Genomic DNA, 72089 nt, shown 5'->3' with positions numbered 1-72089 from the left:
TCTTAACGGAAAGACTGCTGGGAGCTTCTCAGAAAACTTTGGTTTTCCTGATAAAAGAAACAGCTAAGATTGGGGACATTCCTTTTCTCTTCTTCCTTCATTGGAAGATGATGCAATGTTTAGAGCTGTGGTGACCATCTTGTGACCATGAGGTGATTTGCATGAGCAGCAGTTTTCAAACTTGAATGTGCACCAGAATAATCACCCAGAGGGCTTCTTTATTTTTTTGAGACAGAGTTTTGCTCTTGTTGCCCAGGCTGGAGTGCAACGGCACGATCTCGGCTCACAGCAACCTCTGCCTCCCAAGTTCAAGCGATTCTCCTGCCTCAGCCTCCTGAGTAGCTGGGACTACAGGCATTTGCCACCATGCCCGGCTAATTTTTTGTATTTTTAGTAGAGATGGGTTTTCACCATGTTGGCCAGGCTGGTCTCGAGTCCCTAATCTCAAGTGACCCACCCTCTTTGGCCTCCCAAAGTGCTGGGATTACAGGTCACCGCACATGGCCCAGAAATCTTCTTAAAAGAGACAGCTGAACCCTATCCTCAGAGGTTCTGATTTATACATCTAGATTGGGCTGATAATTTGCATTTCTCTCTTTCTTTCTTTTTTTTTTTTAACAGACAAGTATCTTGCTATGTTGGCCAGGGTGGTCTTGAACATCTGACCTCAAGCATTCCTCCTGCCTCAGCCTCCCAGAGTGCTGGGGTTACAGGTGTGAACCACCGTGCCTGGCCAGAATGTGCATTTCTAACAAGTTGCCAGGTGACACTGATGCTGCTTGTCTGGGGACCACACTTTGAGAACCATTAAACATCAGGATAAAAGTACAGTAGGTTGAGGATGGCAAAGCAGAATGATAAAGCCTGGGTGTTGATAGCCTTGTCCAGTAGCTGAATCAATGTAAACCACTCCCTTGCCTCTGGATTTCTTGTTCAGTGGTAAAATAAACCACTCTTTAAGCTACTGTTAGTTGGGTTTCTCCTGATTCTCATTCAGAGGTCTTCTGAACTTACAGAGAGCTGGGCTCTGTAGGAAGGGCACAAGCAGAGAAAAATCCAGAGGGATGCTCATCCAAGGGTGACTTCAAATGGAATAAAGACTGCCTCAACAGGAAATACCTCAAATTATCTCCTAGAGTCCATGGGTGTTGATAATAGCAAGATTGTGAGTTTTTGTTTATTTGTTTGTTTTGTTTTTCTTTTGAGATGGAGTCTCACTCTGTCACCCAGGCTGGAGTGCAGTGGTGTGATCTCAGCTCAATGATCTCCGCCTCCTGGGTTCAAGCGATTCTCCTGCCTCAGTCTCCCAAGTAGCTGGGACTACAGGCACCCACCACCACACCCAGCTAATTTTTGTATTTTTAGTAGAGACAGGGTTTCACCATATTGGCCAGACTGGTCTCAAATTCCTGACCTTGGGATCTGCCTGCCTTGATCTCCCAAAGTGCTGGGATTACAGGCGTGAGCCACCGCGCCCAGCCAAGTTTTTTTATATAAGGTTAGTTAATTTTTTTTTAATGAGAATTGTTTTGGATTTTATTAGCTTTAGTAGTATAACTTGTGACCAACTAGTTTGGCATATCAGAGCAGTGAAATGAACCAAAACATTGAATTTTTTTTTCTTTTTTTTTTTTGAGACAGAGTCTCACTCTGTCACCCAGGCTGGAGTACAGTGGCGTGATCTCGGCCCTTAGCTCACTCCAACCTCCACCTCCCGGGTTCAAGTGATTCTCCTGCCTCAGTCTCCCGAGTAGCTGGGATTATAGGCACCCACCACCAAACCCAGCTAATTTTTGTATTTTTAGTAGAGAGGGGGTTTCACCATGTTTGTCAGGCTGGTCTCAAACTCCTGGCCTCAAGTCATCTGCCCGCCTCACCCTCCCAATGTTCTGTCCGCCTCACCCTCCCAAAGTGAGGCCTGAGGTGTACCTGGCCTCCTTGAAGGTTTTACAGATCACCCTTATGCTGATACTGATAAAGAGATTTGTCTCATGCAGTTATGTTTTCCATACTGAAGTACAATATAAAAATAGTTGGGGAAAATGTTGCTCAGTTAAACATAGTAATATTAGGTTAATGCAAAAGTAATTGCTGTTTTTGCCATTAAAATTAATGGCCATTAATAGAAACTGACCAGAGTTCTATTCTCGCTTTGCCACCTTCAGCACTCTTCTGGACTCTACTCAGGGTATGATAGTGGTGCTTTTGCCTCTGACTAGTTTTCAAGGATAATGATGAGTATCAGTGCCTGTTTACTAAGAATTTTTGTTTTGGTCTCTTTTTTGCTTATTCCTCGTTATCACGATACCATTATACTTTCAATATGTATTTATAATTGCTTATTTTTAATTTTTGTGTGTACATAGTAGGTGTATGTACTTATGGGGTACATGAGATATTTTGATACAGACATACGATGCATAATAATCACATCGGGGTAAATAGGGTGTCTCAAGCATTTATTCTTCATGTTACAAACAATTCAATTATACTCTTTAAGCTATTTTAAATTATACAATAAATTATTTTTGACTGTAGTCACCCTGTTGTGCTATCTAATACTAGATGTTTTTTTGAGACGGAGTCTCACTTTGTTGCCCAGGCTGGAGTGCAGTGGCACCATCAGGGCTCACTGCAGCCTTGACCTCCCAGGCTCAAGCATGCACTAATTTTTAAATTTTTTGTAGAGACGAGGTCTCACTATGTTGCCAAGGTTGCTCTGGAACTCCTGGGGTCAAACGACCCACCTGCCTCAGCCTCCCAAAATGCTGGGATTATAGGCGTGAGCCACCGCACCCAGCAAATTCTAGATCTTTTTCATTCTATCTAACTATATTTTTGTACCCATTAACCATTCCCACTTTCCCCCACCCCCACTACCCTTCCCTGTCTCTGGTAACCGTCATTCTACTCTCTGTCTCCATGAGTTCAATTGTTTTAATTTTTAGCTCCCACAAATGAGTGAAAACATGTGAAGTTTGTCTTTCTGTGCCTGGCTCATTTCACTAACATAATGACCTCCAGTTCCATTCTTGTTGCAAACTAGAGGATCTCATTCTTTCTTATGGCTGAATAGTACTCCATTGTATGTACGTACCACATTTTCTTTATCCATTTGTTTGTTGACAGACACTTAGGTTGCTTCTAAGTCCTGGCTATAGTGAACAGTGCTGCAATAAACAGGACAGTGCAGATATCCCCTCGATATACTGATTTCCTTTCTTTTGGATGTACACTTCGCAATGGGATTGCTGGATCATATGGATGTTCTATTTTTAGTTTTTTGTGTTTTTTGTTTTTTTTTTTTTGAGACGGAGTCTTGCTCTGTCACCTAGGCTGGAGTGCAGTGATGTGATCTCGGCTTACTGCAAGCTCTGCCTCCCGGGTCCACACCATTCTCCTGCCTCAGCCTCTTGAGTAGCTGGGACTACAGGCACCTGCCACCATGCCCGGCTAATTTTTTGTATTTTTGGTAGAGACAGGGTTTCACCGTGTTAGCCAGGATGGTTTCAATCTCCTGACTTTGTGAGCCGCCCGCCTTGGCCTCCCAAAGTGCTGGGATTACAGGCATGAGCCACCGTGCTGGGCCCCTATTTTTAGTTTTTTGAGGAACCTCCAAACTGTTCTCCGTAGTGGTTGTCTTAATTTACATTCCCAACAACAGTGTACAAGGGTTCCCTTTTCTTCACATCCTCTCTAGTGTTTGTTATTGCCTGTCTTTTGGATAAAAGCCATTTTAACTGGGGTGAGATAATATCTCATTTTAGTTTTGATTTGAATTTCTCTTATGATCAGTGATGTTGAGCAACTTTTCATATACCTATTTGACCTTTGCGTGTCTTCTTTGGAGAAATGTCTGTTCAGATTTTTTGCCCATTTTTAAATCAGATTATTAGATTTTTTTCCTATTGAGTTATTTGAGCTCCTTATATATTCTGTTTATTAAGCCCTTGTCAGATGAATGGTTTGCACATTTTTCTCCCATTCTGTGGGTTGTCTCTTCATTTTGTTGATTATTTCCTTTGGATTGTTGAGTATTTCCAATGGACCCCATTGTCCATTTTTGCTTTGGTTTCCTGTTGCTTGTGAGCTGTTTCTTGAGAAATTTTGGATCACCTGAGGTCAGGAGTTCGAGACCAGCCTGGACAACATGGTGAGACCCCATCTCTACTTAAAATACAAATGTTAGCCATGCATGGTGATGTGTGCCTGTAGTCCTGGCTACTCAGGAGGCTGAGGCAGGAGAATTCCTTGAACCTGGGAGGCAGAAGTTGTAGTGAGCCGAGATCACACCACTGCACTCCAGCCTGGGCCACAGAGCGAGATTCTGTCTCAAAAACAAACAACCACCACAAAAAAAAAAGAGAAGGAAATCTTTGCCCCATCCAATGTCCCAGAGAGTTTCCTCAGTGTTTTCTTTTAGTAGTTTCATAGTTTGAAGTCTTAGATTTAAGTCTTAGATCAAATTTTGGTTTGATTTTCGTATATGGTGAGAAGAGTCTAGTCTCATTCTTCTACATATAGGTATGCAGTTTTCCTAGCACCATTTATTGAAGAGACTGTTTTTTCCCCAGTCAATATTCTTGGCATCTTTGCTCAAAAAGAGTTCACTGTAGGTGTATGGATTTGTTTCAGGGTTCTTCATTTTGCTCCATTTGTCTATATGTCTATTTTTGTACCAATGCCATGCATTTTGGTTACTATAGCTCTGTAGTATAATTTAAAGTCAGGTAATGTGATTACTCCAGCTTTGTTTTTTTTGCTCAGGATAGCTTTAGCTATTCTGGGTCTTTTGTGGTTTCATATACATTTTAGGGTTGTTTTTCCTATTTCTGTGAGGAATGCTATTGGTTTTTTTTTATAGGGATTGCATTAAATCTGTACATTGCTTTAGGCAATATGAATATTTTAACAATATTTATTCTTCCAATCCATGAACATGGAATACGTTTCCATTTTTTGTGTCATCTTGATTTATTTCATCAATGTTTTATAGTTTTTATTGTTAAGATCTTTCACTTCTTGGGTTAATTCTTATGTATTTTACTTAATTTGTAGCTATTGTAAATGGGATTACTTTCTTGATTTCTTTTTCAGATTGTTTGCTGTTGACATACAGAAATGCTACTGATTTTTGGCCGGGTGAAGTGGCTCACACCTGTAATCCCAGCACTTTGGGAAGCCAAAGTAGGCGGATTACTTGAGGTCAGGAGATCGAGACCAGCCTGGCCAATGTGGTGAAACGCTGTCTCTGCTAAAAATACAAAAAATTAGCTGGGTGTGGTGGTGGACACCTGTAATCCCAGCTACTTGGGAGGCTAAGGCAGGAGAATTGCTTGAACCCAGGGGGCGGAGGTTGCAGTAAGCCAAGATCGCACCACTGCTCTCCAGCCTGGGTGACAGAGCAAGACTCCATCTCAAAACAAAACAAAACAAAAAACACACACAAAGTGCTGGGATTACAGGCATGAGCCACTGCACCTGGTCTTGAATTTTTAAAGACTTATTTTATGGCCTAACACATAACGTATATATGTTGAGATCATGGATTTCAAGATCATAGCCTTGAGAATGATCCATGTGCTGAGAAGAATATGTATTCCGCAGCTGATGTATGAAATGTTTTGTATCTATTAGGTTCATTCGATCTTTAGTGCAGATTAAGTCTGATGTTTCTTTGTGATTTTCTGTCTGGATGATCTGCCCAATGCTGAAAGTAGGGTGTTGAAGTTTCTAGCTATTAATGTGTTGAGGTCTATTTCTCTCTCTAGCTCTAATAATATTTCCTTTATATATTTGGGTGCTCCAGTGTTGGATGCAGATATATACATCCTCTTGCTGAATTGATTCATTTATCATTATATAATGACCTTATTTTTCTCTTTTTATAGTTTGTATCTTGAAATCTATTTTGTCTCTTATAAATGTAGTTTATAGTTCTGTTCTTTTTTGTTTTCATTGACATGGAATATCTTTTTCCATTCCTTTATTTTCAGTCTATGTGTATCTTTTTTTGTTTGTTTGTTTGTTTGAGACAAAACCTTGCTTTGTGGCCCAGGGTGGAGTGCAGTGGCACGATCTCAGCTCACTGCAACCTCTGTCTCCCAGGTTTCCCCATGTTGTCCAGGCTGGTCTCAAACTCCTGACCTCAGGTGATCCGCCTGCCTCGGCCTCCCAAAGTGCTGGGATTACAGGCATGAGCCACTGCACCCAGCCCAAAGGACAGTCTTGAATTGCTGATGGCACTGCTCCCCCATTCCGCAGCAACAGCTGTGTGGCTCAGAGAGAGAATCAGTGTGCTTGGGAGAAGGAGAGCACAGTGATTGTGGGACTTTGCATTAGAACTCAGTGCTGCCTTGTCACAGTGGAAAGCAACCCTGGACAGAACTCAGCCAGTGCTCCAGAGGGAGCATTTAGATCAATCCTCACCAGAGGGGAATTGTCCATACCAGTGGTTGGAAACAGTTCACATTAGTCTCACCACCCCAGGCCAAAGTGCTCTGGAGTTCTAAGTAAACTTGAAAGGCAGCCAAGGCCACGAGGACTGCAATTCTGGGGAAAGTCCTGATGCTATGCTGGGCTTGAAGCCAGTGGACATGGGGGGCACATGACCTAATGAGACACCAGCTGGGGCTGCCAAGGTAGTGCTTGTGCCATCCCTTCCCCAGTTGCAGGCAGCATAGCTTGCAGTTCCAGGAGAAAGTCATTTCTTCCACAAGAGAGGAGAGAGAAAAGAGGGCTTTGCCTTGCAACTTGGATACCAGTTCAGCCACAGTAAGACAGGGCAGCAGGCAGAGTCCTGAGGCCCTTATTCCAGGTCCTAGGTTTTGGATGGCATTTCTAGACACACCCTGGGTCAGAAGGGAACCCACTGCCTTGAAGGGAAGAACCCAGTCCTGGCAGGATTCTTCACTTGTTCACTCAAGAGCACTTGGGCCCCGAATAATCAGCAGCAGTACGCAGGCACAACTCACCATGGGCCTTGGGTGAGACTCAGAGATGTGCTGGCTTAATGTGTGACCCAGCACATTCCCAGCTGTGGTGGCTGCAGGAATGGACTCCTTCTGCTTGAAAAAGGAGAGGGAAGAATAAAGGGAACTTTGTCCTGCAGCTTAAGTACCAGATTGACCAAGTGGGCCCTTGAGGTCCCCAATTCCAGACCTTGGCTCTTAGATGGCATTTCTGGACCTTCCCTGGGCCAGAGGGGAGCCCACTGCCCTGAAGGGAGAGTCCCACACCTCGCAGCATTCACCACAAGCTGACTGAAGAGCCCTTAGGACTTGAATGAACATCAACAGAAGCCAGGGAGTACTTGCTGTGGGCCTGGGGCACTGGTGGCCACAGGGAGAGACTTCTCTGCTTGAGCAAAGGGAAAGGAAGACGGGGAAGGACTTTGTCTTGTGGCTTGGGTGCCAGCTCAGCTGCTATAGGGTAGAGCACCAGGTAGATTCCTAAGGCTTCTGACTACCGGCTTAATTATGCTGTCATTTTTGACAAAGTTTGCATGGGAGATAAACTGGTTAGGATTCCAATAGGAAGCCTGTGGCCAATGCAAAAGAGGCCAGTGAGGAGCGTTTAAAGAAGGGACCATTTTGTAAAGTGTGGGAAGGGTGAAAGAAAATAAACCAAGGGCATGATGTACCTTGGGGCGAGCAAGTGCAGATGGCTGTTGCCCTCAAAGCCTGAAGAGGCCAGGGGAGACAGGATGACCAGAATGTGATATGAGCCCTCGCTGTAGGAGAGGGCCACCATCACAGTCACGAGGGCCACTGTCGCAGACACTTTGACTGTCACTGGAGGGGGGCAGTAGCTCTGCCAGTAGGGAGAAAGCAGAGAAAATAAATAACTCGACTTCTCACTCCTCTTGCCCTCTGATTTCCCACTGTTCTTCCCATTGGTTGAACACAACCAAAAGCTGGTGTGCAGAGGAGCCAGGTTGATATCTATCAAAGTTGTCTCTTGGACCTCAGAGCCAGGTGAAGGGCTGAGAGAGGATGTGGAAGCCAATGGAACACAGCCAGTGCAGGAGGCAAGATTTTGAAATCTACGGTATGTTAAACTGTCTTTATTCAACACTGCCTCTAGAATAGTGGTTTGGCTGGTACAGAATTCTGGGTTGGCAACTCTTTTTTTTCTCAGAATTTTGGAGGCAAAGTTTCATTGTCCCCTGGCTTCCAGTGCTACTGTTGAGAACCCCATGCTATTCTCATTCCCGATTCTTTTTCATGTGATTTGTTTTTCCTCTCTGGAAACTTCAGATCTTGCCTTTTCCCCCAGTGTTCTGCCATTTCACATTGATATGCTCTGGTGTGGGACAATTTCCTATCATTATACTACAGAGTTCTTGGAGTAGGCCTTGGTCAGTTATACTTGCTCTGTCCCTCGTAAGCACCGAATCCAGAAAATAGAGCATTCAACACAGGAAAAAGAGGAAGGCTATTCCCAGGATGATAGTGAAGGGGAATTCCAGGGTGATGATTACACAGCAGCAGGCCTCCTCCAGCTTGGAGCAGCAGGGCAGAAGCTTCAGGATGGACAGTGCCAAGAATAATGAAATTTATAGCTTAGCTGATGTGTTAGAACTCACTAAGAGGAAATTCTCTTCTGTCAGAGGATTAGGAGATGAATTCATCATAGATTCATAGAAAATTAAGCACTCCAAAGTGGAGCAATTATTGACTCCAGGAAAAACAAAAAGTTTAACCAGGAAAAAAATGCAATCAATGAATACAAAGCACAACTGTCAATAATATTAAGTCATAATGTTATAAATATTGAGCATTAATTTACCAACATATTGTCATTTAACTATACTAGGAAAATGTGGGAAAGGAAGTCTGGGGGAGTATATATAAAGAAATCTAAATCCTCATCTTCCATAGCAGGAAGTGAATAAACAAAGCTGGGAAGGTAAATCACGGTGGTATAAGCATGTTATTTGGGCAATACATAAATTGTAGAAGAAACAGCTATAGGAGTTGAAAATGGTTGTCTCAGAGGAGTAGGGACCAGTGTGGGCAGAGACGGGGCAGAGGATTACTGTTTGTCAATATAAGCCTTGTATAATTACTTGACTTTTAAAACTATGTGCATGTTTTACTTTGATTTAAAACTTAAAAAAAATAACCTAATATATAGGAAGACAGAGCAAGATGGCCAAAAATAGAAGACCTCACCAATTGTCCTCCCCACAGGAACACCAAATTGAACAACTGTCTGCACAAAAAATCACCTTCCTATGAACCAAAAATACAGTGAGTAATCACAGTACCTGGTTTTAACTTCATATTACAGAAAGAGACACCGAAGAGAGTACAAAAGACAGTCTTGAATTGCTGATGCCACTACTCCCCATTCCCCACCAGCAGCTGTATGGATCAGAGAGAGAACTGGTGTGCTTGGGGGAAGGAGAGTGCAATGATTGTGGGACTTTGCATTAGAACTCAGTGCTGCCTTGTCACAGTGGAAAGCAATGCTGGGCAGAACTCAGGCAATGCCCCAGAGGCAGCATTTAGACCAGCTGTAGCCAGAGGGGAATCACGAAGCTCACTAAACTTAGTCTCACTAACCTCATTTGCATGTGACAAATAACACAGAGCTCATAGTAAAACAGGGAGCATAATTATTCAGCTTTCTAAATGAACAAGTCATTCTATGAGTGTTATCCGGTATAGGTAAAGTGACTGGCCAGTGAATCAGAAACTGATTAAAATATGGCTTAAGAGATTTTGATCTCTTAGCTATAAGATACACTAATGAGAGTTTCCTGTGGCAATAGTCCAAAAATGCTCACCGTACCTCTTTCTTGGTAGTCATCTGGGCATTTTGCCACTGTGGCTTCTCTAATATAGTGGTGTTTATTTCGTCCTTATTTATGTGAGTTCGGGTTTCAAAATACTCTGATTTAAAGAAAAAAAAGAGGCCGAGCACGGTGGCTCACACCTGTAATCCCAGCATTTTGAGAGGCTGAGTGGGGAGGATTGTTTGAGGCCAGGAGTTTGAGACAGCTTGGGCAACATAGCCAGATCCTATTTCTACAAACAGAAAATAATTTATTAAAGAAAAATAAGATGGGCCAGGCACAGTGATTCGTGCCTGTAATCCCAGCACTTTGGGAGGCCAAGGCAGGAGGATCGCTTGATTCCAGGAGCTCAGGACCAACCTGGGCAACTTGGTGAAACCCTGTCTCTACAAAAAATACACAAAATTAGCTGGACGTGGTGATGTACGCCTGTAGTCCCAGCTACTCAGGAGGCTGAGGTGGGAGGACTGCTTGAGCCTGGGAAGTCGAGGTTGCAGTGAGCTATGTTCGAGCCTCTGAACTCCAGCCTGGGTGACAAAGTGAGACCCTGTCTCCAAAAAAAAAAAAAAAAAATGGTCCAAGGCTGTGGATATCCTCCACAGGGACATCAAGGTGCTGAAAAGCTCAATAAGAATACTAATTGGTCAAACAGCTGTCAGAGAAGTATGATGTCTTTTTAGCCTCAGAGTCTCTGATCAAGCAGATCCCATGAATCCTTGGGTCAGGCCTAAATAAGGTGGGTAAGTTCCCTTCCCTGCTGACACACAACAAAAACATGGCGCACAAAGTGGATGAGGTGAAGTCCACAACCAAGTTTCAGATGAAGAAGGTGCTATGTCTGGCTGTGGCTGTTGGCCATGTGAAGATGACAGACGATGAGCTTGTACATAACATTCACCTGGCTGTCAACTTCCTAGTGTCATTACTCAAGAAAAATTGCCAACACATTCGAGCTTTATATATTGAGAGCACCGTGGGCAAGCCCAGGCACCTGTATTAAGCCACATTCTAGGCTCATGCCTGTAACCTCAGCACTTTGGGAGGCCAAGGTGTGAGGATCACTTTAGGCTATGAATTCAAGACCATCTTGAGCAACAAAGCAAGGCTCCATCTCTATTTCAAATAATTTTTTAAAAGGCACATTCTAATAAATTCTACTGCCACCAAAAAACAAAAACAAAAACAAAAACAAAACAAAATAAAAACAATAAAGAAAAATTATCTGGAAGCTGAGTATGAAATGTGGTGTCAGGATTCTTCAATTCATTCCAATTTTCTGAAATCCATTAGATACAGTGCAACCAAACTATGCTTAGTAGCCACTGGGACAGACAGAAAATTCTAACTGGCCGGGCGCAGTGGCTCGTGCCAGTAATCCTAGCACTTTGGGAGGCCCAGGTGGGCAGGTCACGAGGTCAGGAGATTGAGACCATCCTGGCTAACAGGGTGAAACCCTGTCTCTATTAAAATACAAAAAAATTAACCGGTCGTGGTGGCACGTGCCTGTAGTCCTAGCTACTTGGGAGGCTGAGGCAGGAGAATTGCTTGAACCTGGGAGGCGGAGGTTGCAGTGAGCCGAGATTGCACCACTGCACTCCAGCCTGGCAACAGAGCCGAGACTCAGTCTCAAAAAAAATAAAAAATAAAAAAATAAAAAAATTCTATAACTAAAGTGGAAACAGTTTTATGATAAGATAACATGTGCATGATGGAACAGAGTGAACATTTTTGCAAGACTTGTCAAAGCAAAATTCAAGACTTCAAACAAAAATGTGTACTTGGGAAGAGCAGTTGGTTTGTTTATATCCTCAGACCCTGGGCTATGCACTCACTTTACTCTGCTATTAGTAACGATAATAAAAAGAGCTAATACTTGATATATCTGTTAGGATAGGCTAGCTTATACAGTGGTAAACAAACAAACAAAACTCAATGGCAACACAATGCTTATTTCTTGCTTATGCTAAGTTATCCTCTGTGGGCTGGCAGAGAGCTCTTGTTTATCAGCTACACAGAAATCCAGGCTAATAGAGCAACCAACATCTTCAGCGTCAATAGTTGCCATGCCAGAGGGAAAGAGAAGCAGAAGAGTCTCAAAGCAACAAATAAATGCTTCAGAGACAAAGTAATCCATCCTTTCTGCTCAAACTCATTGGTCTTTCCCAATCACTTGAAGGCCAGGAAATAAAATCCTACCATGTGCTCAGAAGGCAAAACGCCAGAAATATTTAGTGAAGAGCACTAATTGTCTATCATTCACTATCTGCCAAGGGCTGTTCTAATTATATTACAGGCATTATCTCAGCTAAGCCTCATAATAATCTTGTGAAATAGGTACTATTATTGTTATCATCATTCCCATTTTATAGATGAAATAACTGAGGCACCAAGAGGCTAAGTAACCTGCTCAAAGTCACACAGATAATAGGTGGTAAAAGCTGAGGATTTAAACTGAAGCATTCTTGCCCCAGAGTCTGTGTGCTTAACTGCAAAGCCATGAGATCTCTCACTAGGTAGAAAAATTTGAGAAACACTGCCATAGGCAATGGAGAGCCACTAAAGGATTTTTTAAGCAGGAGAGTGTGAGTCAATCAGAATTGGCATTTAAAAGCTCCCTCTAGAGAGCACGGTGAAGGATTAATTTAACCAGATTTAGACTAAGGCAGGAAGGCTATTTGCAGAGTGAGGAGATGAAGATGGGGAGGGCTTGAACTAAGGTACAGTCACCACTCACTGCAATTAACTGAGTTTTGTTGTTGTTGTTGTTGTTGTTTGAGACAGGGTAACGGGGTACATTGGGGGTTGGAGGGGTGGTTCTTACTGTGTTGCCCAGGCTGGATTCCAACTCCTGGGCTCAAGTGATGCTCTGGCTCCGGCATCCTGAGTAGCTAGAACTACAGATATGTGCCACCACACCCAGTAACTAGTTAATCTTGACTGTCTATTTCAACTGAAAAATGGTTATGGTAATACCTGTTTGGATGGGTTTTCTCAGGAAAAACACCCCAATGAACTTGTGTGTTTTTAAAAGTCAAGTCCCCTAGGCATGGCTAGAAGGGAAGAGGCTTAGCCAGAAAATTTAATTGTTGTGATTAATAAAGTAATAGAAATGTTTAGTTTTCCTCTGATGAGCTGAAAGCTTTGAGGGGATCCTGGTCTTGGGAGAAAGTAAAGAAATGGAGGAGAGGGTTTCAATAGAGTTTAGATAACTCTTAGCATCTGCTTACTATCTTCCCTGATTAATTATTTCCATGGCAGCTAGAGTGACCTTTTAAAACCACAAATCGGATCATGCTGTTTCCCTCTCCCCAGTACAGTGCCTGATACTTAGAAATTTCTCAGTAACATTGTGCTCAGTGAATGAATGAATGAGTGAATGAAAACACAAGCCAGATGGCAGGTGGATCCCTAAGGAAAAGGACAGCTAATGAGAAATTATCTGTAGCAACGGTGGCTTTGGATGATGATGTTTAATAATCATTTTTAAGGAGTTGCCTGTTCTGTGCTATGCTTTAATCACTGTCCCCCACCCTTCCCAAATAACCTTCAGTAAGTCTGCCACACAAAACTCGCTGTTTTGTGAGAATTTAAGAAATGGGAGAAGAAACAAACTGTCTGGGCACCAGGCCAAACAATATCCAAAAAGGCAGGAGTCACAGAGGAGAGCTAATGAGTATTAGTGGGAGCAGGTATTCCAAGTGAGAGGTGACCAGAGTCCTCTGAAAATTTGGGGAGGGGGTGACGTTCCTATATCCTGGGTTAGGGGCTTGGACTCTTCTATTTGGCTGTTGGAAAAAACAAGCTGGAGGACTTTGGGGTATCAACAACCCTCAGGTTACATAAGGATGATAAGTAATTCATAGGGTTATTGTGAGGATTATGTTGGGATAATTCATGCAAAGCGCTTAACACAGTGCCTAGCGCATAGTAAGAGCTCAGTAAATGTTAGTTGTTGTCTTCCTTCACTTTCTTCCATTCCCTCCAGTCCCTTTCTACCAGGCTCCATTCATTCTCTTCCAAGGACACGCAGGGGGCGTGCCCACCCCTTCCCTCCGCCCCCACCCAAGCCCCGCCCCCCGCTTCTCCACGGATTGGTTCCCGAGAGGCGGAGCTGAAGGAAGAGCCCAGTGCGGCGCGGTGGGGGCGGGGCGCATGCGCGGGCTGGGCAGGGTGGAGGTGGGGAGGAAGAGCTGCCGGAAGTAGGCGGCGGAGGTGGTAGCGGAGCTGACGGCAGCTGCCAGGGAAACCGAGGCGCGGGACGCGAGGCCAGCAGACAGGCCGGCCAGAGGGTCATTTCTGCGTCCGGCACCCAGGAGGCTCGTGGTCCGCCTTTGCCTGGGCTGAGGGTCTCTGGCCCCGCAGCCTCTCTTGGACGCGGGCCTGTCCCTAAGCCCGCCAAGGGGCGCCGCGCCGAGGGGCTGCGGAGTGGGGGACGGACGCCCCCGACCCGGGAAGGGGCGTCCGGCGGGGCCGGAGGAGAGGGCTCTCCCCGCTCAGGAGGTGCCCCTGGGCGGGGGACCGGGAGTCCTCACCCCCGGACTGAGGCAGGGGTCTCTGGGGGCGAGGAGGGCGCGTCGCCCTCTGCCCCCGCCGGCACCCTGGCCATGACAGGCAAGTCGGTGAAGGACGTGGATCGGTACCAGGCTGTCCTGGCCAACCTGCTGCTGGAGGAGGATAACAAGTTTTGTGCAGATTGCCAGTCTAAAGGTAGCGCATCCCACCTGGCGGGCCAGGGGTCCAGCCGCGCCGGGGTGGTGGGTGTGGGCTGCGTGAAGAGGAGGTTTCTGAAGCTTAGGCCGCCCAACTTGGCTTATAAGTGGTAACGCGTGCTGCGCTTGCAATGAGCCTGCTGGGCTTTCTGCAGCTGGGGGGTTGGTATGGGGAGAGCTTGCGAGGGCGAGTGTGTGTGTGTCGGGGAGGGTGGAGGTGATGGTGCAGGTGGAAGTTGCCTGGCGTGTTCAGGTGAGAATGTCTGTATTTGAGGGCTCTGAATGAGTTCTGGGCCCGGCTGTCCAGACCTCCCAGCATGTCACTTGCAAAGCTGGGGATGAACTGCAGTGCGTGTGTGTGTGTGTATGTGTGTGTGTGTGTGACAGAGAGAGAGAGAATGACGAGGAGGAGGAGGAGGAGGGAAGTGAGATGGCGGAGAGGAAAACCGCTTAAATGATTTTTAAAGGTGGTGATTGTTGCTTCCTGCTATTTGGTTAGCAACTCCTGTCATTTTGCAGCCTCGCTAAGATCTGACAAGAGTGCTTAGGTGACTTTATTCTTCCTGGATGTGTGCAGCGGGAAACTGCCTTATGCGGTGACACAGTGCGGATTTCTAGGCAGTGTAGCCCTGGCTTGTAGAGTGCTTGTTGGAGGCCTATGTATGAGTGGTGGCAGAAACTAGCCGATTATGCCTGTAGTGCAGGATCCGTTTAATCAGTGGAGAGAGAAAGACGAATTCGATGAATTCATTGCTTCCATGGTGATTACACTTCTAAAGGTGAAATATGATCATTGTAAATTGGCAGAACCATTTAGTCGTTGTTTTCTGTGCCCTAGAAGATTCATGATTTCATACAATTAAAAGTCAGTACAATAGGAAATCTTGGTTATTAGTGAAATGTTGGCACTTGACATTTATACAAGCTTCTATGAATCTTTTTTTCCTGTATTTTCTAATTATTTTGGCATATAATTGGAGGATTGGGAAAATTATTTTCCCTTTGGTTGGGTAGAAATGGATAGTTATATTTTGAGGGCGACTATTAATTTACTTTTGTTCATAACGCAGTGGATTTGCCATGGTTGTTTGCCGCACAGCGTAGTGGGCATATACTATAAAACAAATATTCAGTTATATTCGTATTTATCTATTTTGAGAAAGGAAGGACATATTTAATTGATGCTTTCACTTAATTACCTTTTATTTTTGAAGAATAAGGTTATAAAAGGAGAACAGGGGAGGGATACATAGACACCTAGTAATGTATTTTAGTGACCTCTACCAATAGATAAATGGAATGTGCCATTAGGAAAACAAATTCCTAGACTTCTTTCCTGAATTTTTGCATTAGCAATAATTCATTTTAAAAAGTATTTTAGAATCAATTTATGTTGAGTAGGTTAGTTTCTTGATTCTTGTTACATCTTCTGTTAGGTCTATTGGAAGATTTGGTTTATTTTAGGAGTGTATCTTGGCTTTATTCAAATTCCCTTATGTCCTCATTTGACAGATCTTGAGTCACAGTGAAGCAACCCACTGGAGTGAGCATTGCTGCATTTGGAGAGTCAGATGCCATTTTGGTGACTAGAACCCCCCCCCCCATTTCTCATGTTACCTTTATACTTACTCATATTCTAATAAAATACAGCATATGGAAGAGAGAGGCTGATTCACTACTTCTTCCTCCAAATTTCCATTGCTTTTTATTTATTTTATTTTTTATTTTTATTTTTTTGAGACAGAGTTTCGCTTTGTTGCCCAGGCTGGAGTGCAATGGTGCAATCTCGGCTCACTGCAACCTCCGCCTCCCGGGTTCAAGTGATTCTCCTGCCTCAGCCTCCCGAGTACCTGGGATTACAGGCGCCCGCCACCATGCCCAGCTGATTTTTGTATTTTTAGTAGAGACAGGGTTTCACCGTGTTGGCCAGGCTGGTCTTGAACTCCTGACCTCAGGGATCCACCCGCCTCAGCCTTCCAAAGTGCTGGGATTACAGGCGTGAGCCACCATGCCCAGCCCGAAATTTCCATTGCTTTTATTAATAAGCTTACTGGGGATCAGGTTATGAAATATCAGTTAATTCTTAATGAGAACTAGTAACTGCTGGCTTGTAAACTTTATTAACTACTGTTGATGGTAGAATCCTGGATCCTCAATTTCTTTTCAGAAATTCGTTTTACATTTTACGGGGTGGCTTCAGGGACTTGGTCATTGTATTAAAAATGAGATGACAATGGGTCAGTCATCTTTCAATTATGACAAATAGGCATTTGTTGAGGCCTCTGTTTATCCAATTTATGAATTACCTATCCCATTCCACCCCTCCAAGCCCTCTCACTCTTTTTCCCCTACTGTTTTCTAATTCTGGTTGTCATAATGATCATTTGGACAACTATCAGATTGTTGAAGGAAAAGATGTTTGGATCAATAAATTGTTACCTGTTAGCACTGATAAAAAATACATTTCATTGGAGGAGGAATTTAAAAAGTGTGGGCTAAAATGAGAATTGGGTTTCAGTTTATTTACCTGTATTCCTGTGTCCTTTCCTAAAAAATTGGAAGTTAACTGTACAGGATATGGTGAGTGATTGCTCATCTATTAATATCCAGTTAGATGATGTGGCATAGACTATCGACCTATGAGCAGGTATTTTTGCAGTGTTCCAAAATATAACTCTTTGGCAATGACTTTTATTTTTAAATTCTTATACTTATTTAGGAACATTTATTAGTTGACTTTTAAGGTAAGTGATTTAAACTTCAGAATAGAGGCTGGGTGTGGTGGCTTAAACCTGTAATCCCAGCACTTTGAGAGGCCAAGGAGGGAGGATCACTTGAGTCCAGGAGTTCAAGACCAGCCTGGGCAACATAGTGTGACCTTGTCTCTACAAATAATTAAAAAATTAGCTGGGTGTGGTGGTGTGCATCTGTGGTCGCAGCTACTCAGGAGGCTGAGGCAGGAGGATCACCTGGGCACCTGAGCCCAGGAGGTCGAAGCTGCAGTGAGCCATGATTGAGTGCCACTGTGCTGCAGCCTGAGTCAGAGAGCAAGACCTTGTCTCAAAAACAAAACACAACAAATAAACATCAGAATAGAGAACAGGCATGTGTTCTTTTTACTTCGTACAAGTTTTGTTGATCCTGGGGTTTTTAACTGTCCTGGGCACGAGTCTTAACCAGTTTCTGGGACCACTAAACCATTCCAGTAATTTCAGTGTGGGAAAGGAAACTGCTTTGGGGCTGCCTATTTAAGAAATGGTATGATTTGCTCTAGGCTCAAGATGTGATTTCTTCACTACCCAAAGCCCTGGGGTTAATGTGACTTTTAGGGTGAACTTTTGGACTGACTTAGGTAGTGATAGAACAGAAGACAAAACTACTGCAAATTCCACATATGTCAATGATAACTCTGGCTGATTGCGACTGGGTTCCATTTTTGGGTATGGGTCATACTTCCTTTGTACTTGGGGTCATACTGGTCCAAGTTTTAACTTCTAGCTCAGCAGTTCCAGATTTTATCAGTGTGTCAGGAATAACTGCTAAGCCACCCCTTCAGAGACTGTGTTTTAAACTGGACACTATCTTACTTACCATGAAAGGATCTACAGTTGTCCTTTGGTATCCATGGGGGATTGGTTCCAGGAACCTTCTGGGGTACTAAAATCCACAGATGCTCAAGTCCCTGATATAAATGGTGTAGTGCTTGCATATAACTTATACACATCCTCCCTTATACTTTAAATCATCTCTAGATTACTTATGATATCTAATACAATGTTAATGCTATGCCAGTAGTTGTTACTCGGTATCATTTAGGGAATAATGAGAAGGAAAAAAGTCTGCACATGTTCTGTACAGATGCAACCATCCATTTTTTACTGAATATTTTCTTTCCTTTTTATTTTTTTTAGAGACAGGGTCTTGCTCTGCCGCCCAGGCTGGAGTGCAGTGGTGCGATTATAGCTCACTGTAGCCTCAGACTCCTGGGCTCAAGCTGTCCTCCCACTTAGCCTCCCAAAGTGCTGGGACTACAGGCGTGTGCCATGGGGCCCAGCCATTTTTTCGAATATTTTCAATCTGCAGTTGGTTGAATCCACAGATGCAGAACCCATTTCTAACGGAGGGCTGACTATACCTTTCTGATGACCTAAATATTTGTGTCCACTATTGGGACACTCCTTTCTTAGTGTCAAGGTTTGTGAGAAATTGAGAGCTGTTTGATGGGCAAAGATTTATTTACTGGCTTATCTACAATTGAGACAGGGTCTCACTATGTTTCTCAGGCTAGTTCTAACTCCTGAGCTGAAGAAGTCCTCCCATCTCAGCCTCCCAGAGTGCTGGGATTACAGGTGTGACACATCATACCCGGCAGAGCAAAGAGTTAAGAGTACAAGACATTTGATCATCTTGAGGAGTATTTACTTCAGACTGAAACACCACATGAAATTCTAGAGTCCGACAGAAAGTGTAATAATTTTTTGCTTTTCCCTTCTTCTGCTACATCCTATCTCTGAAATGTTTCACCCCACCCAACCACTGCCTCTGTTCCAACTCCTATTATATATTTTTAAATTTACATTTAAATGTACTTTTTGAAAAAGGTAGCACTTTCATGTAGTTCAAAATCCAAAAGGGCCAAAGGGGAATATGTGCGGTATAAAATCATTCTGCTGTCCCTGATCTCTGAGCCACCATTTTCACTCCGTGGAAGTAACAATTGTTGGCAATTTCTTTTCTTTTTTTTCTTTTTTTTTTTTTTTTGAGACAGAGTTTCGCTCTTGTCGCCCAGGCTGGAGTGCAATGGCAAGATCTTGGTTCACTGCAACCTCTCCCTCCTGGGTTCAAGTGATTCTCCTGCCTCAGCCTCCCGAGTAGCTGGGCGCCCACCACCACGCCCAGCTAATTTTTGTATTTTTAGTAGAGATGGAGTTTCACCATGTTGGTCAGGCTGGCCTCAAACTCCTGGCCTCGGGTGATCCACCAGCCTCAGCCTTCCAAAGTGCTTGGATTACAGGTGTGAGCCACCACACCTAGCCCATTGTTGGCAATTTCTTACGTGACTTTTAAGAGATAATGTATGCATAGACAAACAAGTACATTTAAATATATTCCTTTGCAGTGCTTTTATGCAAATGGTAGCATATTACCCACAGCTCTTGACATCTGCATTTTTCAATCAACAGAACATGGAGAGCATTCACTTTCCATGCACATTGAGGAGTGCTTTGTTCTTTGAAGGTATTTTCTAAGGCTATGACCAAGTTATCTTGACTAAGTTGAAAGATATTCTTAAATGATTTGGAAGACACTGCTCTCTCTCTTTTTTTTTTTTTTTTTTTTTGAGGCGGAGTCTTGCTGTGTGCAGTGGCGCAATCTTGGTTCACTGCAAACTCCACCTCCCGGGTTCCAGTTCTCCTGCCTCAGCCTCCTGAGTAGCGGGGATTACAGGCACCTGACTAATTTTTATATTTTTAGCAGAGACAAGGTTTCACCATGTTGTCCAGGCTGGTCTGGAACTCCTGACCTCAAGTGATCTGCCCACCTTGGCCTCCCAAAATGCTGGGATTACAGGCATGAGCCACCATGCCCAGCGGACACTGCTGTCTTTGAAGGCATCTTAGAAAGTGTCCTAGGCCCATAGACACATATAAGCCTACTGTTAAGATGGCAGAGAGGCAGAGTAATGGAAGAGTCTGTAGACTTGGTATTGGAACAGCCAGTTAAATTCCTTTACTTTGCTTATTGCAGCTTGGTGACCTGATTCCACATACCACCTAACTTTCTTAGCTTAATTTTCCTAGTTTGAAAAATGAAAGTGCCTTGTAAACTAATGTGTTACTCAAATGTCTGCATTATTTATTTTTACCATTGCTGATCATAAATTTTTTAATCTTGATTTTATTAGTTTTACTTTTGACTCTATTCCCTTTTAAGATAATCTGGTTACTGGAAGCCACAGTTAGAATGACTCACCCAGTAATTCCCTAGTCTTTAAGCCAAAACCATTTCCTATATATGGAGTTCTGGCATTTTTGCAAATGTGCTTTATGGTACCCTTGAGGATGGTCTCTGAATGTTTCCCGATTTCAAACTTGTAGGAAAGATTAGACCAGGGAATTTCTTTGTGTAGAAATTTTCTCATAGTTGTCTTAAATTTTAACTCATGTACATTAATCTTTAGCTTTGCTTTACGTTTGTTTTCTGTTGATAGCCAAGTCATTGCTTGTTAAATATTCCTTAGGAATGAACTTTCCTATCAATCTTAAATTATTTTAGCTGTATCTGTGCCACTTTTTTTTTTTTCTCTTTTGAGATGGAGTCTCGCTCTGTTGCCCAGGCTGGAGTGCAGTGGCATGGTCTTGGCTCACTGCAACCTCCGCTTCCCGGGTTCAAGCTACTCTCCTGCCTCAGCCTCCTGAGTAGCTGGGATTAGAGACGGCTAATATTTTGTATTTTTAGTAGAGAGGGGTTTCATCATGTTGGCCAGGCTGGTCTCGAACTCTTGACCTCAGGTGATCGCCCACCTTAGCCTCCCAAAGTACTGGGATTATAGGTGTGAGCTGCCATGCCCAGCCTGTGGCTCCTTTTAAAAAGTAAAAATTTCAATGGCGCTAAACAACAGAAGGAGTTCTGCTTCCATTTCTAGTTGTTAAATGCCTTTCTCTAGCCAAGATCACATATATTTCTGGGTTTTTACAGCTAGTGCACTATAACTCTGACAGTCATGGTTAGATTGATAGTTTTACTGAAAGTGATTTATCAAAATCCCCATTAGATTGTCTTTTAATGTCAACATATTAAACCTGTTCCCTGAGAGATACTTTCCTATTTGTTCTCCTTGCCCTTTAAATACCATTTGGTGCCAGTGAGATGAAGAATAGAAAATGTAATATCTTTTAGGGGAACTTCGCAAGCCTGAGATCCCCCACTACATATAGTCATTCAGAAAATGTTTCTTAAGCACTTACTACCTACTTTTTCTCAGACATTGTACCGAGACATATAGATTAAAAGAAAGGGTCTTTGGTCTCAAGGATTTTACAGTCTAATGGGGAAGCAGATGCATACAAATATAAATGATGCAATATAGAAATTATTGTGGCATGGTATACAGGGAGAAATGAAAGCACTGAAGAAGGCAAAGAAGTCTTCCTCAGGAAGTCATGGCTTCAAAGAGAAAAGTAGGCTGTGTCTTAAAGGATAAGCATGACTTTGCCAAGCGAATTTAGGGACCTTTGCATTCTAGGAAGAGGGAACAGAATGTGCAAAGCCTTGAAGGTGCACTGTTTTGTGTGTGTGCGTGTGGGGATTCTTTAGTATATTTTGACTGCATGTTGAGGAGTGATGAGGGGTAGAGTTTGACAGGTAGTCAGGATCCTGTAAGGTTAAAACCTGAGCTCTGTGGTTGACTTGCTTCGTGGCATTGAGATGTTGAATATGCACTATGCTTTAGACTTCCTGTTGTGTAAGAAGCCCATAGTATTGTAGGTCCACCTGCCATTCACATGGGGTTATAAATATTGCAGGCATGAAACGCTTCCTGATCACTGAATAGTAAGAAAGGTCTGAGCATGGTGCCCATTAAATTCTCCATTGAAATGTACCTTTGTGGGTACATTAAATTATTTTAGCATAAGTCTAGTGAAGTGCCAGCAGTAGATATTATGTTATTTCTGGAGCTCTTGATGTTGATTTTTGAGGCTAAACATGCCCTTAGCCTCAAGCAGGTCATATTTGGAATACCTGATGTGTGCTCCTGGTTGCTCAGTTCTTAGGATGCATAAACAGGTAGCTGCAGTCTCATCTCTCAGTATATATACTTTTCAGCAAATCTTTTTTTTCTAGATAAATCAGAAAACTACCTTTTTTCTGCATTTTTCATCTGATGTCATTATGAAAATGTATGTAGGTGGCAGCTTTCTTGGGCACAGTTGTCTATATAACTGTTCATCACATGAGTCATTGTCTGTTTCTGTTCTTCTGCCTGAAAATTCCATCTTGGAAATCGTGTCATGCAATCGGTGACTGCGACATTCTACTTGTTATGTACACTGCCACTGGCTTTGTATGTTACGTTGATGGACTCTACCTGTGCTATGAGAAGGGATAAAGTGACTTATTGAGTCAGACTCAGTTCCTCCAAATGGTATTTCCTGTAAAAATGATGCCAAGCAAGAATCTGCATAAAACATGCATATGCTTTACACTGTAAGCATACAGTGCCTATCTTTTGTTATTGTGTCTGCTTAAATCCTTATCACAGTTGTACTACTGTTTGATCAAGTGGTCAGTTTAACTAGATACTAGCTTTGAAGAAGTTCTGTATTGGCCCCTGGAATGTGACAGTTCATACCACATTGAAAAGGTAAGAACCAAGTCTTTGTAGAGTAGAACATCTTAAAGTTAATCTACTTTTACCAAATTCCTCTATTGTTAAAGCAACAGTCCTGTATTGGTTAATTTTTAAAATCATAATGTGCCACACTTTACACATCCCTAGAATGTAAGCTAGGGGGAAGGGGCCTATGCCTGTTTTGTTCACTGTAGTGTTCCCAGCACCTAGAACAGTGCTTGGCACAGACCAGGCTCTCAGTAAATATTTGTTTGAATGCATGAATTGATTTTGTCATCTGTAAATGTTTTGTTTCATATTAGAAGAGATCTTTTCTAGGTTATCTGAATAATTGTTTTAATTCTTAGGAAAGCTATTAATTTTCTGAAAAATAAGTTTTAAAATATGTTTGGAAGGCCCTATGTCAGTCAAGGACCAGTCAGAGGAACAGAAGCCACTGTTGGTCTTATAAGCAGAGGGAATTTAAAATAGGGAGTAGGTTACAAGGCTGCTAGAAGAGCCAAGAAGCTGAACAGGGGCTGGTGAGGCACCCAATCGATTAGCAATGCCTGGGAACTACTATGCCCTCAAGGAAAATAGATGGTGCAGTGGTGTCATGAAGGGCTGGAAGTCCGAGTGGTCTGGTGTGAGCGGAAGCATGGAAAGAGGAGCTGTCTGGTGGCAGCTGGAAGTAGGCCGAGTGAGAGAGCGTATTACCCTGGCTGCTCCCTGGTCCTGCCTCTTATCCTCATCAGTGCCTCCCATTGATGGAACTTATCCCGAAATCAGTTGGCAAAGGGAGCCTGGGAGATGTAGTTCCCTGTGATCAAGCGGAGCAAGGGAGGGATCCCAGTGCAAACAGGCAAAGACACAAAGGCACTGAATTCTCCAAGATGTAATTTCTTTCCCCTTATAGTATTTGAATTATTCTGGACAAGAGAACAGAAGGGTTTTACAGCAGATACAACATTGCGTGCTTCTAAAGGATCTTGACTGTTGCTGAAACAATTATTAGTCCCAGGAAGTAATGTAACAACTCAGTCATAGTTTGTATACTTAGGGGGTATGACTAGGCAGATTGGCTCCTGTATTGAATATATATTTGACTGTTGGCTGCTGCCAGGAGCAACTTATCGTTTGGTTACTCAGAAAATAAGTTCCCACCCTGTCAATTCTGGGAAGTCTTAGGTATGGTGTATCCACATTGAGTATATCTACAACTGGACAGCTTGAGTTAGTAACACAGAAGCCATACACAGAGAATGTTGAGGATTGCAGCCTTAAAACATGGTACAGCTCACTCTTTTTTTTTTCTTTCGTTTTTTTGGAGACAGAGTCTTGCTCTGTTGCCCAGGCTGGAGTGCTTTGATGCGATCTCAGCTCACTGCCACCTCTGGCTCCCGGGTTCAAGTGATTCTCATGCCTCAGCCTTCCAAGTAGCTGGGATTATAGGTGTATACCTCCATGCCCAGCTAATTATTTGTATTTTTGGTAGAGACAGGGTCTCACCACATTGGCCAGGCTGGTCTCAACTCCTGGCCTCAAGTGATCTACCCTCCTTGGCCTCCCAAAGTGCTGGGATTGCAGGTGTGAGCCACCAAGCCCGGGCCTCAGCTCAGCGTTTTCTTTGTAGTTAAGGTAACTGCAGTGTGGCTGTTTTATCTTGTGCTGCATGTCAGTTTAACTAGTCTTATTGATTTGTTTGTTTTACCCCACAACTTCAGATAAGTTTGCACTGGGTGAGGGAGGCAAGATCACTGGGTCTGTTTTCTTCTACCCTGACCTGAAAAAATATTTTGTCTTGTAAGGAATGTTGCTGCTGCTCCATTTAAGGGCAGAGCTTTCCAAGTTGTGGCTACTTGTTTTCTACTTGATTATAAAAGTGTCTAATGAGTTATATGAGACAAGTTCAGCCCTTTCTAGAAGTGCTTTTTTTGTCAATCAGGTCACCTGCATTTGGGCCCTTGCTATATTAATGGAATTGGTGGAACTAGGCCAGCAGAGTTTTCAGTGCAGTGTGAGTATGTTGGCTTTTAGGCTGTTACTTCCCACAGAGGCCACAGATAAAGGACTCTCCTTGTTTGAGTGAAGTTACCAACTGTAACAATTGCATAGGTTTCCTTGTTTCTTTCTTTTCTCCAAAAAACTCATTTCCTCTTGGCAGGTGTTACTATAATTCACAGGTGTAATGAAAATGTAATTTGGGATTTGAAAAAGCTTATCAGACTGCTTCCCAGAGTACCGGTTCTTTTCAACTAACTGGTCCATTTCAACTTAAGAGGTCCATCTATGCATTTTTGAAGCTTCATATTTAATAAATATAATATTTCACTGCTGTGTTTGACTATTCCGTTTCCCACACTTTCTCCTTCCCTACCCCACTCTTCTGGATCCTGTGTTTCCCCCACAGGCTTTGTGAATGCCGGTCAACTGATGGCTGAACTGCAGGTCTCTCCCCAGTGGAAAGCCCCAGAGATGAGCCAGATCTGCCTCAGCTGTGGCCATCTGTCAGCGTAAGGTTGCTCTGGTGGTCGTCTTCAGTTTGTCCAGCTCTTCCCCTTATCCCCCATCCTCCCTCATGTGTGGCTGAAGCTTGCCCTGGAATCCCACCTTTTTAGCATGTCACTGGGTAGCAGTAGAATTTTATTATTGTTGCTTTTTTCATTTTCAATTAATGTAAGTGGTTCTCTGACAAATTTTATTGACCATAGCCTTCTTTTCCCCTCAGTTTATAGATTTCCTATAAGAATTCTGGTTTGCTTTTAAATACATATAGAATACAGTTTATTTAAGTTCTGGATTTCATAAGCTTACTTGGAAAATACTTTTTTAAAAAAACATTTCAGGTCAAAGCTTCCAAAAAGAAATTTCTTAATCTGAAACAATGAGAACTGGGTTCCTCTGGCCTCATGTCATTTCCCCCTCACCCACAAACCAAATGTGTAATGCTCTCATTTTATGATGTATTGAAACAGTGAAGCAAATGTGAGAAGGAGAGAGACCTACTCTCAGCCGTAGCTGATAAGTGTGTCCTAGCATGGTGATTTGAGCAAATAGAGCACCTTTTCTTTTCCTTTTCTTCAAATAGCCATGCTGTCTTTTGCAGCAGTTGCTGGTGATGGAAGACCATAAATCCCCAGGCCTCTACCACAGAGCTTACATCTTTAGATGTGGGTTTACATGTTAATCCTACAATGTTACTTCACCTCAGTGGTCTGAAGTGCACACACAGTACATTTTGTTGTTTAACTTCCTCTTTTCTTGTCTAACTGGAAGTCCCCAAATGTGTGGATTTAGAAATGAGTTCTCTAGTGTTTCTAGTTTTGAGTTAAGGAAATTTTGTCTTAATATTATTTAGGTGGTTGTTTTTGTTCTATGCCTTCAAAAATAATTTCTTACAGAATTTTCTGTGTGAACTAGTGACATCATATGCTGTAGTATAAAGCTTGCAGAGAAGGGGGCATTGGTGTCTTTTTGTTGTTGTTGACACTTTATCACTCCTTATAACTGACACAAACCCTGAGAAGAGAAACAGGAAGGAAACTCCCTGTTCTTACCATGATGCTTTTGTTCAAAATAGCTGAAAACAGCAGAGCTGACGGAAACCAATTTGAGTGTGACGGCTGATTTAAGAAAGGATGAATTAAGAGATTCAGGCTCTTCTGCTATGTTGAAATCATTTTTACTGAAAGATTAGCTGTTTGGAACAGGGATTGACTTTGTCTCTCTGAAAGTAGGCATGAAGAGTTCGGTTAGAGGAACCGTTACAGATGGAGGAGAAACTTAAGGAAAGGTCTTTCCTGTAGTGTGACTACAGTATTAACATTCCCAGATTATATGAAAGAGAAGGGAAGCTTCATTAAATGAAACATTGGAATCAGGAAGACTCCAGCTTGGCTCCTCTGAGCATTCTAACTTGTTCTGAGCCTAGTCTCAACAGAAGTAGCCTGACACAAGTGGCTCAGATCAAGGGTCCATATTACGGGCAGAGTAAAAATAGGTCCCAGTTTCATTAGACTTCTCATACATTTAAGGAAAAAAAGATTTGTTGCCATAGGAACAGACCAGTTGTTTTCTGTCTTGTGGGATTTTAGGAGCTGGGGAGATGGGAGGATCCCTGTGCTTATAACCTAAACATCAGTAAATGCTGGTTTTTTTAAAACAACAACAACAACTTTCTCTTTTATGATTCTGAAACCTATCCATGATAAAAATCACTGGAAAGTATGAAAAATATAATGATGCTGAAGGTATTTTTCATAATTCTTTTTTTTTTTTTTTTTTTGGAGACAAGGTCTCTCACTCCGTCGCCCAGGCTGGAGTACCAGTGGCACGATCTCAGCTCACTGCAGCCTCTGTCTATCAGGCTTAAGCAGTTCTTCTGTCTCAGCCTTCATAGTAGCTGGGACTACAGGTGCACACCACCACGCCCAGCTAATTTTTGTATTTTTAGTACCGACAGGGTTTTGCCATGTTGCCCAGGCTATCTCGAACTCCTGAGCTCACATCATCTGCCTGCCTTGGCCTGCCGGAGTGCCGGGGTTACAGGCATCAACCACCATGCCCAGCCTTAGTTTTCATAATTCTTATCACCCATTTACTTGAGCTTATACCATAATGATTTTATATCATTCTTTTTTGCTTAACATTTATTATAAGCTTATTTCATGACATTAAAAACATGTAAATACCTTTATTGTATCCCATCATTGGAATATGTCATTATCTCTTGCCCAATTGTTAATATTTGAGTTTTCAATTTTTTAACAATACAAATAAGGAAGTATAAATTTTTGTGTTGTTGTTAGAGTGATGGGTTATTTATGTGTTCAGATTTGAGTAGTCAAGTGGGCCCTCTAATTTAAAAAGTTACCAAGGGGATTCTCTGGGTTGAGCCCACGTAGAGATAGATGGCTTTGCTATGGTCATTATCATTCTGAACTGCTTCATTGCAGTAGATGTCTGCTGAGGCAAGGAATGAGGAATTCGGGAGAACCCTGGTTTCCCCATAAGGGACATAAGGAACAGCTTTATGGGTCATACCACAGCAAGATGGGCCGGCACTTTCACATTGAGAGGTGACAGCGTGCTGGCAGCCCTCACAGCCCTCGCTCGCTCTCGGCGCCTCCTCGGCCTCGGCACCCACTCTGGCCGCACTTGAGGAGCCCTTCAGCCCACTGCTGCACTGTGGGAGCCCCTTCCTGGGCTGGCCGAGGCCGGAGCTGGCTCCCTCAGCTTGCAGGGAGGTGTGGAGGGAGCCAGCTCCGGGAACCGGGGCTGTGCGTGGCACTTGCGGGCCAGCCGGAGTTCCGGGTGGGCGTGGGCTTGGCGGGCCCCGCACTTGGAGCGGCCGGCGGGCCCCCGGGCAATGAGGGGCTTAGCACCTGGGCCAGCGGCTGCGGAGGGTGTGCTGGGTCCCCCAGCAGTGCCGGCCCACCGGCGCTGCGCTCGATTTCTCACCAGGCCTTAGCTGCCTTCCCACAGGGCAGGACTTGGGACCTGCAGCCCCCCATGCTGAGCCTCCCCCCGCCTCCGTGGGCTCCTGTGCAGCCCGAGCCTCCCCGAGGAGTGCCGCCCCCTGCTCCATGGCGCCCAGTCCCATCGACCACCCAAGGGCTGAGGAGTGTGGGCGCACTGCGCTGGACTGTCAGGCAGCTGCACCTGCAGCCCGGGTGCGAGATCCACTGGGTGAAGCCAGCTGGGCTCCTGAGTCTGGTGGGGACTTGGAGAACCTTTATGTCTAGCTAAGGGATTGTAAATACACCAATGGGCACTCTGTGTCTAGCTCAAGGTTTGTAAACACACCAATCAGCACCCTGTGTCTAGTTCAGGGTTTGTGAATGCACCAATGGACACTGTGTATCTAGCTACTCTGGTGGGGCCTTGGAGAACCTTTATGTCTAGCTCAGGGATTGTAAATACACCAATCGGCACTCTGTAATCTGTCTGAAGGTTTGTAAACACACAGATCAGCACCCTGTGTCTAGCTCAGGGTTTGTGAATGCACCAATCGACACTCTGTATCTAGCTACTGTGGTGGGGACTTGGAGAACCTTTGTGTGGACACTCTGTATCTAGCTACTCTGGTGGGGATTTGGAGAACCTTTGTGTCCACACTCTGTATCTAGCTAATCTGGTGGGGACGTGGAGAACCTTTGTGTCTAGCTCAGGGATTGTAAACACACCAATCAGCACCCTGTCAAAACAGACCACTGGGCTCTACCAATCAGCAGGATGTGGGTGGGGCCAGATAAGAGAATAAAAGCAGGCTGCCCAAGCCAGCGGTGGCAACCTGCTCTGGTCCCCTTCCACACTGTGGAAGCTTTGTTCTTTTGCTCTTTGCAATAAATCTTGCTGCTGCTCACTCTTTGGGTCCACACAGTCTTTATGAGCTGCAACACTCACCGCAAAGGTCTGCAGCTTCACTCCTGAGCCAGCGAGACCACGAACCCCACCAGAAGGAAGAAACTCGGAACACATCCGAACATCAGAAGGAACAAACTCCGGACACACCGCCTTTAAGAACTGTAACAACTCACTGGGAGTGTCCGCGGCTTCATTCTTGAAGTCAGTGAGACCAAGAACCCACCAATTCCGGACACAACATTATATACCTGATGTGCGGAAATACCCTTGCGCCATTGACTAGCATCTTATGTTGTTCATACAGTCCTCATTCACTTAAACTTAGTCCTCTAGGAAGGTGGATTAGAGGTCCTACATTAGTAGAAAGGAGGTAACAGCTACTGCTTTTTTTTTTTTTTTTTTTGAAGAAGGGCCCTCCTTAGACTGGAGATGAGGACAGGGACTCTGTTTTCATGTCTATCTGCATACTTAATGCACAGTGTCTGGCACATAGTGTCTATGTCCCTATTATGAGCAGCATTATTCTGTTAATGTGTGTTCAGGTCATATGCTTTGTTTTGTTTTTTGATAGTCACCCTCATATTATTAGCCCAGATAGCTGAAGATCTGTGACACTCCAGGAAGCTGAGCAGGTGAATCTCATGGTTGCTTTGTGGTAATTGCTTCTTTGTGCCATTTCATTTCTGTGCTTCTGCCACCTGTGCTGCTTTGAAAGCTGGAGCTAGACATGAAGCGAATCCTCTGCCCTCTCAGTAGGAGGTTTTGGTGTGACACATCATCTTGGGGAAAAATGTAGCATGAAGTGTGAAAGAGGAGGCTGAAATAGCAGTCCTTTAGCCCTTTTGTGGGATGGGAGTAAATATTTAGACATTGTTCTCAGGTGCTGTAGAATTTAGTAACCTTGCAGCAGTTTTAGAAACTCCCCTTGTGCCCACTGGAACAGGTTTGTTTAGAGAATCTTACTTGGGCTCTTTTGAAATTGTGATGCCCCCCTCCTCCACCCACTCCCCCCTCCCCCCGCCAGACCTGCCCTGGGTTCATCTGCCTAATGTTCCCTTTGCAGGATCTTTGTATTCACATGGCTGGTATCTTTGCCCCACCCCCTTGTGCCATATCTTTTGACCTCTACCTCATTGTGTTCTATTCTGAAACGCCTGGGTTTTGAAACATCGTGGTGAATGTTTTCTTTTTCAAAGGGCAAATCTCCATCTTTTGCTCTCCTCCCTTAAGCCAGGGCTGTTTTGATGACTGATATTCTGCACACCACTGGACTAACCAGTCATCTGTACTTTGATCCCAGAATTCATTTTGATTCTGCTGTTTGTTTAGAACTGAAAGCTTTCTAGCTTGTTTGGATGTGGTTGTGATTCAGTGAAACTGGCACTGATTTTCCATCTGTTTGCCATTGGTTGGGACTTCTCCAATGTGTTAGGAAAGCTGCTGTGCTGAGTTGCGAAGAGAAATTCACATGTCCATGGTCTTGCACAAGGGCTCATTTGCTCACTTAGAAGGTTTTGTGTAGAGCTTCTGCCTGGGTGAAAGACATGAGCTTCCCAGGAAACAATTGAAAAACATTTTCTGCCTGGCCACTCAGTCTTGAGCTCTAGTAGATTACACTGTTTTTCCCTTCTGGGCTTCTTTTTGAGGAAGAGGAGTGTGGATGGGAAGAAGTCTTCACAATCAGTCTCAGATTCCCAGCAGCAGAGAGTGAGTTGTGTGTTGTAATAATAAAAAAAAGAACACGATATCAATTTAGTGACCATTATTGAGCATCTACTATGTATAACACACATTTGGGTATGTAAAGGTGATTCTAATTTCAGTCTAGCTGATCCTTTCTTCTGTGAACTTGGGCAAATGACTTGACCTCTCTAGGCCTTAGTTTCTCCAACTGTGCTTAGACTAGATCATTCCTAAGGTTTGTTACAATTTTAGAATTTTGTACTCTAAACGTGTATCTGTTTGTTACAGAACAAGAGAAGAGGCTTTTCCACAAAATTGACATATTCTTATGTCTCACTTCAAACTAAATGGCTTAAAAATGGTTCCTCTAGAGCAGGATTTCTCAACCTCTGACTATTGACATTTTGGGTGATTCTTTGTTGTGGGCACTGTCCAGGGCATTTTAGAATGTTTAGAAGCCAGCATTCCTGTCCTCTGCCCACTAGATGCCAGTAGCTCTTCCCCACACCTCTCCCAGTTGTGACAACCAAAAATGTCTCTAGACATCAGCATTGCCCCTTGAGGGGAAATTGTTTCTGTTGGGAGCCATTGGTCTAGAGGGACAAAGATGGGACTATTTGAATATGGGCTGTTTTTAATATCAGTTTTCATATTGTTTCACTATTGCTTATTACCTGTTTAATCAGTAAGCGTGCATTAAGTGTATACTATACACAGATGAATGCCGACACTTGATTATGAAGGACTTTAATGACCATGTCAAGTTTTTAAATGTTGAGTCCACCTGGCCAACTTTGAAATGATTGCCCAGCTGTTAGCACAGCAGTCCCTACACGCCTACACCCACCAGCCTGCTATTAGCCTTGGTCAGGGTAATGATTGAAATGTATGAAAGCATTCACTCGCAAAGGCTATCAGGTAGCAACCTAGGAAGGCCCTGGGATTGTGAGTTATGGATCGGGACTGGGTCTTGTGCATCCAGAATCTAGTATTATGATAGTTATCCCTTCAGCTTCCTAGGGGAAAAAAATCCCTCATCAATGTGGTGAGGTGAGGAATCATCCTAGGGATGGAGGAGGAAGAGCAATCTCACTGGACAATGACCATATCACCCTTTTTAGTAGCTTCTTCTAAACATAGGCCCTTTCCCTCCCGCAGTGGGCAGGCTCACTTTGCAGCTTTAGTTTTTTGTTTTGTTTTGTTTTGTTTTTGTTTTTAAATATATGAGTAGAAACTGGTTGTTGCAAAGAGGAAGTTAACCTGAAGTAACCTAAAAATGTAAAGAACTGAATGTCCCCAGGAGATGAAGACAGTAACTTGAGAACCAAGTTTGCCTATATTACCTGAAGTGAGGTCACTAGGAAATTGGTTTAATTATAATACCAAGTTTTGAAATATCAGGTCCACCTGGCTGACTTTGAAATGATTTGGCCAGCTGTTAGCTCAGCAGTCCCTCTCTGCACACCAACTCCACCCAGCCTGTTGTTAGCCATTGAAGTGGTGGTTGAAATGCATTAGATTGCCCAAGAAATCTAATCTTTGGACTTGCTACATTTGCTATAAAATATCAGTTTAGGTTTAATAACTTTGAATTTGCTCCCAGTACCCCCAGATTTTCTCATCTGTTTTAAATTCACATTCTTCACCCGGTCGGGTGCAGAATGGTGCTTCTCGCTGATTGGGGTAGAGTGTGTTCTGTGAGCATCTTTGCTGGGATGCTCTGGGATTCCAAAGCCATGATTCAGACACTTAAGCCTTTGTCAGTCCCTATCCTTAGGTCCTGGCAGGCTCTGTGTTCCATTCCAGCTGAGCCTTTGCTGGGCCTTTGCTGGAGTAATTACCCACATGGAGTCTTCAAGCCAAACAATTGTTTGTACTGAGATAGTCTCACTCTTTGGCTCCTAATGAAATAATCTCTTTCCTGCCCTCCATGAAAGCAGCTATTTTTTGTGTCCTCCCTCCCCTATTCAGAGAAGCCATGTCTCATCCACCACTCTTCCAGCTTATTCATAAATGCTTTAAGCAGGGTCTTTGTGTAAAGGAAATTGGCTGGAGCTGAAATATCATAGGCTAACCAGGAGACAAGGAGCATTAAGGACACCCTTTCCCTTGACTTTCTATTTAGGGTATTTAAATTACCTTTGTGTGATTTTTCTGTAATAAGCGATCTAAAACTTAAATCCACATAAGCAAAATAGTCATACTAGGTTTTTAAAAAGTATACTAAATTAGGCCGGGCTCAGTGGCTCATGCCTGTAATCCCAGCACGTTGGGAGGCTGAGGCAGGTGCATCACTAGGTCAGGAGATAGAGACCATCCTAACATGGTGAAACCCCGCCGTCTCTACTAAAGATACAAAAAATTAGCCAGGCGTGGTGGCATGCACCTGTAGTCCCAGGTACTCGGGAGGCTGAGGCAGGAGAATAGCTTGAACCCGGGAGGCGGGGGTTGCAGTGAGCCAAGATCACGCCACTGCACTCCAGCCTGGGTGACAGAGCGTGAATCCATCTCAAAAAAATATATATATACTAAATTAGTATACTTTTATTATTGTTGTTACCTAAAGGAGCTCTCAAAAATAGAAGCTGGCCAGGCGTGGTAGCACATGCCTATAGTCCCAGCTACTCGAGAAGCTGAGGTGGGAGGATTGCTTGAGCATAGGAGATTGAGGCTGCACTGCACTCTAGCTTGGGCAACAAAGCAAGACCCTATCTTAGAAGAACAAACAAAAAACCCAACAACAGAACAACCACAAATGAGTGAGTGCAGCAGGAGAGGCAGCAGAATGCTGTGGGAGTTGGAATAGGAAGGAGAAAAGGCTCCATGGGGAAAGTGGGCAGAGCAAGATTTGCACAAAAAGATGTTTTGCAAATAGAGGAAATAGGCCCTGTAAAGCTATTTGTGAGAGACTGTAAGTTGATCAACAAAGTGTAAGTAGTTCTTCTAACTCTTTTTTTTTTTTTTTTTTTTTTTTTGAGACAGAGTCTTGCTCTGTCACCCAGGCTGGAGTACAGTGGCTCAATCTTGGCTCACTGCAACCTCCACCTCCCAGGTTCAAGCGATTCCCCTGCCTCAGCCTCCCAAATAGTTAGAATTACAGGCATGAGCCACAATGCCTGCCAAATTTTTGTATTTTTAGTAGAGATGGGGTTTCAGCATGTTGGCCAGGCTAGTCTTGAACCCCTGACCTCAGGTGATCCACCAGCCTTAGCATCCCAAAATGCTGGGATTACAGGCGTGAGGCACCGCGCCCGGCCTCTTCTAACCTTTTTAAGGAGTATTTGCGTGAACAGAATCAATGAGTTTCTTCAAATTAACTCCTGACAATAATCTAAGTGGTCTCCATTTTCTGATTCACCCTTTTTTCCAATTCCAAGTTGCCATTATCCATGTAATTGGCTCTAAAGAGAGCAAGGAAATCTATCTTCTCCAGGAGTTTCATAGATTTTTAGCTGGCTCTCTTTATCATTTGCAACTGAGTTCATTCATATGCTTGTTTTCAAGAATTTTTTCCTTCAGTTCCAGAACTCTTTGCTTCCATCCTGTGATTTCTTGGGAGCACAGTTCTAAGCTTTCTTAAGATAAGTGTTTCAATCACACCATCTCCCATTTCCCTCAGAAGTTGTTCTCCTCTTATGTGGTGTGTTTAGGTGTTTGGGGTGCCAGTCACTAGGGATTGGAAGGATTTTGATGAATCTTCAAGTAACCGTGTCTTGAAGGTTAGCCATCATCAGTTCACTCCATGAAATGAAAACTTAAGGGGGTCCACTTTTGCTCTTTTTTGAAGAAGTCTATTGTCCTCAAAGGAAGAGGTGGACCTGTTCAGATTTTTAAGTTTTGTCTTATTCAGTGTTTGTAGCATCAAGGGACTGGCCTCTCACGGAAGCAACTGGGGGCTTCATTGGCTTATGCAATCAGTCTCATCTCACTGACTTTACAAGGTTCTTCAATACTGGCAGAAAATCTCTTGGCTAGCTCTTTCTCCCTCCTTAAAATATGTTGGCTCTTTACTATAAAAACAATCATAGCAGCACATACCAGAATCTCCTAGGGAAACCTCCAAAGACTTGGGCCTTGTCTCAGCTCTCAGACATTACCACCAAGAGCACTGCATAGCTTCCCCAGCACCAACTGGAAAGAATTCTTTTTTATGATGATATAATTGACAATGAAAATTGTGTATGTTTACAGTATACAGTGTGGTGTTTTGATATATGTGTATATTGATTTTTGTGGCAGTCAGGAGGTCCTCTAGGTGGAACAGGGACTCACCACACCCAAGAGTCCCTCTGTCTGTATCCCATCCCCAAATCAGAAAAAGTCCTGTGGGTCTCTGTGGGTAGTATTCACTCTCTCAGATTCCTTTGTGAGTCAGGAACATGACACACAGTTTTAAGAGGAAGTGATGTCACTGTTGGTGTATAGAAGTGAGAAGAGGAGTAATGAGAATTAAAGACCCAGATCACAGGAGAATTTAAGCCATACTTAGAAGTTTGGAGTTCAGTTGATGGTGGGGGGTCCAGTGACATAGCTTTGAATGGGGTGATGACATTATCAGAACATATGTTGGCAGAATGTCCTTTTCAAAGCCAACAAAGTCCAAACTAGGATCTCATTCTTTCCCTCCTGAAGTCACCTGGGAAATTGAGTTGATAATAATGATACAGGATGACTGATTGATAGTTCTTTATTCCCAGAAACATCACCTAAGTATACACTAGTTACCTTCCACTGCTGGCAGAGACAGCAAGGAAGAGTCACAATAAATCCCTACCTGTTAATAATAAACCAATGGCCAGGCCCAGTGGCTCATGCCTGTAATCCTAGTACTTTGGTAGGCCAAGGTGGGAAGATCACTTGAGCCCAAGAGTTCAAAACCAGCCTGGGCAACATAGCAAGACCTCACCTCTACAAAATAATAATAATAATAATAATAATAATAATAATAATAATAATAATAATAATAATAATAAACCAGGGCAGTAAGATTAATGTGGAGCCAAATTTACTAAAAGTTAATTGCCTTCCCTTCAACCTTTTCGGAGTAGTTTAATGAATTTTTGAGATACAGTGACTATCTTTTAGAAGAGGTAGATTTGAGATAATCTGGTTAAGATATATTGACTTGTCAGAGAGGTATATTGACTTGTCTAAAGTCACACAGGAAATTAGTGCTGTAGTTTAGATAATTCGTATCTTTAGCTCTGTAGATAAGAAGGGCCAGTTAAATAACATGAGAAAGATGAAGAATGCCTCCTTCCTTTCTCCTAGTAGACTTCAGTCTGCTTTCCTGTTGATTTCTTTGTGTTACGGGCTTTAATGTTTTTTGAGATAAGCCATTTTAAGTTAACTGCTTAATTAGTTTCAGACATAGATTGACTAATCATTTCATTAGTGAGTACTTAGCAGTGTTCTACTTCCCTTAACCTCCTTTTTCCGGTTACCTGGTAGGAAGATAATGTTGCTTTGCTTCATCTCCATTGATAATCACAGCAGTCTGTCTAATTGCTATGTCTGTTCTATCATTGAGCTCCTGGATTAAATTGGTTCAGCGGGCTTGTATTTTGGTTGAGTGTATAAGTGGCTGCTTTCTTCTGCTAGAATCTCCAAACCTCCATCTTTATCTTGCATACTTTGGTATATTATATAAGTATGGGGGGAGTAAAAAGCAGCACCAGGATATCAAAATGGTAGGAAGACAGATTAATGGGACTCCGTATAAGGAAGGCCTCTCTAATAGCCGGTGCTGTCTAATAGACAAACCGACTACCTTTTGAAATGGTACATAACTGACTTAGCATTGGACAAGCCAGGTGATCACCCCTAGAAGGAGGGTGCATTCAGTGGGAGGCTGGACCCAAGAGGACTTCTAAAGTCCTTTCCACCTCTGATTTTCTAATTTAAAATTTCTTGGTGTAGGATTTACCTTTATTCTCTAACCAGTCTCAGACATGTTTTAATTTTCTTTGTCTCAGACATTTTTAAGCTTAACTTATGCTCTTTTTTCAACTGTACAAATGTAGACAGTGTTTCTTTTTGACAAACGGAAACAACAGTCTTGCAAGATGGCCCAGATGGAAAGGGACTTCTCTTGCAAGTGTTCTGAAAGCAGAGGTTGATTGCATAAGCCTTTATTTTGGTCTCATGGTTCCTTAAAATGTTTGTACTTACAGAAGTTCAAAGTTACTGTTTATTGTTATTTTGGAATAAGGAACTTGATGAACTCTCTTTTGTGTAGATGAAAACATAGAGGTAAACATACCTCTCAGCAGCCCTACATAATTTTTCCAAGATCCCACTGGTGTTTCTGTGTATTCTTCCTTTTCAGTGAATCAGAGAATGGAGGGATATAATGAGTGGAACTGAGGTAACTGGCACTAGATTTGTTCTTAAAACAAATACTGCTGCTTTTTTTACTTTGACTTCCAAATTTTGGGTCAGAATTAATGACAAGCTGTGTCACGTAGAATTAATTTCTTATAAAATCCGAGTTTGTTGATTTAGGTTTTTCCTTATGTGTATGTTGCATTTAACCAGTTTTCAGTGCCTAGTGTAGGCTCCATGAACCGAATTTGATTCCGTGTTTTAGGTTCCTCAAGACCTAACATCTTCATAGATCGTTTATTTCATTTTACGTTTTCAGAACCATTGAACGGTAAGCAGGAAAGGACCTAAAAATTACTGCAAATCATCTACCGTAGTAGTAGGACTGTAGTAGTAGAAAGAACTGTAGGGCTCATTGTTCACCCAATTCACCACATGGGGATCATTTCTCTACCATCCCTGAGAACTGATTACCAAGCCTCTGTTTGAACACTGCACTAACTGAGATTTTACAATTTCTGGATATGCTGCATTGGTTTTTACACAACCTTAATTGTTAGAAAATTTTTCCCCAGAGTGTGCTAAAATCAACTTCTACTCCTTGGTGCCAGTTCTGCTTTTGAAGCCTTTCCAAAGTAACCTAATCCGTTTTCTGTGTTATAGCTATCCTTTAAGGCATTTGAAAACTTCTCCCTTCATTTTGCAAAACAGGAAAAATATATACATTTATGTTGCTTATTGATGAATTCATTTAACACACATTTATTGTGTACCATCTTCTGTTTGCTAGCATTGTGTCAAGTGTTTGGGATAAATGATGAAGGAACATTGTCATTGCCTTCCAGAGCTCATAGTCTATTTAGAAGAAGAGAGACCTGTAAGCAACTCGAACAAGATATTAAGTATTAGAAGAACAAAGCATACCCTGGGCTATTAGCGATAGAGAAAGTTAGGGTTTTTTCCATTGGAGGGCGTCACAGATGAACTGGATTTTTAAGTTTGTCAAGCAGGGAATGAGGGAGAGAGCCATTCCAGGTAGAAAGAATGGTGTAGTCAAAGAGATTTGAGTGTGCTGCATATTTCAGAATTACAACTTCCTCAGCATGTGTAAACTACAAGGCTCTCAACAGACTTTATATATCATGTTAAGGAGTTTCAACTTATCCTGCAGCCAGTAAGGAGCCCTGGATGCTTACGTTGTTTTGTTTTTACGATATCTGTACTGATTTTTCCCATTGCAAAATTAATAGAAAGCTCATTGCAAACAATTCAGAGAGGATATATAGAGAAGAAAATAGATGTTTCACCATCCCATTATCCCGATATAGTAATAATTTACATATATTCTTCTAGATTTTTTTTTCTGTGCATACCTGTACATTTATTCTTTTTTTTTTTTTTTTTTGACAAGGTCTCGCTCTGTTCCCTAGGATGGAGTGCGATGGTGCAATCATAGCTCATTGCAGCCTTGAATCCTTGGGCTCAAGCAGTACTCCCACCTCAGCCTCCCAAGTAGCTAGGACTACAGAGGCATGCCACCACACCCAGCTCATTTATTCATATTTTAAACAAAAATGGAATTGTTTCATGTATACTCTTTTAATACTGGATTTTTAAAATTACTATATCAGGGAGATACTTTTGTATGAAATAGAGGCTCCAAAATTTTTCCCCGTTAAATGGTGATACCATAATTCCTTAATGTAACCTATTGATATTTCTAATTTTCATAAAGATGTAATAATGAACATTCTTAACATATTTCTTTGTGTACTTGACCTGTTTTTTCCCTGATGAATTCTTACAAGTGGGGTCAAAGGATTTACTTAGTTCTTTTGTTTTTTTGAGATAGGGTGTCAATATGTTGCCCAGGCTGGCCTCAAACTCCTGGGCTCAAGTGGTCCTCCAACCTCAGCCTCCTGAATAGCTGGGACTACAGACATGTGCCACTGCCCCTAGCATACTTAGTTTTAATTAATCTTTAAACAAATGTTGCTTCCCTGCTATGTTCAAGGAACCATGCTATGCTGTGAGTATATGATAGTGAATGTCACAGGTCTGGTGTCAGCTCTTGTGGCACACATAGTTAAGCGGGAAAGAAATCTTAAACAATCAAATAATTAGATAGTAACAAAATGTGGTATGATTTAGAAAAAGTAAAGGGTGGCCAGGCACAGTGGCTCACTCCTGTAATCTCAGGGCTTTGGGAGGCCAAAGTAGGAAAATCACTTGAGGCCAGGAGTTCAAGACCAGCCTGGGCAACATAGTGAGACCCTGTCTCTTTTTTATTTCATTGATTTATTTTTATTTTTATTTTTTTCAGACAGAGCCTTGCTCTGTTGCCCAGGCTGGAGTGCAGTGGCGGGATCTCGGCTCACTGCAACCTCCGCCTCCTGGGCTCACGTGATTCTCCTGCCTTAGCCTCCCAAGTAGCTGGGACTACAGGCACGTGCCACTACGTGTGGCTAGTTTGTTTTTTTTTTGTTTTTTTTTTTGTATTTTTAGTAGAGATGGAGTTTCACCATGTTGGCCAGGCTTGTCTCAAACTCCTGACCTCAGGTCATCTGCCCACCTCTGCCTCCCAAAGTGTTGGGATTACAGGCGTGAGCTACCGTGCCTGGCCCATGTCTTTTTTTTTTCTTTTCTTTTTTTCCTGACTCTTAACACCACTCAATGACCCATCTTTACAAAAATAAAAAATTCAGCCGAGCGTGGTGGCTCATGCATCTAGTCCCAGCTACTTGGGAGATTGAGGTGGGAGGATTGCCTGAGCCTGACAGCCTGCTGTGAGCTATGATCGCGCCACTGCACTCCAGCCTAGGTGAGAGAGCAAGACCCTGTCTCAAAAAAAAAAAAAAGGAAAAGAAAGAGTAAAGGGTAAATGAAGGTTCATAACCTTTAAAAAAAAGTCCTTATCTTTTAGAGATATATGCTGAAGTATATACAGATGAAATGGTATGATATTTAGGATTTGCTTCAGAATAATCCAAGGTTGGAGTTGAGGGGCAGTGGGTGGGAGTATAGCTGAAACAAAATTGGCTAGGAGTTGATAATTGCTGAAGCTCATGGTTAATTATGCTCTGCTTTTATTTGTCTGAAATGTTCTGTAAGGTAAAAACCAAAAGAAAGGGTAGAAGAGACGTTACAGTCGGATTTAGACTGGGGAGCCAAGGAAGGACTCCTTTGAGGAAGAAGCATTTCAGCTGAGACCCTCGTGATGTATAGGAGTTGGCCAGGCTGCAAGTGGCATTTGGCAGTTAGGGAAAGAGTTTTTTTAGGCAGCAGGAGCAGCATGTACAAAGGCCAGCAAGCCCTGAGGAAGGAACATGTTGGTCCCTTGAGGAAATGAAAGAAGGCTGCTATCATAGGAATTAAGAGGCTGCGGAAGGAGGCATGGGCTAGACCTTTAAGACCTTGGAAACTATGTTAAAGATTTTGTTATTTAATCCAATAGTAATAGAAGAATTTTAAGCAGCACAATGTGACTTTGCTTCTTTAAGAGCTCAAGTTGGCTGTTTGGTGGAGAATGGTTTTGGTTTGGGCTCAAGGGAGAAGAGAATGTAAAAGTGGAGAGAGAGCTATTAGGAAGTTATTGCATGGTCCAAAACAGTCTTGGTGGCTTTAGATTACAGAAATAGTGATACAGATGGAGAGAAGAGATACTGATTTGACAGATATTTTTGTCTTGGTGATGTGGGGGCTGAAGGAGAGAGAGGTTTCATGATGCATAATTTTCTGACTGACGCAATGGAATGGATGGAGGTGTAGTTGACTAAGATGAAGAAAAAAGGAAGAGGAGATTTTGTAGCAAGAGATTGAGAGCTTAGTTTGGAATATGCTATTCAGAAAATGTGCACCAATTTACATATTTACCTTTATGTATGAGACTACGTGGAAGGTTTATATTTAGAGGTGTGATCTGTACAGATTTGTGTTTTAGAAAGATTATTTTGGTGGGATTCTGGAGAGTAATTGCTTGTTAGTCTGTGAGCTTTTTGAATTGAGGAATCTATTCTTTATTTTCTCTGTCTTTGTATCCCCAGTACTTAGCAGGCAAATTGCTTTGCACATAGGTATACAATAAATAATGTTAAGAGAACCAATGCTGGTTGGGCGCGGTGGCTCACGCCTGTAATCCCAGCACTCTAGGAGGCCGAGGCGGGCGGATCACGAGGTCAGGAGATCAAGACCATCCTGGCTACCACAGTGAAACCCCGTCTCTACTAAAAATACAAAAACAAAATTAGCCGGGCGTGGTCTCGGGCGCCTGTAGTCTCAGCTACTTGGGAGGCTGAGGCAGGAGAATGGCGTGAACCCGGGAGGCGGAGCTTGCAGTGAACCGAGATCGCGCCACTGCACTCCAGCCTGGGTGACAGAGCGAGAGTCCGTCTCAAAAACAAACAAACAAACAAACAAACGCTTATAGGTGAGACATGAGGAGGTCTAGGTAGAAATGGATAGATTCTGGAAAGGTTTCCGAGATAGATTCCACAGGATTTGGATGGAAGATGGGAAAGTTCTTTCCCTTCTCTAAGCCTGCCCGTTGAACTTTTTGACAGGTCCATTATGCCAGCAGGTCTAAATATAGGTAGCCATCAATTTATCAATGTTTTTTCCTCCTCAATATTTATTTGTTTGGAACTCCATAGATTAGAACTCAATGATGTAATTATTATAATATTAATAGTAGCTTGAAGTCCTCCATCACGCTAGTTCCCCTTTTCTGTCTGCTGAGTTGTCAATCCCAGAGCCCCTCTAATCCTGGCAGCTTTGGTGGTGGGGAAGTTTCAGCAGCAAGAGGAATTTGCAGCAGTAGTTATTCAGTATGTAGAAGCTGTCCAGAAGTTGAATATAAGTTGGATATTACATATATGCTTTTCATTTTACAAATGGAGACATAAGCCCTAGAGAAACTTGTCAAAATACATGCAACAGGTCCATGTGAACCCAGGTTTTTCCGACACTGAGCTGGTACTTAGGACAGGTGATTACTTGAGTGATTAACCAAATCCATCTCCATCTACTTTTTTCACTTCCCCTGATCCCTTATTGCAGAGTGATTCTATATTAGTTTTAGTATTGCTTGATGCTGCCCGAGCCTGCTCTTAGGCTCCTGTTGAATATGTTCACTTATGTGTAACCTTGTTCTTGTGTTGTGCCAATCACTACCAGTTTACATCATTTGTCTATCCTCTTTGCTTTCAAAATTGTTTGGCATATTGCCTCTCAGCATCTCTTTTCAATTTAAATTTCATAATGGTATCTTTTATATTTTTTTCCTTGATTGCCATGACCAATGTGTATTAAACAATTGGTTTATCTCTTTTTATTGATACATAATTAGATGTACATGTTTGCAGGGTGCAAGTGATATTTTGATACATTCACATAATGTGTAATAACCAAATCATGATAATGCTATATACATCACCTTAAACATTTATCTTTTCTTTATGCTGGGAACATTTGAATTATTCTCTTCTACCTATTTTGAGATATATGGTAGATTATTATTTACTATAGTCACTGTACTGATTTATTGAACACTAGGTCTTATTTCTTCTAACCGTATTTTTGTTTTTTTTTTTTTTTGAGACAGGGTCTCGCTGTGTCGCCCAGGCTGGAGTGCAGTGGTGTGATCTCAGCTCATTGCAACCTCTGATTCCTGGATTCAAGCAATTCTCCTGCCTCAGCCTCCCCAGTAGCTGGGATTACAGGGGCGTGCCACCATGCCTGGCTAATTTTTTGTATTTTTAGTAGAGATGGGGTTTCACTGTGTTGGCCAGGCTGGCTAACTGTATTTTTGTACCCATTAATCAACCTCATTTATTCCTCCATCCGCCTACCCTTCCTGGCTTCTAGAACACCGATTTACTCTCTCTTCATGAGATCCACTTTTTTTTTAACTCACTGACATTTGCAGCAACATGGATGGAACTGGAGGTCATTATGTTAAGTGAAACAATTGGTTTCACTTGCATTTTTGCAAGTTTACCAGATTAAAGTAGGCTGGCCTTGTAGCAGCAATACCAGGTACTGTGGAATCCAAGTACCCACCACTTAGGCTGACAGCCTTGGGCCTTCTTTCTTTGCTTGTGTAATGGGGGCATATGCAAGCACAAGGGCAGGATGGGGGTGTGTAGCAGAGAAAGGGAACAGGTGAGGGTTTAAAAAGTGCATTTTCAAGAAATATTTTAAGATAAATAAAGGAAGCTGCTTAAAATTTCATGTTTTCTAGAAGACTTTGAAGTTGGGTCTAGGGTAAATTTCTTCTCTCTGATATTCAGTTCATTTTGGTTCTGATATTTTAGGACCAGAACTCATATTACTTTCTAAAAAGAAGCACTCTGGCTGAGCGCGGTGGCTAACGCCTGTAATCCCAGACCTTTGAGAGGCCAAGGCGGGTGGATCACCAGAGAGGTCTGGAGTTCAAGACCAGCCTGGCCAACATGGCAAAACCCTGTCTCTACTAAAATACAAAAATTAGCGGGGCATGGTGGCACGCGCCTATAGTCCCAGCTACTCGGGAAGCTGAGGCAGGAGAGTTGCTTGAACCCAGGAGGCGGAGGTTGCAGTGAGCTGAAATCACGCCACTGAACTCCAGCCTGAGTGACAGAGCAAGACTCTGTCTCAAAAAAATAAAACTAAAATAAAATAAAAAGAAGCACTCCGTGGTGTTGCATAGAGTGTTGGTATATATTACATATATGAATGAGTTAACTGGCCCTTATCAGGAAGATGAATGGGAAGTGGGTTCTGGAAACCTCATTCTATACCACGTCCTTATATGTAGTCCCTCTGTGTTCTAGGCACTGTGAGGTGAATGCTATTGTACACATTTTATAGATGAGGAAACTAAGGCTCAGGAAATGTAAGTATCTCTCAGAAGGTCACACAGGTAATCATTGAAGGAGCTGCGCTCAAACCTAAATCCTACAACTGGCAGAGCATGGTTGCTCAAGCCTGTAATCCCAGTGCTTTGGGAGGCTGAGGCGAGAGGATTCTTTGAGGCCAGGAGTTCACAGTCAGCCTAAGCAACATAGGGACACCTTGTCTTTTAAAAAATTTAAAAATTAGCTGGGCATGGTGGTGCATGCCTGTAGTACCAGCTACATGGGAGGCTGAGGTGGGAGAATCGCTTGAGGCCAGGAGTTTGAGGTTACAGTGAGCCATGATCTTGCCTCTGCATTCCAGCCTGGGCAACAGAGTGAGAGACCCTGTCTGTAAAAAATAAAATGAAATAAAAGTAACTACACCATTTCCCCATGTTTTCAACCATATAAGTAACATTTGTCTCTTTTATTTTTCTTTTCTCTAATTTCAGAATCTTTTATGGAACATGTAGTTATTCACTAATAAATCTAGTGGCTCAAAACTAAAAGAGACTGAGTATCTGGGATATAACTATCACTATATTCACTGGGAAAAGGTTTCAGAAGGGATGTCAGGTAGGGATTTGGCGGGGAGAAGAGGCTCTTCTCTGGCTTTTCATGAAAATACAGTTGCCTGTGTTTCTGTACTGAGGCCTTGTCAGTGGCTTCAGAGTCACCCCAAGGCTCCAAGTCGTAGCCTTGCATTCCTCAGAAGCAAAAAGACTTTAAGTACTCTGGAGTGGGAGCTGTGACAGTGGCTGAGATGATTGGGAATTGCCTTTTCCCATCTTAAGGCCAGGAAGCAAACAGTGTAACATTTCACAGCTGACTTTTAATTTTTAATGAATGTGTTTGGCTTCTGACTTTGTTAGCAAACAAATACATCTTAACTTGTCTTGTGAGTTCTAGACTCTGGAATCTAGAGCAAAGGAAAAATGCTTTAAGAAACATGAAATATTAACTTGGTGCCACTTTAAATCTTATATAACTTAGATCTTATTGGAGTTCCTTTATGAAAACTGTAACCTAAAATGGATATACAGCATGCTAAGAAACCCCATTTACATGAGTTTAGGGTTTTCATTTTGTGTTTGATGTGACACTCTCACACCAGAAACAAGTGTGCGAATCGTTTTTGTGTTTATTAGATACATGGCGGACCAACTATGTAAATCCATCTAGGAATGTGAAGGGACTAAATATCTTTTTAGAAGGTAAATCTGAGCTTGTAATAACAATAAGGTATTGGGATAAAATTTCAGGCAGAGAGCACCACCTGGTGGTAATAAGGAGAATGTGAGCCTTCTGTTGCAGTATTTGCCATAGTAAATAAGTGGTATCTTTGTCAAAAAATTACATTCTTATTTGTAATAATCATGAATTCAAATTTCTAAAACTAACTTTCTGCCACACGATTCTAGCATTCAATGCTTCATTAAAACTGCTGTCAAAACCTTCAGGCTGGCCAGGCACAGTGGCTCACACCTGTAATCCCAGCACTTCGGGAGGCCGAAGTGGGAGAATTGTTTGAGGACAAGAGTTCAAGACCAGCCTGGGCAACGCAGTGAGACCTAGTCTCTACAGTAAATAAAAATATTAGCCAGGCAGGGTGGCACACGCCTATAGTCCCAGCTACTCCAGAGGCTGAGGCGGGAGGATTGCTTGAGCCCAGGAAGACGAGGCTGCAGTGAGCTATGATTGTGCCACAGCACTCCCTGTCTGGGTGACAGCGAGACTGCCTCTAAAAATAAAAATTAAAAAATTAAAAACCTGCTAGCTAACCAAATAATTGTCTGTGTCCTAAAGAACTGAAGTCTTGTGCTCATTGTCATTCCAAGCGTAGGCCCTGTTTATCTCTATAGAAAATCAGTGTCTTTTTCACCTCTTTATTGCATCCTCTAATTTTTATGTCACACTTATTTTATGTGGTAAATTTCTGCCAAGTGGGATAATGGAGAAGGAAGTATTTCTGATTTTTTAGTAAGCTTTTGGCAGGTTTCATATGAGTCATTTTTTTTTCCTGGGTAAAAATTATGAAGAGGAGTGTGATAATTTTTCAGAGTGATTATTAGGATGAGTAACGCTGGCAGGGGATGGGAGATTCTGTAACAGTTTTGAATTAAAATTCATATTTGAGATTTCTTTTTTGTTGCTATAAGCATCTTTATTATTTGGCAATCTTGAAACAAGATACTTCAGTAGTTGAGTAAAGTAGGAACATCAGCCTAAGGGGAAAGGATCCTATTAAGTTAATGCGAATGCATATTTTATAGGCCTGGGGTTGGGGGGAGGATAAACACAGTTTCAATTACAGGTTGAGCCATGGACAAGCATACCATATCTATCTTTTTTCCTGGTAGGAAAACCGAATACAGGACACCTCTAAAAAGTGGTGAATACAGGCCCATCACCACTAAAACGTCTCTTGGGAGAAGACTGTTTATGTAAGGTGCTCGGCCAAATAGAATATGACATGGCTTTGCACTGCTGGGATTTTTCTTAATATAAGTAACAGTCTTATAACATCTGCGTTTCAACACTCATATTAGCAGACACTAAAAAAAATTGTACCATGCAGAAATGCCCACGTATTATATAATTCTTTTTATATTAAATGTCCAGAATTGGCAATCCATAGAGATAAAAAATAGATTCATAGTTGCCAGGGGCTGGGAGGAAGAGCTGGGAGAAAATGGGTAGTGCCTGCTAATGGGTTTATGATTTCTTTTGGACTAATGAAAATGTTCTGGAATTAGATAATAGTAATCATTGCACAACTATGTGAATATACTAAAAACCACTGTATTGTACACTTAAATTTAAACTAAAGAAAAGCTGACACATGGAGGAATGAGCAGAGTCAATAAACAGGTGGTTATGGTAAAAATTCTTTCACTTATGTTCTAGCAGAAATGTCTGATAATCTAATATTGTAGTTTAGGCCTTGAATGTTGTAATTTGTACTTTATTGCCCTGTTCCTGACTTTCACAGGGCCGCGATGGGCCTCTTGGAACATTGGTGTGTTCATCTGCATTCGATGTGCTGGAATCCACAGGAATCTGGGGGTGCACATATCCAGGGTAAAGTCAGTTAACCTCGACCAGTGGACTCAAGAACAGATTCAGGTACTTAGCCCAAAAATGAGTCAGCTGCTCCCATATATCTACGTAAAAGGAATTCCAGATGAATTTCAGTCAAACCTGGCACAAAGGTGAAGATAAAGGAAAATTTAGTTGTTAAACACTTAACGTCAAATTCTTGTACCTTAACAGAAATTTTTATTCTTTCTATTTAAGATACAAGTTATTCTACCTATATTTTACCTCCTTAAAAACAGAAATAGTCTATGGTCTAGGATTCCACGAAAGTATTAAGAGGGATCTTTGAGTGATTTTCTAAGACTATTAGCATTTGCAGGTCTAAAATTTATAGTTTCAAATATTCACTTTTGGTCGGGCACGGTGGCTCATGCCTGTAATCCCAGCACTTTGTAAGGCCGAGGTGGGTGGATCGCTTGAGTCCAGGAGTTCAAGACCAGCCTGGGCAACACAGTGAGACGCCTGTCTCTACAAAATAAAGAATTAAAAAATTAGCTGGGCCTGGTGGTATGTACCTGTAATCCCAGCAGTTTGGGAAGCTGAGGTGGGAGGATTGCTTGAGCCCAGAAGTTGAAGCTGCAGTTAGCCATGATCATGCCATTGCACTCTAGCCTGAGCAATAGAGTGAGACCCTGTCTCAAAAAAAGTAAATAAATAAAAATTCACTTTTTAAAAAAACCTCCAAATCATAGACTTATAGAAAAATTTTATTGCTAAAATGCATACATGAATCTTTTTTTTTAGACAGGGAAAGTATTTTAATGGTACATAATATTAAAATATATCCATTTTTGTAAACTCATCATTTCTGATTGTTAATATATCTTTAGACACATACAAACGTGGAATTAGATAACATTTAAAATTTCAAAAATTTTAAATAAATTTAAACATAATTAACCTTAAAAGTATATTAAATAAGACAACGTATATATTATATTTATTGTTATCATCTTTAAAAAGCTGTAACAGCTGGAATGCATACATGAATCTTGCATGCTGTTAGCTTGGTGGGCTTGGAGTGAGACTCCTAAGTTAATGAGTCTGGCTGGCCTAAGAGCTGTACCTCGATATAGCTTCATTATTTTTTGTTCTCTTCCTACATTGAAATGCTTTAATTTTAATTTTTTCTTTCTTGGGAGTAAAAGGGAAGCCCCGCGCCCCCCAAATCCAGTTGCTAAAGTTGGTAATGGAAATCAGAGGTTACTCTTAACCAGAAAATGGCTTTAGAAATTGCTTTAGACTGTATTTATAGATGTATTAAAGGTCTAAAAAGGTGAGTTACATTTTTCAGTTACACTTTACTCTGTTTTATGAAGGAAATTATATGCCGTGGAGATATTTGGGAATCTGGAGATTTAAAAAGCTCTTGGGATTTATCCCTCACAAGTGTTAAGGAGTCTACTTAAAAGCCTAATGGGAAACACATTTATTGGAATTGATTAGTAGTATAAACTCAGAATGATAACACTGATCATTGCCTGCCAAGTAGACATTTTAATTGGTAGCTGTGTATCTAAGACTTTCAAATGAGATCTTGATTTATTACTGAATTAAATGTATCTTGGTACACAAATATTTCAGTAAAAGGAACCTATGGAGTAGGGGAAAGACAGCTTGGGGCAAATGATTGGGAAATCCTAGTAAGGTAGAGGGAATCATGAATTGGAAATCAGAATACACAAGTTTAAATGTTGGTTCTGACACTCTCTAGGTTGGTTCTTCAATTGTACAGTAGAGGAATTGGGTGAGAAGTTTTTCAGTTCTTTCTTGATCTGACGTTCCATGTTTCTACATTCTCTTTGGTCACAGTGCATGCAAGAGATGGGAAATGGAAAGGCAAACCGACTTTATGAAGCCTATCTTCCTGAGACCTTTCGGCGACCTCAGATAGACCCGTATCTTTTCTGGAGCAACTTAGAAGGCTGAGTGGTATTTTGATGTTTGGGGAGAGTCAGACAAGATTCCAGTCCTGTAATGTGACTGGGTCATCTCTATGTGGATTAGTCAGTGTCCTTGCTTGTCCTCTGTCCTGCAGTCAAGGTGCACAAAAAGCACATGTATTTGTGAATGTCAGAATTGTCATATGGTGTCACTTGAAGAAGACTCACTCTGGAATTAAGACTGCAGTGATTTCACTGTGAATTCTTCCATAAAGTTACATCTCCACTAGTTTATTTTGGATCTCTGAAACTATTGTTTGATTAAAAAGAGTAGTTCATTGTGTTCTGTTAACCCTGGCAGTCAGCAAAATTGCCATTCATTTTTATCATCTTTTTATGTCTTGGGTGAAAGAATTAACTGTTGTTTACCAGTTTGTCAATAACCAATAACTTTCTTCCACCATCTGTTCAACAGAGGATAGCACCTAGGACACAAAACCAAATCCCTTAAAGGCAGTGCTTCTCAAAATGTAGTTTGTAGATCATCTTGTTAAGGTTCTTTTTTTTTAATGGGTTCAGGTGGAACCTGTTAAATGCAGATTTGGGGCCTTGCAGAAGACCCACTGGTCAGAATTTGGCAGTGAGGCACAAGAGTTTGTTTTTAAGGGGCACTTACGTGCCTTTGTTTGAGGCCTATTGACCTAAGTGCTTTAAAATAGACATTTGACTGCTTTACCTATATTCTGGAACAGCCACAGACAGCCTCTAATGTCAGTTTGAAGGTTAATTCCACTTGCTGCTATCATCACGCTGAAGGGAAAGCATAGGAATGATTCCCTGCTTTAACTGTGAAGGAGGCATTTTAAGGTTTTGGTCAGAGAAATTGCATATGAAGAGGCAGGAGCCATGTGGGGAAACCAGGCAAGAGGGAAGGAGGAGAACAATGCTCCGTGGAACACAATTGACCTTTTATCTTCTTGCTGTTTGAGAGGCTTGTTGGATTCATCCTTAATAAGCTTTTTGCAGAGCTGTCGAAGGATTTATTCGAGACAAATATGAGAAGAAGAAATACATGGACCGAAGTCTGGACATCAATGCCTTTAGGGTTGGTTATACATCTTTCAAGTTTTGTCCATAATAAGTAATGTGCTTATTAAATCAGGCCAGAGAACACGTTGAAGAACTGCTACCAAAACACTCCAAAACCATCTTTTAAAAAATGCAAAAGTAGACCAGGTGTGGTGGCTCATCCCCTAATCCCATCACTTTGGGAGGTTGAGATGGGAGGATCACTTGAACCTAGAAGTTTAATACCAGCCTGGGTAACAAAGAAAGACCCCCATCTCTACAAAAAAATTAAAAATTAGCCAGGCGTGGTGGTATACATGCCTGTAGTAACCAGCTACTTGGAAGGCTGAGGTGGGAGGATCCAGTGACCCAGGGAGGTTGAGGCTGCAGTGAGCTGTGATTGCACCACTTCACTCCAGCCTAGGCAACGGAGTTTGACCCTGTCTCAAAATAAATTTTTAAGCAAAAGTAAAAAATGCCAGTTACTGAGTCAAGACCATGAGATATCATGAAACAAACTTCTGCCTATCAGTGAATTCTTGCCTTAATCTGTAGTTAGAAGGTGTTAGTGATGATTCCCAGTTTTGAATTATTTCTTGGGATGGACATGTTGCATATACTAGATAAAATAAAACAGTATATGTGTATATGTACTACAGATATATCTATCTACATAGATATATACACACATATATACTTTTTTTCCTGTAAATGAAATCAACAAAAGTAGGTGTAATTAAATCACCAGAGTTTCCTTCAGTTTGACCAATGTATATTTCCAGCATTACCTGCTGATAACCAATGTGTTGGTGGACTGATTGCCAGTGGGACCCTTGTTTCTGAGAAGCGTTTCAGAGGGAGACTGACTACCAGTTGCCAAGAACACATTCCATCCTAGGCATGTTTAGAATCTGCAATACAGTATATGATAACTAGGACAAATATAACACACGAGGGGACAGACAGCATGGTTTCTGAAAGAGGAAAATATGCCTAACTAATGACAACTAATGGAGAACCAATCGATATGACTATTTAGACCTTTAAATAACCTTTGACAAGATTCTACAGAAAATTCTCTTAGGAATAATTGGCTATTTATCTAGTCACAGAAGTATTATTGAGAGTAAGGGATTCTCCACTTCCAGCGCAGGTCCTACCTATCTATCATCTATTCTAGTTATGTAATAATGATATAATAGCCAGTGAAATCACTGTTTGCACCGAGCTCCAAGCCCTTCTGGGTAATTAAAAGTTAAGCTAATTGGAATCCACTTCAGACCAATCTTATGAAGCTGTGTGAAAGGGGCATTAACTGGTAGGTGAATTTCAACACAGGCAAGTAAGTGTAAGGTAATACATATAGTTAGGTAAAAATGATTCCTTCTCAACTGTGTATGAAGGACCCTTACCTTGCAGTCATCCAGAAAAGGGACTTGTCAGTATCATATCTGTGCCAAGAAAGAACCCAGTGTGCAGCTACAGCTTGCATGGCATCATCAAAAACAGTTTAGAACCCAAGCATACACATTTCCTTTAATTTGTAGAAAACCGTGGTCTGTCTGCCCAGCTCTGTTCATTGTGCCTAAAGATATGAACTCAGATGAGGTCAGAAAAGGGTATCTGAGATAATTTAGATGATGAAGGAGTAGAGTTGCTATTTATACACAGTTATTGTGGAAACAGCAGCTCGGCCCTCAGGGTATTCATGATTACGTTTTTGGTATACTGTACCCATGAAAGCAAGCCCAGTTACCAGATGTTTTTCTTAGGAAGGAAATAACCTCCCATTTACCAAAAAGCTATTTCAGAATTTGTTATTTAATGAGCTTAGATTTTTTTCATATTTTGTGAAGATTTTTATGCCAATAATTAGTATTTGCTAAGTGAAGATGTTTAATATCAAATGAAAAGAAACTGGCTTTGTTAAAAACTATTCTTTTTATAATGGACAGATAAAACATTTTTAACTTAAATGAAATGTCTGTGTTAAAGACATACACTTTGTATGAAAAAGACAGCTGCATGTATTGATTATAAAATTATTTTAGAGAAAATGAAAATTAAAGTGAAATATCCATACATACTCTCACTATCTTTGCTAATAATTATCTTCTTGGTGTGTTCCCCTTTTCTTCTATATAGTTTCTTTTTGGAGGCATAATTATAATACAGTTATGTAGACTTCTCCTGCCTTCATTCCACTTAACATATATTTCTGTGTTGCTTATATAGTGTTTATAATTTTTAATTGTTGCATCATCTTTCAGTTAGTAGCTAAATCACTGAAAGTAATAATTTATTTTACCATTTCCCTTCTGTGGCATAAATGTTATTTAAGTTTTTTTTAGCATAAGTAATTCTGGGGTGAACTTGGTGCATTTAACCTTTTTCATATTTTGGACTATTTTCGTAAGATACATTACAAGATACGGTATCATCTAGGTCAAAGGATTTCAACGTTTGTCTCTTCCTAGTTTTGCCCATATACTTTCCAGAATTTGTACCATTTTACTCTCTCTTCTCAGCATTGTATAAGAGCTGGTTTCACTTCATCCCTCCCACCATTATAGAAAGATCTTTCTCCCTGCATAAAGTGCATTTTAAATTGCATTTTTTATCACTGGCAAGACCAAACATGTTTTTCATATGTATGCTATACTCTGTATTCTTAAGGTTACTTTGTGGTTTTGTTTTACATTTAGATGTTTATTTGATTTTAAAACTTAATTTTTGTCCTTCTAATCTGTAAACTTGAAATTAAGGTTTATTTTCTGACTGTTAAAAAAATGAATATTGAGAGGACCTATGATTGAATTTATGATATCACAAAGGACATAAGCTGAGTAAGATGAACTTATTCACTAGTATACCAACATGAGGGGAGACCTCTCAAAGCATGGGCAAATTAAATTTGGGGCACAGATGGGCAGCATACTGGTAAAATGTTTTAGCGTCTGTACATAGCCTCGACTGCAAATGTCAACAGTCATGAGTGGGTTAGGAGGGCGGGCGCCTAAGGTGTTTGGAAGACGCCTCGTACAGCATTGAGGCTAATGTGGAAGAGGTCAACTCTCATGCTCCACACCAAGACACCGCTCCCCAAGCTTGTCAGACACCTACATCAGAATCAATAGGGATTGGAGGTGTCCTTTTCGGACACTTGGAATTATGATTTATCGAACTGTTAGTCACCTTGGGCCCTGTGTTCTTTGTCTTGTTAAATCATCATAGAAAGAAAAAGATGACAGGTGGAAAAGAGGGAGCGAACCAGTTCCAGAAAAAAAATTGGAACCTGTTGTTTTCGAGAAGGTGAAAATGGTAAGTTGGGAAGTATTTGCACTGTATGGAAAGTCTCAGGTATGTGTATATTTGTGAAAGGGAGAGTAGGAGGCCTCGTGGTGAGTACCATCGCACCATCACAGCGGGGGCTAAAGGGTCCTGCATCTGGATTGGATTGCCTGCTATCATTTCTGATCTCTCGTTACCAGTTGCTGCCTAAATCTGCTCTGTAAGAGCTTCTCTTTGGGGCCAGATGAGAACTCAGGAAATGCATCTGTTCCGCCTAAGCAAGAGGCACATTCCAAGCCAGAATGCCAACGCTGAGGGACACCTTCTGAGCAGATGCTATTTCCACATTAGTCCTTCTCTTGTTAGACCTTCTGTACCCCATTTTCTGATTTCAATGAAGAACAGTCCAGAAGTGAGGCCATACTAGTCCATTTTAAATGATCCCTTCTTATATTCTTGCTTTGTCATGTTGAAACAGACACCCTTCTTTTTCCACAGGACATATTGTGGCTATAGTAGTAGAATCTCTAATATAAAAGCTTGGAATCTTGGGAGAGAGGACTTTACTTACTATTGCTTAAGGAAGAGTCTTTTATCCTCGTTCTGAATCACATTGTCTGTGGACACAGTCACTAGTGATATTGGCAGAGTAAATTAGGTAATCTTTAAACTGACCTCCCTTTTGGTGTTAAAGTAAAAGGTTTTCTAACCACTGGGAGATTTGTTGGCTCTTGGCTCTTGTACCATCAGATACCTACCTTTATTCTTGGCTTTTCCTAGGACCAAAAACTGCTGCTTCTGTTGGATCCCCTGTCCTGTGGTTGTCTTGGTTTCAGAAAGTTCTGTCTCTTTAGGACGCCAGACAATCACAGGCGATATCTTTGTTTTTCACTTTAGGTTTGGTTTATGCGCTTCTGCCTCCTGACTTGATTCTTTTACCTAATACTTCCTGAGTTTCGTTTCTTTGGTAACTCTCTTTGAATAACAGCAGCCCTACCCATAAGAACATCGTGGCTTTACAGTGGAGATGGGAAAAGAGTTCAAAACCACTTACTTATTTCTTTCTATAACATATTTTCACCTTAGCCGCAGAAAAAAGAAGACCCACAGCTACCTCGGAAAAGCTCCCCGAAATCCACAGCGCCTGTCATGGATTTGTTGGGCCTTGGTAAGAGTTGGACTTTTCAGCTTCCATGTTCTTACAAATTTTGATAAATTCTCAGTGACCCTGGAAGATAGGTAGAGATGGGGTTCTCCAGTTTTGTCTTCATTGCTAAGACTGTTCTCTCGTGTTCTTCCTGATCTGTTTTACATCTGAGCAGTTGCTCTAAAGAAGTGTTTACTGTGACACTTTTCAGAGCGACAGTGTGGTGTAGTGGTTAAGAGCATGGCCTTTGGAGCCAGTGTCCCTCTGTGTTGCTTAATGTCTGTGTGACCTTGGGTAGTTTACTTAACCTCTGAATGTTGCTTTCCTAATCTGTGCAGTGAGAATGAGTCTACTTCAAAGGTGTTGTTGGAAGGATTAAATGAGATAATGCCTCTAAAGCTCTTAGCCCCATGCCTGGCACATACTGAGCCCTCCATAAATGTTAGCAGTTTTGCTAAACAGCATCTTTGAGCCTCATGTCACTTCACTGTACTCCACTCCCTGCCCCCATTCCTTTCGTTTTCACTCCACTCCCTGCCCCCATTCCTTTCAAACTGTTTCTGAGATGGCCTGTGGTCATTTTTCTCCAAACCTTTGAAATCCTGAACTAGTGATTCTGCCCTTTCAGAAAGAAAGCCTGTTGTCTACCTTTCACAGCACTGATGGTTGCACTTTGTTTCCATCCGCTTCTGCTGATTGAGGTTATTGGCTACTTAGGCTTCTAATTTCTGTACCTTTCCTTGCTCTCTGAAAATGAACCCTCCATACCTTGCCCTTCAAATAGCCAGAAGGGAGCCAGCCAGCCCCCCACTGTGCTGCCCTGTGCCTGATAGCTGGGCTACAGGCTTCCCCAGAGCACTCTGGGAATATGGGGTGAAGCCTCTTTTGAGAAGCCCTGTCCATGCTAGATGGTTCCAGAAGTCTAGATTTCTAGGTCCATGAGCTTATGGGCCACCTTTGCTTTTTGTCTAGAATAGAAGGAAGGCATGGGGCTTAATAACCACTGCTGCATCTTAACTTCGATCTCTCTTTCTAGATGCTCCTGTGGCCTGCTCCATTGCAAATAGTAAGACCAGCAATACCCTAGAGAAGGATTTAGATCTGTTGGCCTCTGTTCCATCCCCTTCTTCAGGTTCCAGAAAGGTGAGTCTTGTGGGCTCCTCGGGATTAAAGAACATTCTGAAATGGGTGATTTTGGTATCTTAATCATGGAACCACGTCATGCTTCCTTGGTGGAGTTGGACTTTGGTTTTCTTGATTCTTCATTCTTCCCTTAACATTGTGTCATTTCTGTCACAGTCTAAGATTGCTGTTCATGCCATTTTTTCTCCTGCTTAAAAAGGGTTGGCCCTTTGAGTTGCCTCTCTGGAAAGTGTGTGATACTGTGAAGGCTAATACTTGAGGCTAGCTCCTCGGCCTGAGCTACTGCCAGAAAATTGTAGGTAGGAAAGACTTGACACCTTTAATGGCTACCATTCGTGAAATGCCTGCTATGTCTCAGGCACAGTGTAAGGTGGTTTTTGTGTATCATTTTGTATATTTCATTAATAATTTCATTCCTTCACCATAAACCTGCAAAGTGGAAATTTTACAGATGTGGAGACATTAGTTCGTAAAAGTTATGTGACTAGCCTCTGGCTATACTAGTCAATGGCTACGCTGGGATCTAAACTCAGTTCCCTCTGCTGCATCATTTGTGGGTTGTTTTGTTTGTTTGTTTGTTCCTACCAAATTACATGTTTTGGTGAAAGGAAAGAATTGTAACAGAGCTTAATTATCAGGTGTGTTCAGATATTTGAAGGGTAAAAATGTCAGGAAGCTATTGACTTGAGCCATGAATTCTTATTGCAGATGTTAGGAGCAGGAGAGAGGGAAGGGAGACCCTTAAAGAGACCCCCATGAGAACCATTTCAATTCTCCCCCTGCCCTCTTTGCCCTAAGGTTGTAGGTTCCATGCCAACCGCAGGGAGTGCCGGCTCTGTTCCTGAAAACCTGAATCTGTTTCCGGAGCCAGGGAGCAAATCAGAAGAAATAGGCAAGAAACAGCTCTCTAAAGACTCCATTCTTTCACTGTATGGATCCCAGACGCCTCAAATGCCTACTCAAGGTAGATTTCATGGGTGTCATGGCCATGTGCCAGATAGAGACATGAGGGCTTCCGTGCAGGAATTATTTATTGTGACAGAGGACAGTTGCTTTGGGGCCAGGATGCCATATACCAAAGAAACGTGAACATGACCAACGTATCAGCAGATAGAAATTAATGTAACTCAGAGTCATACTTCTGTGGAGTCTGGGGTCACACTTCGGTGAAGTCTAGCTCAAGGTCTGGATCTGGACCCTAAAGGGAAAACGGCTCGGTCAGCAGCCCATTGGTAAGCCATAGCAGGCCTCGTAGGGACTCTAACTACTTTGCTGTGTAAAGAGCATTGTGAGTAGAGTAATCCTGAGAAATTCCAGCTGGAAAGGGGTAGCCAGGGAGAGTTTGGGCTGACTTTATGTTTTTCACTCTTTAACAGACCTGTATGTGTGTTTTCTTGGCAGCAATGTTCATGGCTCCCGCTCAGATGGCATATCCCACAGCCTACCCCAGCTTCCCTGGGGTTACACCTCCTAACAGCATAATGGGGAGCATGATGCCTCCACCAGTAGGCATGGTTGCTCAGCCAGGAGCTTCTGGGATGGTTGCCCCCATGGCCATGCCTGCAGGCTATATGGGTGGCATGCAGGCATCAATGATGGGTGTGCCAAATGGAATGATGACCACCCAGCAGGCTGGCTACATGGCAGGCATGGCAGCTATGCCCCAGACTGTGTATGGGGTCCAGCCAGCTCAGCAGCTGCAGTGGAACCTTACTCAGGTAAGCTACCCCATTTTACTTGCAGCAGGAGTTTTGAGCCTTCCTCAAGTTTTTCTCACTTTGTACCTCTCCACTATCCTTTGAATCCTTTCCATGTAGATGAGATAATGCCAGAGGCATTGTTAGGTTTGCTTTTTTTGTTTTTTCTTTTTTTTTTTTTTTTCCCTAGAAGGTCTGTCTAAAGTCAGACTTTCTGAGGAGTTCTGGGCTCCTGTAGAATAAGCCCAACTGCCTAAATCTGAATCTCTCGACACATTCTCAAAAGCAAAAACAAACACACCAAAAAAACCCTATACAAACAATGAATGCAGATATTCTCACAACAGTCTCATTGGGTAGACAGAATACTGCAAGGTTCAAATGGCATGGCAATGGGCATATAAACACAAAATCTAGCAGAGCCAGTATCACAGAGGAGACTGTAAAAAGAGAAGATGGAGCAGGGGCCTAGCAATAATACCACAGATAAAGTAACCCCCCAGAAGGAGAAGGACCTACCCTCATCAAAGACGTACTGAGAACAGGTCTGAGATGTGGTAGATTAGAACTCTGTTTACTTGGAGGATCAAAAATAAGATACTTGAGATATATAGGAGTATAGGTAGTAATCTTGGGGAAGCATTGCTTCTTGGGGAGATGGGCATGGCCTAAAAGGAGGAGGTACCCTTTAGAGGACTGGTGGTGAAGGGAAAGAAAGACACGAGAAATGGGAATGAGAATCACAAAATCAAATATACACCTTCTTCCCTCTTCCAAAATAACCACTTCACTAATAAAAGATGGTGCTCTTAATCTAAGAAATTTAACCTTCACACCTATTATTGCTGATTGAGAAAAAAATAAGACCTTACAAAATAAACCAAACATGGCAGTTGACATTTGTACACAACTACTACAAGAAGAAAATAGAAAATGAAAATCAAAACATTTCACGTAATGAATATTCTCCCTCAAAAAACAGTCATGAAGCAGAAAAAAATTGCTACACAATCTACCAACCTGAATTAAATGTCCTTAAACAAACATTTGCAGATAAAACAAAACACCTTAAATCAGAAATTCAAAAACTTAAAGCCAAAATGGATAAAAAACTGAATGTTGTGAAATGAAAGTTTACTAAACTCAGAAAAGAAATTGAAGAAAAAGCCAAAATTTTCGTATAAAGACTCAATTACAAGTTAGCTAAAGAACAATAGATTGAGCTGAAAATATATTCGGCATTGAGGAAAGGCATGAAACAGCTAAGAGAATGAAAACTAAATATAGAAAGGAGTACAAAGAATCAGATGGAAATTAATATGGAAGTTAGGCAAAGAAAACTTACATATATTTGGAGATGCCCAAAGAAATAAAGACAAAACAAATAAAATATGGGACAGAATTAATGTGTTTAAAACTATAACACCAGCAAACATTCTAGAAATAAAAGACTTGGATATAATATGGAAAGAGCCCACTGTGTATCTGGGAAAACTGACCCAGAACAGTCAACTTTAAAACATATCCCAGCGAACCTACAGACTTTAAAGAACATTCAAAATGTTTAGGGCTCCAACCTTTTCCATACCTCCTACCCACAAAAATCTGTCACTTAGAACAAACAAAAAATACCCAGGTTGACATCAGACTTCCTAATAGCAAAATACAAAAAGAATAACAAGGAGAGTAGTATTTTAAAGGTACTCAAGTGTATGCAAGACAAGACAAGCATTTTACAGCCAAGCCAGCCAAGCTATCCTTCAGGTATCAAGGCTGTAAAAAATAAATATGCAAGAACTCAGGGAATATCACACTTACAAGACTTTCCTGGGGAATCTAACAGAAGATAAGCTTCATCCACCTAAGAGATGACTGGGGTCATTTTCATTTTTGGCAAAAGAACTGATGGTGAGAATTGAATGTTTAATTGAGAATCTAAGACTAAAACAGGTGGTGACAAGGGTTGCAGAATATACATTATATTCTGACAAACAAATACAACTGAAAATAATGGAAGGAGGAGGGAGAAAGGTTGAATAATAAATATTGGATGGGAAATAAGTAGAAATCAAAGGATGTAATAAGCTGACAAACCAAATCATGGAAGCTCGAATAAGGAAAAAGGAGACCAAGGACATTGCTAAAAAGTATTACTATAAAGGTAATCACTAGAACAAACATGTGAAATGTTCTGAATACCAAGATAATTTTCTTCTTTTCTTTTTTTTTTTTTTGAGACAGAGTCTCACTCTGTTGCCCAGGCTGGAGTGCAGTGGCACAATCTCGGCTCACTGCAACCTCCACCTCCTGGGTTCAAGTGATTCTCCTGCCTCAGCCCCCCAAGTAGCTGGGATTACAGGCGCCTGCCACCATGCCTGGCTAATTTTTGTATTTTTAGTAGAGACAGGGTTTCACCACGTTGGCCAGGCTGGTCTCGAACTCCTGACCTCAAGTGATCCGCCCACCTCAGCCTCCCAAAGTGCTGGGATTACGGGCGTGAGCCACCGCACCCGGCCTTGCACCCAGCTAATTTTTTATATTTTGTAGACACAGGGTCTTGTCATGTCACTGCGCCCAGCCGAGAATTTTTAAAAACAGACTACAAAGTACAGCAAATACAATAAACACAGTAAAAATCTAATATGATGGAATTGAGACCAAGCATACCAGTCATATCAGTAGGCAACTCTTCTATCAAAAGAAAATGATGTTCAAATTGGCTCACAAAGCAACACTAGTTTTGTACTAGGTACAAAGAAATACAAAGTGATTTAATGTGAAAACCAAGAGACAGGCAAAGGAATCCCAGAGAGGTGGTATGGTGCATGTGTACTGCACATGTGCATGTATATGCTATCTTTACCAGGGTTATACTTATTTATAAAAAGTATTTTTATGTTTTTGTTTCTCTGTGGTCCAGAATAATTTATGTAGTACTGGTCTTTGAAAGTTTTGTGGAATTCCCATGTGAAGTTTGTGGGCCCCGTTGCTTTCTTCTGTAGCAAATCTTTGATACTTTTCTCTGTTTCTTCTATGGAAGTCAATTTTGGAAAACTGTATTTACCTAGATTTTCCATTTCACCAAGGTTTTCAAATTTATCAAAAGTTATGCCAAGCAGTCTCATTAATTTTTTTCAAAGAACCAGGATTTCGATTTATTGGTGCTACATTTTTCTGTTTTCTACCTCAATTTCCATATGCTTTCTATGGGTTTCCTTTGTTATTTTCTAGCTTTCATAGTGGAGATTTTAATTCACTTATTTTCATTGTTTCATTTTTATTTATATAAGTAATGGAATGCTATAAGTCTGATGGGAATATGTCAGAGGGACACATGAGCCAACTTCCACTGGCTCTGACTGGCCAAATGTGAGACAATTTGAACATCAAAAAGAGTAACAACAGTAATGGATTATGACACACTGAATGGAAAAAACAAAACAAAACCATGAGTCCATGGTGATATTTTTTAAAAACCAGTTGTGGAATGGAGGGAGGAAAAACCTTCTTTACAGAAGAATGATAGTAATTGTAAAAAGAGCAAAGGATTGACACATTTGCAAAGAAATGCCCTTCAGATTATTTATTAATTATAATGAAAGAAATATAGCCACTACCTCAGCCAAGTGATCAAACATAAAATTACTGACAGTGGAACAAAGTAATATCATATGCTTCCTGATATTTTGTATTAAGAAAGACATGTATCACCTCCATAGAATCTTGCCAAAAATATTGAACCTGGATCCAATTATGAGAAAACATGAGATGAATCCAAATTGAAGGATATGCTACAAAATAACTGTCCTGGGTTCTTAAAAATGTCAGTGTCAGGAAGAAATGGAAGGAAGTGTTAGGGAAACTGTTCTAGATTAAAGGAGAATACAGAGACCTGAAAATGAAATGCCATGTACATTAGAATATTGTGTTAATGTTAAATTTCTTGAGTGTGTTCATTGTTTTGTGGTTCTGTTAAAGTGTTCATTCTTATGAGGTGCCTCCTGACTTAGGAGTGAAATATGATAGCTGCAGCTTTTTTTTTTTTTTTTTTTTCAGTCTGCAACTTTTCATACTCATCAAAAAAATGTAAGTTTTTTTATAGGGAGGGAGAGAATATGGCAAATGTTAACAGTTGGTGAATTTAAGGAAGAAGATACATGGGTTTTATTGTACTATTCTTTCAACTTTTATGTAAGTTTGAAATTTACTTTAAAAGTTGGTACAAGAAAATAATAGTTTCTCCTAAAGAAAAATAACTTATATAGAAAATGTACTAGGCTCAGGAAATTCAAGGCATTTTTCTCCATAAAGTATTTTTCTGTTCACTGCTAGGGGCCAGTCTTTCCATCAGATTCATGAAGGACCCCAGTCCCATCCTGCCCCAGGCCTTATTCCACTGACTGTTTTCTCCCAGCTCCTTCCCTTCTTATACACTGAAGACACATTAGTCTTTTTTCCCCCCCGCCTTTGTTCATTTTGAACAGTCCAGTTCCTATTTTTCCCCCTTCTGCAAACGAGCGAGCCTGCTCAAGCGCTTTCCCTGACACTGACAGTAATAGCTGTGCTGAAGATGAGGCGGGAGCACTGGGGAGGGGGCTTTCCTTTCAGCTTTTAGGATTGACCAGGCAAGTTAACAATAGGCCCCTTCTATTTAGGATGAAGGACTGGAAAGGAAAAAGAGAGGAACTCGTGCTGATTTTCTGTCGACTAGATCCAGATGCCAGGATGCCTTCTTTCCCTCCCTGAGCTTTAGTCTCCGTCAGCATTGCACTCCCAAAAAGTCATTCATGTGCATGGCCTTGAAATGATCTGACTGCTAAGGTCTAGGGTTTACTATCCATAACATACTATCCATAACAGAGTTTCCCTTTGTCTCATTCTCCCCATCCTGGCAGAGAAAGGGACTCCCACCCTGCCTTTTGCACTAATTGGCAGAATGCCCACAGCCTGGTCTGAAAGTCTCCTCTCTCCCTTTCAGATGACCCAGCAGATGGCTGGGATGAACTTCTATGGAGCCAATGGCATGATGAACTATGGACAGTCAATGAGTGGCGGAAATGGACAGGCAGCAAATCAGACTCTCAGTCCTCAGATGTGGAAATAAAAACAAAACACCTGTATGGCTGCCATTCTCTTCAGCCCTCGCTCTCCCCTTTCCACAGCCTCCACCCCTGACCCCCATCCTCTTTTCCTACCTCTCTGTTTGGTTTAGAAATTGCTCAATAAGTCATTTGGGGTTTGGCATCCTGCCCAGCCACTTCCCAAACATGAAGACCTCTCTGTTGCTTTATGTTGTACATGCCCCATAGCCATCCCAACGTCCTCCCCAGTCCTCTCCTGGCACCAGCACCTTAGAAGTTGTTGGCAGAAGGCACTTAAACTGTGGGAGAATGTGCACACCTTTGAGTCCCTTCCCTCAAGGTTAAAGCTCCTGTCAGACTCTCAGAAGGGTCTGTAGGTGTTGTGTATTAGGCAAACGGGAAAGCTTAGAGGTCCTTCTATATGTGTTAATAAGCTGTTTGTAAGTGTTTAAATTTGAAGAGGAAGCATCATGTTCTCATGATTTATGGGAATGAAGCAAGTACTGAAATTAAATTAAATATTCCCTGGGTCCTGGGTCAGTTTGACCCTAAGCCCTGGGGTGAGGCAAGCCCCCTCCTATGAGGATGAGCAAAAATACTACTCTCTTCGCCCTGAGTTGCTTTCCGGATCTGGGGCTTCAGGACTTGCTGCTTCAGTCAGCCTTTATTAGCACCAAAGACTTTATGAAGATCCCACGCACAGACACACATCCCTTCCCGCCTCCCACCTGCCTTCAGTAGGATCTGGCTCCGTGGCTGGAGGACCAACCCCTATAGTGGGAATGCAGAGCTTAACGTGTACTGCTTGTGTGTGTGCGTGAGTGTGTGTGTGCGTATGAGTGTGTGTTCCGCCTCCCACCCTCTCCTCATCTGCTCTGGGTATTTTTGTTTTTGTTTAGTTTTAGGTTTACAGCAGAGAGGAATTAATTTATCAGCAGCCTAAAACTGTTGTGTTTTTCTTATGGTTTAAAAAACACCATGTCATTGATAACTCCCTTTCTCCCTTCCCTTCTCCCAGTCTGCTGATCACTCTTTCATGCCTGTGCATCCAGGGTGCTCTGTTTCCCCACCGTTACCAGGTGTACGAGGCAGAGGGCCGGGACAGCTTTCCTCTCAGTCATTGTTCACCCCACTTGAAAATTCAGACAAGAAAACTTTGCTTAAAAGATTTCATGTGTGGGAACCACAGTTCCTGGCTGCCTTTCTCCTGTGTATGTGTAAATTCCTTAATAAATATTGCAGGGAAGGACTGTTTGCTTGGCCATTACTGTGCGTCACTCTTGGAGGAGGGTGCGTTACACTTAGGTTCTCTGTTTTCCAAAGGCAATTCTTTCACTTCGTGTATTTTAGAAAATTCTGTACTTCTCATACCTAATCATGAGGCCCAGGCTTCAGCAGTCAGAAAAGGGCCTCTCTCCACTGGCGTCTAGAGCTGTGAGCTGAGGGAACTCCAGAGATCAGCACCTGTTAGAGTCACAGAACATCAGAGCAGCATGCTTTTCCCCCACAGGTGGAGAAACAGAGACACGGAGAAAGGACATGGTTGGCAAATGTCCATTAGAGAACCCTGGGCAGAGCTGGCAGTAGCCTCCAAGTGTCTGGATTTCCAGCCCCTTGTTCTTTCCCTATACCATGGCAATTAAGTAGTGAGTTGAAATTCCTCTCTGCCAAGAGAGCAGTAGCTTTGGCTGGTAAAGGTAACTGACCCCTCTCTGAGCTGTGAGAACTGGACCTTCTGTATCAGTGTCAGGAATTAGAAACAGGACACTTAATCCTGGGGGCAGTACAAAATACAAAAGGCAGAAGACCGTCTTTAGTCTGTTTCCTTCTCCTTTGACTCCTTTTCTGCTCTCAACAAATGTGATCATTGGACCCTTCCTCCCTTCTTTCCTTTGAGTACACCCTTTGAGTCCTTAAAGATGTAAGTGGGAGGACAGCACAGTGACTAGGAAAGTTGGCTCTGGGTCAGGCTGCCAGTGTTCCTATCCCTTCCTATGCTGGGACCTGAGCAAATTACTGAACTCCTGTGTCCAGGTAAAATGGGGACAATGGTAATACTTAGGATAATAAGAAGCAGTTCCTGTGGTATATTTAGCACACTATTGGGCACTTAGTAAGCACTCAGATATTAGCAGGTATTACGTGCCAGATCTGTGTTAGACAATAGCTCATTTGACAGACATTTAATAAGTGTCAGTAATGTGCCAAACACTGTTTTAGGCTCTAGAGACAAAGCAGTGAATAAAAACTCTCCAATATCATAGGATAGTGCGGTAGGAGAAATGCATAATAAGCAAATAGATTTAATTCAGACAGTATAAGACAAGGGGAGAGAGTGGGCACGGGTCCGTTTGGATGGAGTGGTCAGGAGAAGGTTACATTTGGACTGAGACCTGAATAAGCAGCCAGTCCGTAGAGATCTGGAAAGAGTTGGAAATAGTTTGGGGGCATCAGTTTGGGAATCATGGGGTTACGGGTGTTATGTAAAGCCATGAGACCAGTTGAAGTCACTTGAGAAAATAGAAGAGAACTGAGTCTTGGAACCCATCAGCATTTAGAGTTTGGGAAGGATAAATAGATGAATCTGAGATAGTTTCTGCTTTTAAGAAGCTCATGGTCTCATGGGGCAGCAAATTTATAATTTCTTTTTTTGATTTTTGTTTTTGAGATAGGGTCTCGCTCTGTCGCCCAAGCTGGAGTGCAGTGGTGTGATCATGGCTCACTGCAGCCTTGACCTCCTGGGCTTAAGCTATCCTCCAACTTCAGCCTCCCCAGGTAGCTGGGGCCAAAGGCGTGCACCACCACACTGGGCTAATTTTATTTTTTTTGGAGAGACAGGGTCTCCCTATGTTGCCCAAGCTGATCTCAAGCTCCTGGGCTCAAGTGATCCTCCCACATCGTCCTCCCATAGTGCTGGGATTACAGGCATGAGCCACTGTGTCCGGCCTGTAATCTCCTATACAGGTGGATTATGGGAGCTGAGGTGAGGGGGGACTTAGCTCAGTCAGGAAACTTTCCTAAAGAGAGTGGCACTTGAGCTGAGTCTTAAAGGGAGAAGTAACAGTTAACCAGTGAATTGGTGTGAAGAAGAATATTCCAGACAAATAGTGTCATGTGAATAAAGATATAGAAACCTACAAGAGCATGGAACATTTTGGGAGGCACAAACGTATGTCTAGGGTATGATGTGAGTGTGGTGTGCTGTGGGAGAGGTGGAGCTGGACCAGGTCGGGGGCCTTTCCACACCCTATGAAGGAGTTTAGCCTGAAGTATGAGTGGTGGAGAGACTTGGTAGGTTTGAGTTTTAGGTAGCTCACTCTTGCATCACTGTGAACAGCACGTTTGAGGAAGCAAGACCAGAGCTAGGGAACCAGAGAGGGGAAGAGCTGACCTAGGGCCGTGGTGGCGGGGATAGGGGAGAATGGAGGGGCTTAGAATAGCAGTTAATGATTGATCATGAGGCATGTGAGATGCTAAAAGGTGTTCCACAGAAATGCTAAAATAAGCGTGGAAAAGACTTATATCCCCTCATATCTAGAATATAATATCTACATAGTAATCTCTTTGAAAAGTCCTGTAGTAGACTTTTTTCATAGTTTTCTAGCACTTACCAACACTTATTTTACCATGGAGTCCATTTTTCTGGTATATCTAATAACCATAGAATACTATTTGTGGGAAAAGCAACCAGAAGAATACTTTAGGACAGGAGTGTCCTATCTTTTGGCTTCCCTGGGCCACATTGGAAGAAGAACTGTCTTGGGCCACACGTAAAATACTGATAAAATGTGATATCTGATGAGCTAAAAAAAAAAAAAAAGTCATATTTTTTTTTGTTGTTTGTTTTGTTTGTCTGTTTTGTAGAGATGGAGTCTCACTCTGTCACCCAGGCTGGCTCTCGGCTTACTGCAACCTCTGCCTCCTGGGTTCAAGCAATTCTGCCTCAGCCTCCCGAGTAGCTGAGACTACAGGTGCATGCTGCCACACCCGGCTAATTTCTTTTGTGTTTTAGTAGAGACGGGGTTTCACCGTGTTGCCCAGGCTGATCTTGAACTCCTGAGCTCAGGCAATCCGCCCACCTCAGCCTCCCAAGGTGCTAGGATTACAGGTGTGAGCCACCACGCCTGGCCCTCATAATGTTTTACGAATTTGTGTTGGTCCTCATTCAAAGCCGTCCTGGGCCAAATGCGGACTGTGGGCCGAGGGCTAGACAAGGTGCTTTAGGAGGTAGAGTTGGGAGGTGTCAGTATTGGACAAGATGTGGGATGGAGAGGGAGGAAGCGGTCAAATCTCCCATGTTTCTAGATTATGTCAAAGAATTTACAGAAGGAAGAGAAGCTGGCTTTTCTCTCTAGGAGGGGAGAAGTATATAATTAGGAGTTTGGTTTTAGGCTTGTTGAAATTGGATTGCCTGTGTTATATCCAGGTCTGGTTGACCAGCTGGAAATTGGATTTAAGAGTCTGAAGTTCAAGGAAGAGGTCAGGCTGGAGAAATTAATTTGTGAGTTAGCCCATGGGGTGGTAATTGATACCATAGGAGATGGATGGGAATCACATAGGGTGGGTTTGTAAATTAACAGCAGTGGGCTGGGACAATTTGTGGGGAAATATTTATTTTTAATAGAAGCTAAGGAGGAAAGGCCCAAGAAGGAGAGGAGGTGGAACGGGGATGAGGAGGAATAGTCAGAAAGTTATGCAAAACAAAACAAAACTCTAGGAAAGTACAATGTCAAGGAACCCTAGGAACTATAATATCTAGAAAAAGGGATGATCACAAACATCAAATCAGCAGGAAAATCTAGTGAGATAAGGACTGGTAAAAGGACTACTGAATTTAGCATTTGGAAACTGTAAACTTCAGTTGGAGTGGTAGGGCCAGAAACCAGATTATAGCGAGTTGAAGGGTGAATTGAAGCAGTTGTAAAGTAGAGAAACAGGCTGTATAAAATTAAATATACCTGGTAAGATTTAAGGGTTACCCTTAAGAATAGAAATAGAGCTGGGCACGGTGGCTCACGCCTGTAATCCCAGCACTTTGGGAGGCCAAGGCGGGCAGATCATGAGGTCAGGAGATCGAGATGATCCTGGCTAACACGGTGAAACACATCTCTACTAAAAATACAAAAAGTTAGCCGGGTGTGGTGGCGGGCGCCTGCAGTTCTAGCTACTCTGGAGGCTGAGGCAGGAGAATGGCATGAACCTGGGAGGTGGAGCTTGCAGTGAGCCGAGATCACACCACTGCACTCCAGCCTGGGAGACAGCAAGACTCCGTCTCAAAAAATAAATAAATAAAGACAAATTTAAAAAAAAAGAATAGAAATAGAGTATGTAAATTCCAAACCAATAAAGAGGAAAAAATTAGAATAAGAAAATGCAATAAGCAAAAATATCAATCATCTTCCTATCCCCCAAGAAAAAGGCAGGGTAAGAATTTATTTTTTTTAAAAAAAAAAGCTCAGAAAAGTGGGCCAAACTTAACTGAAAAGTAATATGATTGAAACAAGTCTAAATACAAAAAATACAATGTAAATTGAATAAATACAGTTGGATTACTGACATTGTCAGATTGCCGTGTGTGGTGGTCACGCCTGTAATCCCAGCATTTTGGGAGACCGAGGCAGGTGGATCATGAAGTCAGAGGTTTGAGACCATCCTGGCCAAGATGGTGAAACCCCGTCTCTACTAAAAATAGAAAAATTAGCCGGGTGTGGTGGCAGGTACCTGTAGTCCCAGCTACTTGGGAGGCTGAGACAGGAGAATTGCTGGAACCCAGGAGACAGAGGTTGCAGTGAGCCGAGATCACGCCATTGCACTCTGGCCTGGGCAACAAGAGCGAAACTCCTAAATAAATAAATAAATAAATAAATAAATGTAAACAAATAAAAAAGGCCGGGTCTGTAATCTCAGCACTTTGGGAGGCTGAGGCGGGCAGATCACGAGGTCAAGAGATTGAGAACATCTGGCTATGGCCAACATGGTGAAACCCCATCTCTACAAAAATTATGAAAATTAGCTGGGCGCGATGGTGCGCGCCTGTAGTCCCAGCTACTCAGGATGCTGAGGCAGGAGAATTGCTTGAACCTGGGAGGCGGAGGTTGCAGTGAGCCGATATCACCCCACTGCACTCTGGCCTGGTAAAAAAAAAAAGGCCGGGCACGGTGGCTCACACCTGTAATCCCAGCACTTTGGGAGGCAGAGGCAGGCAGATCATGAGGTCGAGAGATCCAGATCATGCTGGCCAACATGGTGAAACCCTGTTGGGTTTCCAAGATTGTCGTGGCTAATCTAGGTCCTTTGTATTTCCATATACATTTTGGAATCAGCTTTTCTTTTTTCTTTTTTTTTTTTTTGAGACACAAAAATTTTTTTGAGACTCTGTCTCAAAAAAAACACAAAAATTAGCTGGGCGGGGTAGCGTGCGCCTGTAGTCCCAGTTACTCGGGAGGCTGAGGCAGGAGAATCACTTGAACCTGGGAAGCAGAGGTTGCAGTGAGCCAAGATCTCGCCACTGCACTCCAGCCTGGGTGACAGAGCGAGACTCTGTCTCAAAATAAAATACAATAATAAAATAAAACAAAATCCATTCCTAGCCGGGTGCAGTGGTTCACATCTGTAATCCTAGCACTTTGCGGGGCTGAGGCAGGCCGATCACTTGAGTCTTAGGAGTTTGAGACCAGCCTGGGCATTGTGGCAAAAACCGTTCTCTACAGAAAATTAGCTGAGTGTGGTAGCATGTGCCTGTGGTCCCAGCTCCTTGGGAGGCTAAGGTGGGAGGATTGCTTGAGCCCAGAGGTCGAGGCTGCAGTGAGCCGAGATCTCCCCACTGCATTCCAGCCTGAGTGACAGAGTGAGACCCTATCTAAAATAAAATAAAATAAAATAAAATAAAATAAAATAAAATAAAATAAAATAAAATAAAATCCATTCCTTCTGGCATCTCAGACTTTTCTTTTAAGATCACTTTCCTTCACCTGAAGTATATCCTTTGGAAGTTTCTTTAGTGAAGGTCTCTTTGAGTCATTCCTGAAGCATAAGCATAGGAAATATTTAAAATATAGGAATGGAACAAGCAAGATCAGGCAAATGCTAACCAAAAGTAAATGGGGATCCTTTATATCATTTATATTTATATTTTCAAAATAGACTTTCAGACAAAAAGCATTACAGGTTGAGCATCCTAGCCTGAAAATGCAAAATCCAAAATGCTCAAAATATCAGCACTGACACGACACCACAAGTAAAAAATACCACAACTGACCTCATGTGATGGGGTCACAATCAAAACTTTGTTTCATGCACAAAATTATTTAAAACATTGTATAAAATTACCTTCAGTCTATTAGTATAGGGTGTATATGAAATAAATGAATTTTATATTTAGACTTGGGTCCTGTTCCCAAGATAACTCATTATGTATGTATAAATATTCCTAAATATGAAAAAATCCAAAATCTGAAACACTTCTGGTTCCAAGCATTTTGGATAAGGGGTACTCATCCTGTATTAGAAAGAGGAAAGAACTATATGTAGTAATAAAAGGTTCATTTCACAAGGAAAATATTACCATTCTAAACCAGTATATATTCTTAAAGCCTCAAAGTACAAATTTATAGAACTTCATGGAAAAAGAATCCATCAACAGTGTGTGAAAATTCTCCACCAATTTGTGTGTGTGTGTGTGTGTGTGTGTGTGTGTGGAAATTGAAAAGCTGATTCCTTGCCAGGCGCGGTGGCTCACATCTGTAATCCCAGCACTTTGGGAGGCCAAGGTGGGCGGATCACGAGGTCAGGAGTTCGAGACCAGTCTGGCCAACATAGTGAAACCCCGTCTCTACTAAAAATACAAAAAATTAGCCGGATGTGGTGGTGTGTGCCTGTAATCCCAGCTACTCGGGCGGCTGAGGCAGGAGAATCGTGTGAACCCGGGAGGCAGAGGTTGCAGTGAGCTGAGATAGTGCCACTGCACTCCAGCCTGGGCAACAGAACGAGACTCTGTCTCAAGAAAAAAAGAAAAAGAAAAAAGAAAAGCTGATTCCAAAATATATATGGAAATACAAAGGACCTAGACTAGCCATGACAATCTTGGAAAAAGAAAGAAAAAATTTGGGCCAGGCATGGTGGCTCACACCTGTAATCCCAGCAATTTGGGAGGCTGAGGCGGGTGGTTCACCTGAGGTCGGGAGTTCAAGATCAGCCTGACCAACATGGAGAAACCCCGTCTCTACTAAAAATACAAAATTAGCTGGGCGTGGTGACACATGCCTCTAATCCCAGCTACTCGGGAGGCTGAGGCAGGAGAATGGCTTGAACCCACGAGGTGGAGGTTGTGGTGAGCCAAGATGGTGCCATTGCACTCCAGCCTGGGCAACAAGAGTGAAACTCCGTCTCAAAAAAAAAAAGAACAAATTTGAAAGGATTACACTACCAGATTTTAAGATTTCTTATGAAACTACGTAATTAAGACTGTGGAATCAGTGCAGGATAGACATATAAACCGCTGGAATAGAATACAGGACCCAGAAACAGCCCCAGGCACATATTGATTTATGAAGGTGGCAATGCAATGGAGTGGATTAAGGGTAGTCTTTTAAAGAACGGACACTGGGACATTAGATAAGCATAGAGAAAAAGTGAAAGTTGACCCGTACCTCATACCATAACAATAAATGAATTCTAGGCCGGGCACAGTGGCTCATGCCTGTAATCCCAGCACTCTGGGAATCCAAGGAAGGTGGATCACTTGAAGCCAGGAATTCGAGACCAGCCTGGCCAACATGGTGAAACCACGTCTCTACTAAAAATACAAAAATTAGCCAGGTGTGGTAGCACGTGCCTCTTATCCCGGCTACTCAGGAAGCTGAGGCAAGAGGATCGTTTGTACCCAGGAAGCAGAGGTTGCAGTGAGCTGAGATCATGCCACTGCACTCCAGCCTGGGCAAGACAGTGAGATTCCATCTCAATAAATCAATAAAATACATAAATAAATAAATTCTACATAGATTGAAGATCTAGTGTGAAACTTAAAAAAATTAAGCTCCTAAAAGATAATAGTAGAGAGTATCTTCATGTCTGCGTGGAGAAGCCTTAGGAGTTAAAAAGCACTAATCATAAAGGAAAGATTGATAAAGTTGATTAGATTAAAATTAAGGACTATTTATGATTCCATTAAGAGAGCAGAAAGGCTCGCCACAGAGTAAGATAAGATATTTGAAATGCATATGATAAAGGCATTGTATCCAGAATATATGAAGAATGCCAGCAAAACAAGAAAACGACATATTAAAAAAATATGCAATGGAGACCAGAATAAGCACTTCAAGAAGACTAACAATGAAGACTAACTTTGAAGAATGACTAACATTGAAGAAATGCTGAATCTCATTAGTAGTTGGGGAAATTAAAACAAAACAAAACAAAACAGAAGACATCATGAAATACCTACCAGAATGGCTAAAATAAAAGATCATTCTAAGTGTCGACAAGAATGTGGAGCAACAGAAACTAGTAGGAGTGTAAATTGACATGACTACTTGGAGAATGGTTTAATAGTATCATTTGCTAGATAAACCTATGACCCAACAATTCTACTCCT

At 42.0% G+C, this 72089-nt stretch overlaps 1 protein-coding gene across 4 annotated transcripts; it reads left to right on the top strand.

The window, feature by feature from the left end:
- The first annotated feature begins 13983 nt into the window (after positions 1–13983).
- On the top strand, positions 13984–63747 carry SMAP2 (small ArfGAP2). 4 transcript variants are annotated; one of them, XM_054493144.2, is made up of 10 exons: positions 13984–14509; positions 47081–47214; positions 49000–49085; positions 50097–50175; positions 53373–53459; positions 54516–54597; positions 55613–55719; positions 56518–56683; positions 57121–57437; positions 61473–62383. In XM_054493144.2, the coding sequence occupies exons 1-10, from the start codon at positions 14407–14409 to the stop codon at positions 61647–61649; spliced, it is 1338 nt and encodes a 445-aa protein (XP_054349119.1). In that variant the 5' UTR covers positions 13984–14406; the 3' UTR covers positions 61650–62383. The 4 variants fall into 4 exon arrangements, with proteins under 4 accessions (XP_054349119.1, XP_054349125.1, XP_054349133.1 ...); XM_054493150.2 differs by lacking the exon at positions 61473–62383 and adding an exon at positions 62395–63747 and having other exon boundaries at positions 13986–14509; XM_054493158.2 differs by lacking the exon at positions 13984–14509 and adding an exon at positions 16040–16093 and having other exon boundaries at positions 61473–62384.
- Positions 63748–72089: the final 8342 nt, after the last annotated feature.

This window comes from Pongo pygmaeus, chromosome 1 (genome assembly GCF_028885625.2).
Source record: "Pongo pygmaeus isolate AG05252 chromosome 1, NHGRI_mPonPyg2-v2.0_pri, whole genome shotgun sequence".
Classification (NCBI taxonomy): Eukaryota; Metazoa; Chordata; class Mammalia; order Primates; family Hominidae; genus Pongo; species Pongo pygmaeus.
This window is presented reverse-complemented; position numbering and strand designations above follow the sequence as displayed.

Bases quoted from the DNA above. Each gene is read 5' to 3' on its own strand.
- SMAP2 (XM_054493144.2), top strand. From the start codon at position 14,407: ATGACAGGCAAGTCGGTGAAGGACGTGGATCGGTACCAGGCTGTCCTG. The intron at 49,086-50,096 runs GTATCTTTTCTG...AGCTTTTTGCAG, and splicing joins CGGCGACCTCAGATAGACCC to AGCTGTCGAAGGATTTATTC. The intron at 54,598-55,612 runs GTAAGAGTTGGA...CTCTCTTTCTAG, and splicing joins CATGGATTTGTTGGGCCTTG to ATGCTCCTGTGGCCTGCTCC.